Raw genomic sequence first — 71,424 nt, forward strand, 5'->3', positions numbered from 1 at the left:
GTCAGCGAGAGACGCGGCTCACAATTCCTCGGTGTCCTCGAAACGCACGCCTGGCGCCGACCGACGCGCGAGAGCGTATACACACAAACGCAGGAAATCTGCGTGTTTGTATGGCGGGTCGTCGTAGCTTTGTCACGTGACGGATAAGAAGAAGCTGGCCGCAATGCCAAGAAATAAATGAGGGGCGGTGCGTGCGCCGCCGAACACCCCCGTAGCCAAGCGAGGCGATAGCGGACGTTCAACATCCGCGCGATGCCATCTTTCGCGAGAGAAAGGAGGGCGCGCGAAATCGCACGCTTGGTGACGTCACCGTACGCGATCTGCCTCAGATTCACTCTTCTTCCTTCCCCCTCTCCCTCGCAATTTTGTCTCATTTGCAATGTCAAGGATACCTGCATACCGCAGTGCAGTAGTACTCAACACTGTGGTATGAAGGACACAGCTGCTAATCGGTAAACAATATACCAAGTCGCTCGCGCTAAGCGCACACTACTTGTAAATAGCGAGACTGGAATTCCCACTATAAAAGCACACAGATAGACCGAAAAGAGGGTTGAGGCGGCGTGGGACAGATAGGCAGATTAATATGTAGGCTGTGCTCGACTGGCCACCCCGTACTAGAAACGGGGAAAATAAGCGTGAATGGAAAGAGGGCAAACATTCCGGCAGATCCCACTCATAGTGGGAGTCGATGTCATGAGAAGCAGTAGGCGAGTAGCAGCGTAAACCGCGTTTTGTCGTTGTTTTTTATGGGCTTTGTGCCATGCATCGCGAGGTGGACGGACGTGTTTGTGCAAATTGAGTAGTTGAGCGCATATTGTGGGCATACCAGGCATGTCGTCACACTGGCACCCAAAAAGGCAGCTTCTATGGTATGAAGTAACGTCGGCTTTCAGGTTAAAGCATCACCTTTACCGAAACGAACTGCACGCTACGGTGTGATGACCTGCACGTCATAAATACTCATAGGCGTATCTGCCAGGAGGGGGGGGGGCAAGGGGGGCGGAGCCCCTCCACTTTCGACCGCGGTCATTTTAGGCTGCAGACTGGGAAACTAACAAGTGAGGCAAAGCGTTATTTGAAGGCCGCAATCATGTAATTATATAACAAAATTTGTCCTACAATTCTGCTGTGACGACTGTCCTCCGTGTGTCATGACCACGCACTGTAGGCTCTCTGTGGAGCGGGCTGCCTTTGCGACGCTTTTACGCCTTTCGCTCGAGCATTGCAGAGAAAGCGGCCGCTCAGAAGGGGCTTTACAACATTAGAGCAATCTGCCATGATTTTATTTTGTTCTGCTTGGCCTGAAATTTAATTATTAGGCTACGCAAATACGCGTGGGAACCAGTAAGCGTCATAAAACCCGATCGAACGCTCTACCTCTTACAGGAAAATTAGTTTCCTTCTTTGAAAACGAATAGCATCGCCGCTGCTCCATATCCAAACTGCTGTGAGTTCCCGATTTAGTCTCCGATTAACCTGCTTCACCTTGCTTATTATATGGTAGCCTGCAGCGATCGCAGCGGCTTATAAATAACGCAGTGGACTCGAGCACATTCAGAAGCCCAGTTTTCAAGCTTGCCTCTTATGTTGATCTACCTGACCGGGGAGATTGTCAGGGTCCACAGTTTTCTGGACTAAGAAGACTGCCAACCTGCTAAAGATTGTGTCTGTTCCTAATAATGTCTATTTCTCTCTCTATTACGAACGTCCTTGCTTGCCGCATCGGAATGACAGACAGCGCTGCATGTAACCATTGCGGCAATGACGAAACCATTGAACATATTTTATGTCAGTGCCCTCAGTACAGCTCTCAGAGACAGTCCCTCTCAGCAGTGTTTGCTCGCCTCGAAGACCAGCCGCTTTCTGAGCAGTCAATCTTGGAATGTCGGAAAGACCGAGCTTCACGCCAGAAAGCAACGAAGGCGCTGATGAAGTTTCTGCGAGCGAACCGCCTCGTTGAACGATTGCGACACTTCTGTGTGTGTGTGTGTTTGTGCTTCCCTCCCTCCCTGTCCCATTCCTCTCTTTCTTACTTTTCTGTCTGCCCTTATCGCTTCCCCAGTGCAGGGTAGCAAACCAGATATGTTTTCTGGTTAACCTCCCTGCCTTTCCGCATTACATTTCTCTCTCTCTCTCTCCACCTCTCTCTCAACAAGGAGGAGTTCACAGAGAGTTGTATACGCGCAAAAACAGCTCAGCATCGCTATACTACAACTGAAAGTATCTATTATATGCATATGAATCCATCTCGCCAGCACATAAATAAGCAGCCGCTGCCAGTGTGATAGGCGGGCCGCTTTCTTTAATTGCGTTCAGAATGAGACTGTCTGGCTATTTAAAAAAAAAAGTTAAGTTATTGTTCTGCATAGTAATTTGTGCAAACTTCACTCTAACACCGCGAGTTTTCGCAAACTTGTGACGGCGCGCAACAAGGAGGCGATTCGATGACACACCTAAAAATTTTGACGCATAGCGAAAAAGCAATGACCAACAGTATGCCGTATTCAAAATAGTTTATTTTGTTTTTTAGGAGGGAAGCTCCTTAGGGTCTCTGCATGTCGGCGGGCATCGTCGTCTGCTGTCTCCGCGTGCATCGTCATGTCCTGTCCATTTTCTTGAGCGCAAGACAGGGCTCCGCCACCTCAGCGCTCGCCGTGTGGCGAGAGAGAGCGAACGGCGCGTGTTGACTATGGAAACGCTCTTTCTGCGATGAACGCTGAACTATCAGCTCGCAAGGAACGAGAACGCGCCCTCGCCCGCGAGAGACAACGCCGACGCAGGCAGCGTCTAAAAAAACGACTGCTCGCGCTGCACAACCGTTCACTGACCACCCCATATATATAGGCACTGAATCTTGACCTTCAACGTAGTGCCGGTGGGAGGTTTCTCTTGTGCGTAGTTGAACAGTAAATATTCGCAGCGTGCCCGTTAACTAAAAGCAGACTGCGGGTCTCTGTGTCTAATCATCCTTCTGCCTCTCATTGCCCATTAGCAGTGATTTTGCTGTGGGAAACACCGGCGCACACTGCATGCTTCGTCCCTCCGCAGGTTTCACGTAAGTGGAGCTGAAACACCCTTCCCTACATGCTTTGCTCCTACGCAATTTTTTTCTCTTTTTTCTTGTTTAGACGTATTCGTGCATAAGTGGTCCGTACGCGGTAGATCACTTACGCGTCATTTGTCGCGTCGTGTTACGAGCAGGTGCTGTGAGCATCACTCAGAAAATTTTGACCAATCATTAAGTTAACGACCTATACGGAAGGAAACAGTACGGGATAATTAAACGTTATAATGGCCCACATTTTTTTCAAGGAGAACTTGAGCCTACACAGTTTACATAGGCTTATTTACTTGGAGGAGCCGGAGCCACATTACCACTTTTCCCACCCCCCTCCGCCCGAGTTGGGAAAAGTAGGAAGGCAAGGAACGACACCTATTATATAAATTTGTAGTCATTCCTAATCTTATATACACAGCCAGCTCAATCTGGTTTCCACAAAAGTTAATCGACTGAACTTGGTCTTCTTCTTCAGAAAGACTCTAAATTAGAGGGCATTTTATAGTAAAAAAATGGCACTCGGCTTATTCCGAAAACTTCTGCGAAGTACAGTCGCAACGGAACAAAATTGGCACAAGTGACGGGTTGCCGGAGCGGCAAGAATGCGAGACGCGGCGCTGTTTTTCCCGAGCACGCCGATATCGAGAGTACCAAGAACATTCCATTTTCCAAAGCAGGGGAGGCCGGCGGAAAGCACTCCAACAAAATTTTTTCGGGGCAACTGCGATAAAGAAACCGTTTCTCGCAACTCCAGCGAAAAAAGGAAAAAAAAAGAAATTCATGTGCATAGCTACATCTGTCGATAAGCAATGAACGAGGATGGACCAACAGCAAGATGGGCTGCTTTCCGCCGGTCCGCCGGCCACCCCTGCTTTGGAAAATGGATTGTGCTGGGCATTCTCGCTATCGGCGTGCTCGTGAGCAACGGCGCCGCGTGTCGTGATTTGGCGGCACCGGCCACCGGCCATTTGTGCTAATCTTTTTCCGTTGAGACTGTACCTTGCTTTGTCAGCCACAAGTTTTGCTTAATAAGTGAGAATTTAGTCATATATGGGGTTTAACGTCCCAAAACCACGATATGATTATGAGAGACGCCGCAGTGGAGCGCTCCGGAAATTTGGACCACCTGGGGTTCTTTAACGTGCACCTAAATCTAAGTACACGGTCCTCAAACATTTTCGCCTCCATCGAAAATGCAGCCGCCGTGGCCGGGATTCGATTCCGCGACCTAATAAGTGAGAATTTACTGTACTATAGTCAAAGCAGGTTCTTCCTGCCAGAGTCCTTCAAAGCATTGAATAACTCTGTTCATACTCATCTTATTTACAACGCCAAACCAGAGTTTTTCAAAAATGTTACTGTGAAGTTTGCAGATGGAATGCTCAGATGAACAGGTTAAATGTGGCTGTACTTTCTAAAATTGCCGGTAATTTATCCTTAATGTTATTAAACACTGCAGTGTTGCCGCAGTACATGGCGGCCCAGCCTGCACAATCTGTTGCGTAGATAAAAAATCACGTCAAATTGAGAGCAAATGTAGTTTTCCCTCTCTCTCTCTTATATATATATATATATATATATATATATATATATATATATATATATATATATATATATATATATATATATATTCTGCCGACTTTATTTACTTCTTTATTTATTTATTTATTTATTTATTTATTTTATTCATTTATTTATACACTACTGCTAGCCTCTAGATGGGGCTGTAAACCGGAGCGGGTAGTATGAACTAAAAAACGAAGTTTACATATATAATAAATCAAGATAAAATATTTGTGTCACTTGAATCGACAAGAAAAAGGAGGAGGGAAAATACGCTACTGAAAAGCAAGATGCAAAGCTTATGGGCAACATTTCAAGCACAGGTATGAGCGAACTGACTGCAGAAAGAAATGACAACTTATTTTCACATAAAGAAAGAAAATGGAGACACCACAGACATTTCACATCAACTGAAAGCGGTTAAGGAAAGGGGTTAGGAAAAGAAAAAAAGAAAATATATGCAGCTAACAAACACTGCAACCACGATTGACGTGGATTGGCGTGGTGCGTGTGTTTATGTGAAGTGAGGCGGAGGGGGGATGTCACAGGCATGTGAAGGAGTCTTGCGAAAGCCATGGAACTGGTAACTGGTTAGTGAGGGTGTGCGAATAGTGAAATTTCTTGTCGAATCGAATTCGAATCGAATAGTGGCCAAAAATATCGAATATCGAATGCAAAAGATTTTATCGAAAATTCCACGAAAGAATAAATACACGAAGTACGCTCATGTCTTGTAGCACATAACGCGGTGAGTGACAGCTACCGAAAGACAACAAATTGCCATGCAGAAACACAGGTTGTTCAACATACAGGCTGTTACACAAGCCGTTTCGAGAGAGCCTGAAGCCATCACCTGGCTTCGGGCTCTTTTGCCGTGATGTTACCGTCTTTCCTGCAGTTGAAAACGGTAGCAGCACCTGGAACTATCTTATTTACACGAAACGTGTAATAAGATAGTTCCATGTATCTTATTTACACGAAACGTGTAAATAAGATACATGGTGACACCTTTATTATGCGCTTGTTCAGGAGGGGAATGTTTTTTTTTTTTTTTTTTTTTAGAGCGCAGCTCTGAGCGCCCGTTCCTGCGTTCAGCGGCGTCGCCGTCGCCGTTACCGTCGGTGGTGTAACCAGATATACATGAAAAAGTAACCGACACACATGGAAAGCGCGAGAAAAAAATACCCAGGATCCAATGGGACTTGAACAGGGCCCTCTGCGTGACAGTCTAGTATTCTACCACAGATCTACGCCGGCGCTTGAACCTCTCTTGCAAAAAGACCCTATACAGGTGTCATGTCGGGCAAGGAATCGCGTTAACCTATGTAATATAACGTGGCAGAAGAGTAAAATAACAACCAGTCATCACACAACGCTAATTGCGGAACGAGTGTGTGGTTTAATGCTTCCTACCCACAGCAAAGTTGTCGGCCATAATTTTTCATCGTCATAAGCCCCATGCAGCATCAACAAAGTGCACATAATACCTTACAGATGTGTAGCGGGTACCCTCGCTTATCCGCAGAAAGACGAATAATGGCGTAGTCGGTGCTCTCCTACTTCACAAAAATTATGACTTATGGCATAGCCGATACCACGCGAAAAGCCAAAACTTGAAACACAGTTGGCCTTGCCCCAACACGAAGCTGCGCCCAGAATTTGCATTAGGAAGTATCATAATCGTCGGTGAATTTCTTTTTTAAGCTTTTATGGGTGCGCAGGCGTGTTGATAGAAAGGGCACTAATTTTTTTTTTTCTATGGTCGCGCAATACAGCTCATATGACAACGGGAATGATGTGCTTCATCGCCATGAGGGCTCCGGTCCCAAAAATCTTCGGGTTTCCGCTCACAGCAGCGTTTTAACTGCGCGCCGGAAAGATGGGAGCTCCTGAACGAGTGGTGCGGTGCGGCCGTGGCGACTGGACAACTCGAACAAATTTTCACATTCGGAGCCAATCACCGAGGGTTTCGCGGGCCAAACTCGAGACGTTTTACGGCGCTTGAGGCGTACGCGATCGAACTACGCAAGTCCGTGTCCTCGTTTCGGAAGCTAAGTTGTGAAGGGCTCGACAGTTTTCTCAAGCTTTTTTTTTCCTTTTTTTATGAGCGGAAATGTCATAATCTCTTTTAAGATAAACGTGCGGTCGTTTTTGAACGCGGCTATAGATAGATAGATAGATAGATAGATAGATAGATAGATAGATAGATAGATAGATAGATAGATAGATAGATAGATAGATAGATAGATAGATAGATAGATAGATAGATAGATAGATAGATAGATAGATAGATAGATAGATAGATAGATAGATAGATAGATAGATAGATAGATAGATAGATAGATAGATAGATAGATAGATAGATAGATAGATAGTAGATAGATAGATAGATAGATAGATAGATAGATAGATAGATAGATAGATAGATAGATAGATAGATAGATAGATAGATCCGAGCGCCCTTCTGTGAATCACTTTGTTTTCACTGTTCCTCGTGCAATTTTCATATTTGTGAAGGGCCTGGCACCGTCAAAACGTCAATGTACGTCACTGTGCTTCACAGGGATCACGTTACGTATACAGCAACAGTTTCCAGCTGCGCCGCCTCTTAGTCATTGCACAACGCGGTGGATCGTGTGGAATGTGTGAGGCCAACGGTGAATCCGACACTGTTGTTTGCATTCCGAAGCAGAGAACGGTGGCGCATCTGGGCAGTAATGCCGAGAAGGGTTATCCAGAACATTGTCAACAATCGGTGCACATACTATACTAGTGACAATTAACGAACCCTGCGAGCGAATCAGGGGGAGTGATTGAGAATGAGACATCTCGCTGATAGCGCTCGCGCCGTTCGGAATCTGCAAGTACTGTTAAAACAATGAAAGGCGTGCAAAGCAGCTTATATATCGTTGCCTGACAAATTGATTAAAGCGCACACAATAGGCTAATGTGCGCTATCCACAATACCTTCTCAACACTCCCTTGCGTGCCCCACGTTTAGCATCGTTCTAGTTATGCCTTGGCGAACTAAAATATTTTTCAAAGATTTTTGTAGCTTTCCAGTAAGGTATACCATAAACTACTAACAACGAGGGGTGTGCGAATAGTTAACTTTCATCTCGAATCGAATTCAGATCGAATAGTGCCGAATAGTGGCCAAAAATATCCAATATGGAGTCGAATATTGATTACAAAAGATTTTGTTGAATGTTGAAAGAAAGAACAAAGAAATGAAATCTGCTCATGTCCTCGAGCCCAGAACGCGGTGAATGACTGCTACCGAAAGACTACAAATTGTACTAAAACGGTAAGACTATGACGTTATTTTTTTTTTTCGAAAGTCTGCCCTTAGGCATAATATTTATTCAGAAATACACATATAAATTTGCTTCGTGTATGAAGTCCAGTAACGAGCGGTGGTGAGGTCCACTAATCCAGCGGTCAAGGTCGGGTGGTCGGCCAGGCCTGAGGCCTGTTGCACGTAGGTGACGGCGACGGCTTAATTGTAGACCGGTGCATGTCCACAATAGGTGTGTGACAGTTACATCGCTGATTGGGGCGTCGCAAAATGGGCACGATGTACCGTACGGGCCGCGGTACTTTTGCGCCCAAAGGGTGGTCACGGATGGGGTAAGCGCAACCCCAACACGAAGCCTCCGCAACGTAACCTCCTCTCGGCGGGTTAAACCACCAGGGAGGTCCTATGACGTTATTGTTATTGTTGTGCTTCATCGTCATGAGTGCTCCGGGCGCAAAAATACTGGCGGCTTCCCGTTTACAGCAGCGTTTGAACGGCGCGCCAGAACGATGAGAGTTTCTGAACGAGTCAAGCGGTGCGGCAGTGGCGACTGCACCGACTGCACAGCGTGAACGAATGTCCGTCGGTGATTGGGTTCACATGTGAAGCCAATCAGCGACGCTTTCGCGGGCAAATGTCGCCACATTTTACTGCGCTTCCGGCATACGCGACAGAACTACGCAAGAAATGCGTGCCTTCGTTTCGGAAGCGAAGTTGTGAAGGACTTGATAGTCTCCTCTTTTTCTTTTTTGCGTGCGGAAATAACACAATTTTCTTTAAAATAAACATGCGCTCCCTTTTGACCAAAGATGTCGGTGAAAGTTATAACGAAAGGCCTACTGTAACGACCTGAGCGTTACTTTTAGCCAGCCTACCCTAACCAAGTTACACCTTTGGCCTTTGTCGCGTTTTAGATATTCGTCCTGTCAAATTATTCGAAACTTCGAATCTAGCTATTCGAAAACCAAATCGAATGATTCGATTAGGTATTATTCGATTCGAATTCGAAACTCTAATATTCTCACACCCCTACTAATATAACTGCTTGCGTTCTGCCAAGAACGATACTCTAAACGCCACGAACGAGGCAATCTTCCTGCATCGCTGCGTGTACATTGACTTATTGGGCGGTCAGGTTCTCGTGTAAACCAAGCACGCATGCTTATTTATCTGTCAGGGTGCCCTTTCGCTGGGTTAAACTACGTGCTGAAATTTACAACGAATACGCTTCTCTGTGCTACTTCAGGAATAACATCAAAAACGTCGCTCGTCGCTACAAAAGTAGGCCACGGCCTTGCATCTCGGTCATGCTGTTTAATACTAAATGTGTGTTGTTACGACAAACAATTTCGTTTTCTTCACTTTCTTTATCCTTTGCCACCTCAACGTGCCTTCTTTCTTTTCTTCGTTTGATACATGTTTATGGGAGCATGATATACGTGTTAGAGATGGGCTGACATTTGAAATTCGGATATTTTGAACACGACTGACAAAGTGTTATCTGTTCGATTCGCGTTCGATCCGAGAATTTCTGATTCAATATTTCCAAATATTTGTTTTTCTTATAATATTCGAGACTCCGCAGTACGCTTCGGAATCTATAAAGCGCGAGACGGTTGCAAGAGACGGCTTCAATGGATGATAACGCGCCGTGCATTATATTGTGCATCTTTATCCTTGTTTAAGAGTGCAGCTGTTAGGGACCCGTTCCTGCGCCGAGCGTCGTCCCTTGTTGGCCTTCGGTGTAGGCAGCTGCCTAAGCGCTCCTCGAGTCAGGCGGCATTCTTCTTCTTTTGCCGAGTGCGGCTGGATGGCTTTCAAACCTTCGCCGCCGAAACAGAAAATAAAAATAAATAGAAAATAAACAACAAACAATTGAACGAAAAAGGAAAATAGGGGATAAAAAATAAAAACCAAGTACTCTATGCAACTGCAGATCGCGCCGCCGAAGCAAAATAAAGAGGAAATAAAAAAATAACAGAAATGACAAAAAGAAAAAATCAAAAACAAAGGTTAAAAGAACCATTTGAAAAATATTAAAAACTAAAAATAAAGAGTAGTTTGTAGGTGTACGTGCATACATGCCGCCCTGAAGTTATTTGCCTCAATATTTAGACAAATGAAATGTCGCACTATCATTCGGCCATTCCCCTAAGGCGACTCCAAGGCGAAAGCCATCTTTTTCCTCACTTCTTTTCCTTCTCGGTCAATAGTATCAATCCTGCTGCGCTCAAATTTCGCATCAGGGCGTATCGTAATCGTCGGTATCTTTTTTTTTTTCTTCTGCGATTTACTGCATGTATTTCTTATGTTGCTAGCCCATTGCACTGCAATGTTTCGGCTTTAGGGTTACAATAACTAAATTCATATGCAAATAAACAAAAAAAAGGAGAGGTATTTTCTCGGAAGTCGATCGTGCAGTCATTATCTTCATCTTCTGAGCCCATATATTCTGGTCACACACACGGCACGTTTTCCAGTCTTGCAGACGTAGGGGTCCGCCCGTAATCCGGGCCACTTGCTCCAGCGATGCGCTCTGCACTGTGCCGATGTCAAGAAGCAGAACAAGAAATTTCGTAGTGGAAGACTATATATGTGGGAACGAACCTGCATATATGTGCGCGGTACTACCACGTACCACGTACGTGTGTGGCATGTCTATACTTGGAGTATTAATTATAAGGGGAGTGTTATAGTTACAAAATGAAGGTCATCAAAAAAGCCCCAACAATGCATTTACTGGTCACGCTCGTCATGCGCTATAGTCTATACTGCGCATTGCTATATGCAGGTGAAACTAACATTTTTTTTAAGAATCCTGGAAAGCCTGAGCACCAAACACCCACTTGTAGCCAGTAATGGCCGCGTTGGAAGGCAAGATATAAAATTTAGGCTCGATGCCTCTTGGAAGCCCTCCTTACAAAAATGTGTTTAGATAGTCTATAGAGTGTCTGTAGACTTGTAGAAAAGTTTGCCTTTATGTAGATTTAGTATTTTGTCTAAACAGAATCTATTAACAATATATAGACAAAAGTAGACAAAATGCATGTTACTTTTTGTCTAATCCTATAGATTATGTCCTATAGATTGTCTACAAACAAAAGTAAACAAAACGCATGTTTCCTTTCTTCTATTTACAGTCTATATACAATCTATAGGCAAAAAACAATTTCATATAATTTATTTTTTTCTGTAATCCCCGACTGTAGATTTTCTCTAAACAAAAATCAATAAGTTGTCTAATTTTATTTGTTTAAGCTTAGCCTATTGAAAGAACTAAAATCACTGCAAGGACTGTGTGGTTCTTTCCGCCTTCGTTGTTGCAATGCAAAGGGCAATGTATTTCGTGGAATACCGGAAAGCGCACTTCGAAGCGGGACAATGGGCACGCAGTGAACATAGCACAACAGCTCTTTTTCAAGACAAAAATAGCAGGGCCCACTGCAGTGCTTCTGTTTTTGTTACTGTTCAGTACACAAGTATTTCGCCATTCTTTTCCCATATGAACCATCCTGCCCAGAAACGAATTTTGTTAAAACTATTTTGTGAATTAGCTGTCGCCCTTCACTAGCTCATTAATATTTGTTCATTTTCACCACGTTTTCAAAAGTAATATGTTAATTAAGAACTTCTTCAACAAATATGCATATTTCTGTTTTCATTACGACGACGTGCATTGTAATTTTAAATCGTGTTTCAGTATAGGCGATTTCAAATTGGTAATGTGTGTACGCGCTTACTTATATTTCGCGCTTAGGATATATTAATTTAAATTAACAGGGAACATCAATAAGAAAGAAGTCGCAGCTGAATCGCCCTAAGCGCGAGGCATCGATGGTGACACTGGCTCGGTGCTAATTACGAAGACGTATCAATTGGCACCGCGAACACTTACTGTCAAAGGCTCAGGTTTTCCACGTGCTTGTGACGATACACACGGACACATTTAGTGAGCCGTAAGGACAACAGCTTTTACAGATAGTAGTGAAACGGACGATTCGTGTAAGTACATATCCTGTATATGTTTGAACAGCAAGCACTGGAAACAGAATTGAAGAATCGCTCAGACGCGGTCGACACATCGGCCTCCCCACTAAGGAGATGCTTTTTCTTTCAGGCACTGCCGTGGATCGTGAAAGCGCGCGAGCGAACACGATAGAGAAGGGAAGAAGAGCGAGAACCGATGCGGCCAACTCAGTTCAAATGGCCAGCCGAGCGAGCACCGATCATTTCAAACCAGGGGGCACGCAGACGCATTGACCTTAAGGCCGTTCAGGGTCGTTGAAGAAAGTTCTCGCAGCGAAGACAGCGCGTGTAATGCAGTAATAAGTTTGTTTCGCGCATGTATTTTTACCGCGCTAATAATATTACGTGCGGTTATCGTCGCTGGAAGTCGTGGAATGGACACGTATTACTTACATCGCGTGTGGGACGGTTGCATCGTTGTTTGACGTGGAATCGTTGGCGGCCATGTGTTGTCGTAGCCCCAACGAGCGCGAAGATGGCAAAGCTTTGAACAAGATCACAAGCGCGCGCCTTTCGACGAGACTGTCGCCACAGCGAATATCGCACCTCGGTGAGTTCAAGAACGTTGCCGAACCGCGTGACTGTGCATGACGACATTGCGCAGGTAAGACTGCCCGGGCGGCGAGTTGCCACAGCAGAGGTGGTGTGCAAAAGGAAGTGTGTGATACGAAAGTACGCATAGTGCTAGTGCCTGTGCCTTCTGTGGTGTTCGTTATACACTTCTACAGAGCGGTGGCCGTGTGTGCTGATTACACCTAAAAACAGCCTCAATAATACACGTTGCATTACGCGACGCTCTGCTCGTGTTGTGCAGGCCTTGTGTTGTTGCGCCGTTCTTCCTTGGCTGTATACAATGCGAGATCGTTGCATGAAGCCGCTATGCACATGCCTTGTCGCCATAAAGATGGGTCTGCTTTTAAACATACTGGTCGCCCCGTACCTTTTCTATGGTGAAAATGCAGCAGAAATTATCGTTCAGTAAGCATAGTTATTGCGAACAAACGTGCAAATCAACATTATATAAGTAGACGGGTGTGCAGATCGAGAGACACATGCACGTGCACGACGCTATCATGCATACAGCATGCTGCTCAGAAGTTATGTGTCTCTAGGTGCCTTGCCGTCTACGGTGGTGCTCTCGTTCTTGCAAAGAATGAGCGTAATTGTTCTATAGTGAGGATTTTAGTCTGGCTGCGTAAAGGTCGCGGCTCGTAGCACTTAGATGTGCACAGACACAACCAAATCAATCAATCAGCCAAGGGAAAGCATAGCTGAGTTTAAAGGGACTATCTACCACTCGGAAAATTTTTTCTGATTGTGGTGAAAATGAGAAGATCGTTCGTCACATTGGCGGCAACGAGCATGCTTTTGCCCCATAAAAAAGGAATTATATATTTCATTTGATGTTGAAAATCGCGAAAGAATGACCGCTAGCGCCACCCAACGGCAACGTGGCTCAATCTACTGGTAGGACAAGAAATCCTCGCAGGTAGGCTCATTTCGCTTAAAAACAAAACATGTATAACTTGAAATTGTATTTTACGCACTTGGGGCAGCTTTCGGTTGCGTCATAGAGTAAATTGTGAGAAATTGAGAGTAAAAGGGGAATTTTCGAGGGCCTCGCCCTGGCAGACTTAATGCCTCAAGTTAGCATGCGAGGATTTATTGGTCAGCTGCTACCTGGTGCTAAGATCAAGTGCTACGCGATGTCCTCTGGCAATAATGAATGTTCCCAACTCGCCGCCCAGGCTACGTGCGGCGCTGGCTGAGACTCCTAGGGATTACACATAGCCTACATAAGTACCCAACGAGGAGAACGGGAAAGCACCAGACGCGTAATTAGAAGGTTATGGATTCAGATCCCACCGGCAGAAAGGGTGATTTTTCGTTCACTTTAATCAATTTCAACTTACGCCATTATTCTACACTACAGTTAAAGACGGCGATTGATGTCGCCTATGCTTTCCCTGGCCTTATTGTCTGTTCGATTAATTTGGTTGTGTCTAACAAAGAAACGAGGCCCTTGAAAAAATCACAGCATATCCACGTGGTGAATGATGATGAGTGGGGCGAAGCGAACTCGCGCTGCAGCACGGCGATGGCATTGGCACGAGCGTGGTCCTTCTTGATGGAAGATATTGTGACTAGATTGTTTGAGAACCACAATCTGTTGCACGCACCGCAACTATGGCCGAAACTGTTATCAAGGAAGTCCCGCTGGAAGCGCGCGTCGGCGCCTTCGGGCAGAGCCCGCCTGATGCGTTTTGCAGCTACTTCACGTGCTCGCACAGCCTCGGGCTCTGCCTGCCGGTACGCGCGCTTTCTCGCCGCTCACGGCCCTTGACATTTTGAAGATCCGATTCGCGCCGCAGCCGTGCAGCTTCGGCCTCGCGGGCTCGAACGGCGGGGTCTTCACGCCGCAGCCGTGCAGCTTGTCGAGCAGCTTCGGCCTCGCGGGCTCGAACGGCGGGGTCTTCTCGCCGCAGCCCTGCAGCTTGTCGAGCAGCTTCGGCCTCGCGGGCTCGAACGGCGGGGTCTTCTCGCCGCAGCCCTGCAGCTTGTCGAGCAGCTTCGGCCTCGCGGGCTCGAACGGCGGGGTCTTCTCGCCGCAGCCCTGCAGCTTGTCGAGCAGCTTCGGCCTCGCGGGCTCGAACGGCGGGGTCTTCTCGCCGCAGCCCTGCAGCTTGTCGAGCAGCTTCGGCTTCGCGGGCTCGAACGGCGGAATCTGCTTCGCGGCGTCGACGTGCAGCTTCGGCCTCGCGGGATCTCACCTCAAGATTGTGTCTGCGAGCGCGCGCTGTCGCCGCCTTCCGTGTCCTCCGTTCCGCAGCCTTGTCTTCCATCTGGCGAGTCCGAGCTCAAGAGAAAGCGTGCCAAGAGGGAGCCTCATGGCGCGTTACTTCTGAAATGTTGTCTTCGGGTGTCGTTGAAAACACGAGACGTAGTAAAGAAGGAAGAATTCCACACAGGCGAACACGCACGAGAGTCTCACTCGTCAACGTCGTCTTCTTCTTCTACTGCCTACTAGAACGCGCGCTTCTCACGAGCTAGAGGTGGCTACTGCAACGCTACAAACAAACGGAGGATGGACAGACCCACGGCATAAGGAGCTTAGCCCCTAAAAATTCCCCTTCTCTCGTTCATTAGGTTTGTACACGAGGCTCACTGGATGGCAATTCATTTGTGAGAAGCACGTTTTGAACTGGTAGTAACAGTAAGTACACGCATACAACAACAAACTTAATTCATTCGAAGTAGCACACCACGTATATGTAAATTATCGTTGGTGGATGTGAGTTACAGTTCAATTAAACTTCTTAAGCGATGGCATGCTCTCCTAGTTGCTGTATTTGCGTGAGAAAAGTTGGGGTAAATATTGGTCCTACCACTCCACATTTTCTTTGTTTGATGAACTATACATCGTCTGCCTACTAACAATTATTTTAACAGAGACGTTAGTGTGCAAAAATCGGTCGGCATGTATTTTTCGCGCATGCTCTGTCGTAAATTTGTATATTTTGTATTCTTTTCCGATTAAAGCTCGGTTGTAAGCCAGCGCTTGGGCTTGTCATTCTTTTCTGTGTGCTTTCCTCGTTTTCTTTCCCCAAAATTTCTTGGGATACATTTAAACATTACCAGTCTACAGAATCTGCCCCTAGGCAATCTGTACACCACAATCTATTCGTGAGACCATAAGTCCGTAGACAATCTATATACTGGGTCATAAAAATAGTCTATGGATAGTTTATAGACATTTGTCTTTGGATATTTTATAGAAAAAAGTGGACCAAAATAAATTTATCTAAACCTATACACATTTGTCTATAGACATTCTGCGGACATCGGTCTAAAAGCATGCCAAGAGTTCAATATAAAGCACAAAAAGGGGCCTTACAAAAAAATGAAAGAGAACGTGTGGCGACACCCCCTTCAACGCATCAACCTGTGTGTTATCATATAGACACTGACGGCGTGTGCTGGAGCGTGCTTCTCTTGCCACTAAGAATGAAGTAAGATATATTTTAAAACAACAAAAGACGGACATAAGCAAGCTTCCAGACCATTTACTGAGCCGGTACGGCATACATAACATTTGCGACGTTCAGTTTCCTTACGCAGGCTTACACAAGGAAGGGAAACTTTAACTTCTATTCTTTCTGCTGGGAATCATTTGTTATCGCGAAATTAACAGAAATAACATTTTGAAAAAGTACCCACCCCTTCAGCCTAAACTGAGCTAGTGTTTTTCATCACAGTCGCATTGAACAACTATAGTCAAGATTATTGCAATGTGTTCTGCAGCGCAGAGCCTTTCACCAATAAATTGGTAAATTAATCTTTCGATTGTATCACTGGCGCTCATCTTTATTCATAATAAACCTCTATACTTCTCATAAGGGCCTTAGCGTAACTTTCACGAAAAAAAGAAGCTAAACCTGATTCAAAACTTGCACGTACATACACGCATGCGTTCATCAAGCACACAAAGCAAGATTAAAACGAATAGCTTATGGTTCTTGAAACGTAAGCATAAAGAACCAATGTAGAATGAAAAAAGAAAACGCACCGGAAACAGTTGAATGAACAGTTGGGTTAACACAGTTTCATGGCTTCCGGCAGACCACCCTCTGAAACGTTGCGTTGTTTCCGTAGCTGCTGTACTGATAATTCGAAACGCTTGCACGACACTTTATGCGAGTACTTGCAAATTTTGTATTGGGGAAGGGCTAGTCTTACAGCTATGTACTGTTGGCAGGACGAATATCACAGGACAGTATTGTCTGGAGCTTCACAAGAGAAACATAGCAAAGCTTTCGCACTCGTAAAAGCAGGCAAGCTGCGCAACTACCTCTATCATAGTTATGAAAATTACAAAGTTCTCCCCAAACTCTTACATTGAGATTTTAGACTGTAATTATACCCACGCAATTTAAATTTTCTGGGGAGGAGGTGTTAATGAACGCTCCACGTCGGGTTTCCCGGAGGTTATCGACATAAAAAATGCCATATTTTCGCTAAGAATACTCACGTAAAACGTTCCTCTCTTACCACTAACCTTTTCACTTGCGAACACCAAGCTTCACAACTGAAATACCCGAGGAAATACATTGATTGTTCACCTTCCCTACGAATGCTTTCACTTCTGTGTGCAAAGAACAGCGCTATCAATGACCTCAACAACTATAACGGTTTCCTAACGCTATGCAGAATCATTAAACCGAGAAACTGGTTATCCGGTGTGCCTTTCAGCTTATATTATCTGTAAACAACTGCTTTCGCTCTCCCCTCCCCTCTCCCCTTTTCTTCCTGCATCGACATCCATCATTGATATAGCCTCTGGATCACGTGTAAAGCACTAGCACGCGGTAATACTGTGCTCCTGACTATATTTCGCATGGCATTCACAGACTAAACGCTTTCAATTTCAGCGGAAACAGCCGCTTAGAGTACAAGTATACATGGTATATACACACACATCGACGGGGGCGTAATAACCTCTACAAGCACAGGAGGTTGTTCACAACACCGAACACATTCATCTCGTACATGCACGCGATCACTATGTACGCGGCGTACAGCAGCAGACAGGCGAGTCCGACGCGAAGGTCGAGCTTCCAGCGGAACCCTGCCAGGAACAGGTAGAGTATGAGCACGAGCGTCAGCAGGACAGCGGCGCTGAAACTGACGCCGGCGCTGCTGAAAAGCACTTTGTGCTGATCGGGCGAGAAGAAGGCTGCCTTTACAAACCACGGCCCGCCCAAGCAGAAGAGGATGTCGAAGACGTTGCTGCCCAGCAAGTTGCACAGGGCCATGTTTCCCAGTCCTGCATGTAAAAAGGAAAGACACAGTGCATCTCTCAGTGCATCTCTCGCAGTTTAATACTTCGCCTTTGTACTACGTTGTAGCGAATGCTTTGCTTAACGATTACGTTGTAAAAGAGAATGTGCAATATGCACTGATCTCTAGATCCTTGCAGACGTAAGAGATTGAGCAAAACAAATGTTAGTGGAGCGGGTTGGTACGGATTTATATTTGAGTGCGCAACACTAGAGGAAGGCGAAGATGAAAACGGAACAAAACTGAGCGCAAACTATCAACTAGTTCATTCAGAAACAAGAAAAGCACTTAAATACATCATCATCGCAAGCACACTTAATGTTAAAAATACTGAAGAAAATAAACACATGGCCGTACTGCGACGCCGTGAATCCGCTATCATATTTACCTACATTTACGTGTTCAACAAAAGCATATCACAGAAACGACACTCGCTGCACAGAAAGGCAAATTCTATGTCGCATTTTGTCGACGTAGCAACAACAAATTAAGAGAGAGGTAATATAGGTCTTTTATATAAGAAACATCGGGGATAAGTGTGTCAGCCAGTCCTCTATCTCGCTATCAGACAAGGAGTTTGCCTTCCCGCGCAGGGCGTGTCCTTCAACTTTCGTTTCCTAAAACGATTTTGTTAAACATGTAAATGTGATAGCGGATCCAATGCTTCTCAGTAGTGCCATATGCCTATTTGTTCAGTTCCTTACCACCAGGTGCGCATGCGATGGTAATGTACTTAAGTGCCTTCCTTGTTTCTGAATAAACTATAGTTGAGAGTTTGCGGTCGTGTTTCGCTCTCATCTTCGTCCTCGTGTTGCGCATTCAAATATGAATGAAGGATTGAAGCACGTTCCTACCAACATGAAGCCTGCACAAGCGGTTTCACAAAATATCGGTGAATGGTGAAAATGCCGAGCTATACGTATACCCCGTGCACCATCATATATGACTTTACCCTTTACTTCCCTTAACACTCAGCCATGCCTCCTGTAGTGCACTGTATGTCTTCGTGCATTGCTCGGCCTCGTGAGAGCAAATGACGGAGTGCAACAATAGGGGAAGAACTTACATTTATATGACAAGAGTATGAAGTTGGGCATGTTGGTAATGCATAATGAATGATAACCTCTTGAATGATTTGTTTGTTTTTCGCATTTCGAGAGTATATATGTGTACGCTCCTCGAAATAAACCTTGTTGGAAGTAAGCGCTCGTCTTCGTCCCCCTCTCTTGTCCTGTGTCAAATTTTGCGCTACGTTATCAGTTTTACATTTATATCCACATCTTCAAGCCTTATTGACAAACTACGCCGCCCCATCTTTATGGTTCTCAGTGCCTAAATTAACTTTATGCTGGCTACTGTCTCTTCTATGTATCTCCCAGGTGACCCATTTCCCAACGTTCTTCTAAATTTATGTTTTTGGCTACGTTAATTGTGCAGCCAGAATGCTCGTCATTTTTCCTTGCCGCATAATGTTCCCCTCGCGATGACGGAGCGTGTAAGAACGAAAAAAAAATGATGTTCATGGAGGTGAACGCAAAATGATATAAGTATTAGATGGAGAACAGAAAATAATACTGCCTATTCACCATTCTTGGCAACGATAACGCTGGTTATTGCCTCCGGCATGCTCGTGCCTATAGCCAGGAGTGTTATTCCTGAAACGGTCTCTGGGATTCCAAAGGTGTCTCCTGCATAGAAATCGCAGGTCGTATAACGTTAAAAAAACGTGCAAGTAACAGTGGTTAATAACTTGCAGAAAGAAGTATGTATTTGTACTCGTATAGGATACTGAAATATAAGGGCTAGAAGAATGTATGCCTGCATTCATAAAAAAAAACAATGTAGCCATTTTCTGGAAATAACACTTTTCTTCTCTTTCTGTGCAGGCTCACAGTTTCCAATTATCGGAGTCCATCAAGCCATTCCCATGGACGTGCACTCCTTTCCTAGCACGGAGCTGCATTAAGAGCGGACTATTACTATTTCAGTAATTAACTCCCTTGGGGTACACCCGCTAGAAAGGACAGACATGTTTTCTATGTCTCTATCAATAACTAAACAGAAAAATTACCTAAGCTAACAATTCTGTATTTTATGTGATATATGTGCGTTTAGTCCGATTGACTAGCTTTCGTTTTATAAGCAGAGATCGATCGCATTTTCATACCTTGAATTTAAATAAAAATCTCTTCGCCTGAATAGTGTGGAATGCTAGTAGAAACACAGTTCCAATTGCCGTGATACGTTTACCTGCTTTGGTGATGAACTGCGGTCTTGCCCATGACACAAAGTTGCGTCGTCCTAGCTTCGACTGACCTGAACACGTTTTCGTCACCCTGACAATATTCGCCCGTCAAACTGTTTAAGACTCGCATATTTTTTTTCCACTTGGTTAAACGGTCGTTAGCTGTTTAAAAACGCCTACACGGCAGAGTTGAAAAATCCTTGAACATGGGATGTGTGTCGTTGCAGCCAACGTTCAGACAAGTGGTCTTGTCTTCTTCAAGGCAAAAAATCACAGCATATCCACGGGGTGAATGATGATGAGTGGGGCGAAGCTCCGGAGGGAATCATCGGTAAACCGTGAAACTCTTCCGTGAAATTCGCCCAGTACATCATATAAAGAGTGTGAAACACCGTGTATATATTAAACATCAAACTTTTATTGTACTGTTGGTTGACGTGGTCCCTTCATTATCACCGCTTTGTGATCAGTGAAATGCAAGGAAAGTGTCCGCTCCCGAGCGAAAGAGAAAGCGCGCCAAGAGCGACCGCGTTCCCCGCTCGCTCTGTGAGAATTAACGGCAAGGCTAGAGGGAAGACACGACAGACACGACGCGCGTAGCGTTCCTCTTCGCGTTCCACGACGCGAGATCGGTAGCATGCCCGACGAAAGCCAACGGAACGCGATCGTGCAAGTGCTCCGGCTTCGCATCGCCTCATGGTTCCATTTAGCGTCCCAAAACCAAACATCTTGCTCAAGGTGTGCTTTGCGTTTTTCGTAGAAATAAGTTCTTTATCATGTACATTAAGACGAAAAGTTGAAAGCTCACTAGAGTACATCGCCCGCAAAGTATGTCTTTTAGTGTGATTTACCTCTCGTACGGCAGGGTCCTCGCGCCGTTGCCGATCCACCTCGCCCGTTGCCGATCGGGCGAGGTGGCCACATACTACTACTACTACTACTACTACAGAGGAGGGAACGACCCACACTCTAAGGAGCTTCGCACCTAAAAACTGTGTTCTCGTGTTTTTACTTATTTTTGTCCCAATTGTCATTTCTTTTAACAAGGTGTGGGATAATTCGAGTTAGCTGGTACTCCATGCTCTACTACCTCTTGCGCGAAAAAGATTTTCTTAGACAAAGGACGAAACAGACACGGACAGGCGCAATTCTTTTTGCTCACTTTTCCATCTTCTTGCCACTTTCTCTCTTCCTATCTCCCTTTTTCCTATCTCTTTCCTCCTTCCGAAATAGTAGGCAGGCGTTGCGCCCCTGTAAGGTGACAGTTCTCAGCCTGCTCTCTCCCTATTTTATACTGTGTCCTTGTGTATGCATATCAAATAATAATAATAATAATAATAATAATAATAATAATAATAATAATAATAATAATAATAATAATAATAATAATAATAATAATAATAATAATAATAATAAATGCTGTATTGAAGAAGAAAGCACCTTTTGTCGAAATTCTGGCTACGGCGACACCCCCGTCCAAGGATTTTTCATCTCTTAAAGCCTCCATCTTCACCTGAACTTCTACACAGCAAAGTCTAGGCCTAAGTAAGGTAGTTACTGTACGTAGACGTTTATGAACCAATCATGGTGTTGGACCTTCCTTTCGTTTTTCTTAGTTAATTCTGCCAATGCTCTAACCGATATTACTAGTACTCGTTTTACGGAAGTGAATCGCGAGTTCACCAAAGTTGAGGCGCTCGCGGAGCCACTCACCGATAACAGTAACCATCCAGACGCTGAAGTACGAGAGTAGACCGACCCAGACGATGGCTGCCACAAAGGTGAGAGGGAACCACATGCGAAAGCGTGACTGGCGGCAGTCCGGGATGGTCATGCTCATCAGCAGCAGTCCAGGCCACAACAGGAGCCAGCCGAGCAGGCACAGAGACCCGCCGGAAGGCATCGACCAGGCACCGCACGTCTCTCCAGTTTCCATCTTGCGTACTGCGGTATAGCATACGTCAGGCGATGCGTGATGCTTATATAGGGAGCAATGGCGATGAGAGTGTACGCGCAAAGTATTTCGCCTTCGAGTCGTCTTCGGTAAATTCGTTAATGACCGTGTGACTTTCTCTTCATGCAGTGGCCTCTGTATTTCCCTTCATTAACTACACACCTTCCACAGCCTAGCAATAACTTAACCTTATTTTCGTGAAATGGCTGTGCCGAAGAGCTCTAGTGTTAAAGCCCTGCGAAGCATCGGTTGTGTTCCGGAAGACATTTAAAGCACTCTCTGATATGCATTATTTCCCTACTTTTTCCTCAAAGAAGAAAAGAAAGCCAACTGACGTGCTGTAAACAGATAACACGCAGTAATGTTTATTCTTATTGCGATAACAATTAAACGGACACTCTGGACGGGCTTTTTCCGTCGCCGTCATGTTCCGTATAAAGTCCAAACTGATAACATTCCCCCGCACATCGTATGTTCTACCCGCGGTAAACGCGCGCGAGTGGGGACGATGAACGCGGCTGGAGCAGAGATCAAACGAGCCGGCCCATCTCCATCGCTCGGAGGGCGCATGCGATAACATCCCTCCGCGTGTTAGACCTACCGTCGAAGGCTCAAGCAGAGAGGAAGCGCCCAGCCCGTCTTGAACGAGCATGAAGGGTCGCGGAGGGGGGCTGGGAATTTTTGATTCTAAGATCGCTGTCCCGACGCGCTATCTCGGCAGGCATCAGCGGTCGGCCCGTATACGCTTCTACGTGCTGCTCTCTCAACGCGAAAAGACTGTGCGAAAAGAGCATCTCGCCATGGAGCTGCCGTATTCTCTTACTCCAGTGGTTTGTAGAGTTGCGCGAGATCCTATCGAAAAGAATTAGCTGCCAGCCTTAATGCGCATAATATTACAATTTTTGCTATACCATTCATTGCTTCGCCCTTGCGGTGAAACTGTGTTTTTTTTTTCTTTTGTTTGTTTTTTTTGTGTGTGGGGCAGCGGTTTAGGAAGAGAAAAGTGGACGAATACAAAAGACAAGATGAAAACTTTTAACCGCAACGTCTCGCGTGAAGGCAACCTCGGCTGAAGGTTATTTATTCTCTGTTCGAGTTCAACAAGTTGAAATGGCTCGAATGGCGGCAGCCATCACGTAAAACCTCCCCAAACACTGGGCTGTAAGCTTTGGATTTTGTTGTAACCATGCTACATTGTCTCGAACCTCCGTCTTTCGTTTCGACAGTACGAGAGATGAATCCCCTCAAGATTTCTCAATTTTCTAGGGTTACTAACCTTCCCCATACTCCCAGTACAACAAAAAAAAAAAACCGAGACGAAGATCCGTGACCTTTTTACTCCATTTGCATAAGGAACTTTGGATTAGCTGGACATTGGCATCGTAGGACTCCTCATTCGTTCTACGCATTAAACTTTCACTAAACAAGCTCTGTTCTTATGCACCAAAATAGAACACACCTTTCGTGTTGAATCAAGAGAATAGACAACTTCCCAGCGATAAATCTGTCGCGGTCGACTGGGAGACGCTCATGCGGCCATTAGCAAGTGCAGCTAATAAGAGTAGTCGCAATAACATTGATGATGGTAATATCCACGCGATAATATCCTCATGGACCATCACAGCACAGAGCTTCGAAAGTGTTATTTCAGCTCGTACAAAAAAAAAAAAAAACTCGAATGAATGACTCTTGTATTGACAAGTGCCATCCTGGACAATGACCACTACTTTGTGTGTCTGTGTTTATAGAAAGGCATGAGCCTTTCTCCTCTTGCACCTCATATTTCAATCCAGTTTTACTTTCCCTAGTAAAGGGTACACAACTTATTCAGCTTGTTTAACCAACTGTATGTGCACGTGCCTTGCTCCTATCTATCTATCTATCTATCTATCTATCTATCTATCTATCTATCTATCTATCTATCTATCTATCTATCTATCTATCTATCTATCTATCTATCTATCTATCTATCTATCTATCTATCTATCTATCTATCTATCTATCTATCTGTCTGTCTGTCTGTCTGTCTGTCTGTCTGTCTGTCTGTCTGTCTGTCTGTCTGTCTGTCTGTCTGTCTGTCTGTCTGTCTGTCTGTTATTTAGATGCCTTCCGAACATTCCAGTGCAGGGTAGTAAGTCGAATAATTGTTGTAATTAACCTCCATGATTCAAATTAACTTCCCCACCTTTCCTTTCTTTCATACCTTTGTCTTTGTATATCTGTCTCTCTCTCCCTCAGCGAGTCAGACGCAGTTTTATTAGGCAAACAAACATGCAAATATGGACGGCATTTCGTAGATATCGTACAAAGGCAGTAAGGGAAGAGCAATGTACTCGGGACTCATGCACCCTTAGCACTCTTCTTCAGAGTTACAGGCACGATCACATCTGTCGGTACGTACGTTAGAAATAAAGTACATACCGTGTCCACTAAGAAGAACATTCTCGTTCTCAGACAACGAGGAGCTACCAAGAGAGTCGATTCCCGAGCTGTCTTCTTCTTGTCGGTCCTGCTCCACGTATATAATTGTCTGCGTTGTCAACAGCGGCGTTTTTTCGTCCGCAGGCTTCACTGCTGTAGTTATTGAAGCAACCCGTCGAAACAACTTAAGTTTGTCAACCTGAAAGCAAAGATGTGCCTGTCACTTTATTTCCATACAAAGGTTTCGTCTAGTAACAAATAATTGAAGAAACACTTCATCTAAGCCGAGGTGAAGTTAGTGGTAGTATTGCTATACCGTAGTTTGGCCGGACAGGACATCGTGAGAACAGAGCCGTAAAAAACTGGGAGCTCAATATGTTGTTTACTTAATTTTCTTTTGTCATGACGAAACCGGAACACAATCAATTCGGTCACCGCCTGCTTCTAGCTATTCATTCTAGCAATTTGGGAAAAGTTATACGTTCCTTTATTTTCGTGTTGCGAATTCCGGAATGAGGTGCACTTGTCAATGGCGACTCATTTCACCTTTTCTCGTTTATACCGGTTTATGAAAAACAGGCGCAGATTGAAGCGATAGTGGATATGGTAGAGCAAGATTATCGCGATGTCAACAAACTCACCTTTCGTTGAGACCACTTGGAGATGTGCGAGTCGAATGACATGTAGACTATATACAGGATGAACATGAGCAACATGATCATAGCTTCCCACCTGGAAAAATAGAGCTGCTTCAATGCAAAGTCCCTTCGACTGAGTCAGTCCTGATTTACAGATTCACCGACCAATTTGCCCAAGTCTGAATACATGTATGTATTTTTGTTTGCTTTTAACTAACCTATGTATGTTTTTTGTTCCAATGTTTACTTATCTTATGTTTTTTTTTTTTTTAAGTTTTCTGCGCCTATACACGTACCCTTAATTAAACGCCGCTTCTTTACTCTTCTAGGCGAGAGCTTCAAAGTAAGTATTCCTGTTTATCCAAGTTTCATTCGTATTTTTTAACTAACGTTTCCTTTTAACACGAAAGAGTGTTTTATGCCGGGTTCCACCATGACTTCACTGACGTATTTCCGTCATGGATATGACATTTATAAAATGGACGTTAATTGATGAGAAAGAAAAAACTGTAAGAAAATGTTCCGCCGCCGGGAATCCAACCCTACGACCGCTCGGTCCACGACGATAAGCGCCCGGCGCTCAACCGACTTAGCTACCGAGGCACTGGCACTACACTCCACAAGCGCGCCTTATATCTCTGACACATTCTCTCTCGCACAGGACTCTGTTGGCGGGGCTAGGCGGGGCGGGTCGGTGCCGCAGTCTGTGAGAGGCGAAGTGAACTAATGTGTCGTGACGCTTACTATAGTGCCGATAGGGAACGATTCGGCGACGACACAATTAAAGCACGGACTAGGAGGTCATGGTTAAAGCACCTCGATACCAGCGAGGAACACTGGCCACGCTCGCATTGGGGAGTCGCCCTAGACGCAATTACGTTCTTTGCCTTTCGCTTCGTGTTAGCGTGTGACGGCTCGTTGTCGGAGTATAGTGTAGCGCCCATATGCACCAACGCTGTTTCTACGCCGCCGACTGCTTCGAGTGCGATAGCACCGATTAATAAAACTTCTGCAATAAGCGCTGCAGAAAGGCAACGATGTCGACGGGCGAATGTCCTGCCTTGGTGAAGCGAGACAGAGGCCAGCGGGACGTGCCGGAACGCCTGCGCGCGTTCGCGGTTCAAGCTACGAACCTCTACCTCCCGTGTTGTCGAAGCGCAGTGTGGTAGTGTACGCATGAGCACGGGCTTAGGTTACCCTATTACTCCGGAGCGCACACCATGCCGTTTCTCTCCTTCATTGACGATGCTTTGAAAAAGTGCATATCGAGTACCAGTGTTTATTATCAGGGGTGTGCGAATAGTGAATTTTGGAAACGAATCGAGTATGAATCGAATAGTGATGACACCGAATCGAGTACGAATACTAATCGAATACTCTTCGAATTGTTTTCGAACAATAGGACAACGGTTTTCAAAGTCGTCTTAGAACTCAAGAAAGCGAAATTGAAAACCACCTGTTTCTAGCACGAAGCCACAAGAAAATCCATACGAATTTTTCATAAAGAAAGCTTCTTAGTTGCTGGCGGAAGGGTTTTTAACCGCTCCACCACGATTTCACAGAACTTTTTACTAATAAGTCTCAGAACTCCACAGCATTTTATTTGAACTAAATATTCACAAACATGCACCAAAGAACATCGCGGTTATTTTTAACCTACTCAAAATACTTCAACTACGAAAACTGAGGTAAGCTCCTACACAGCTATGACCAGGGCTTTGGAAATATTTTGTACTTTAAGGTTGAAAAACAGCAGTGACTACACTAATCAAGGTGATACTTGGTCGGCCGCTTTTAAATAAAGTTGAGACATAACGACTAAACAATTTTGAAACGAACACTACGAATACAATTCAAGATGTAATGAAACGGATAAACCTGTCATAACAACATGGGCCTCGGCACCGAAAGAATGTAAACTGTGTTGAAAGCTTAAGAGCAATTTACGCAAACACAACACCTGCGTCTTTTATTCATGAAGCTGAATGCAGTCGTAGTCCCCGCCTTCAGTTATTACTAGATGAAGACAGGAACTTATTAATGCGATGCAGCTGCAGCACAGTGAAAACTGAGTAAGAGTGGAGTTTAGCGGAAAATCGCCTTCATCTGGTAATATATATATAGCGTCGGTAGTCCCATAAAAGCTTGAGCTGCGTGCACATTGGTAATTTCGTGATTAAAAGAACAAAAATTATCTTTAGCTGTTTCAAAGTTTCCTTTCTTTTTGGGGTTCTCCCGTCGGTGCCGATTATTCGAAAACTATTCAAAAAATGTTCGGCATTTCGAATATGTACTATTCATTCGAGTGCCGAATCGAATAGAATGCTATTCGATATGTTATTCAAAATTTTCGAATATTTGTACACCCCTATTTATCATGTGCTTCTTGATGTCATCTTTTCGCGGCATCTACGATACGTGGTGTCCAGGTATATGTTAGCAACTTCAGCTACCAAAACGGTTAAATCATGATAATGGGCGTTAGTAGTCGCGACGGAGATGTGCCATTAGGCGTCAACGTGGGTGCATCCGCGTCATGCGGTGCTATAGCTGCCAGACACCAATAAACATTGTACAAGCTCTCATATATGACTGCACAATGAGCACTACTTCTTTGAAGACACGTTTCACTTTCGTGATATACCGATTCCTATAACGGAGGGATCAGTCATCTTTTTTTCTTTTTCCTTTTCACTATAGGCTGTCTCCGTTTTGCCTTTCAACAGTAACTTTTTTAACACGAAAGTGTTTTATGCCGGGGTCCACCAAGACTTCAGTGACGTATTTCCGTCACGGAAATGACGTCGAAAAAATTTACACGATAAGGTGACAAAAAAAAAGTTCCGTCAATGGGCATCGAACCCAGACCACTCGGTCCGGAACAACAGATGCCGGGCACGCTATCCAAGGTCGATCCAAATAGGTCGCGAAGCTTCGGGCGAAAAGTGGTTCAGAACCTATTGCCAACGACACCAGCATGGGGAGTTATGGGTGCTGCGATTGAAGCGCGACTATGTTGGTAGGGAACAAACACTAATAGCGAACAACCAACCTTTACTCAAAGGCGAAGCAATCTTTATGTTTTACAAATGACATTTATTTCCCGACCAATATTATGTAGGTGCAATGTGCCATGAATGTATGACAGTGTTTAATTATTACGAAAAACCTTTTTCCTAGCGCCCCCTGAAGACAGGCGCACGTCATTGTTATTCAGTGCAGCCCTTGCGGGGCACGGAAAGGCCAAGGAGGTTAAACGCGCTCGTAAGTTCGTGTGCAACGACACGCCCTCTCACGTGTTCCGGTGTTTCGCACTTGCATGCGTTCTGTGAATTATTGTGGTGAGAATTTCATTTTGGTGTGCGCGAAGTTGCGAGGTGCGTTTCATCGTTGGTGAACGTGCTGGCTACGGTGTTCAACGGGCAACGGCACGACGCGGCTAACATTTCACGCCTAACGCTTTCCTCGGTACTTGAGGAAACGATTTGGTGTTCCAAGGATGCAATAGGAGCACGCATACGCCTGGCGAGCCCTCTCTTCTAGATAAGACAACGCGGCAACGGTTCGGAGTAGTGTGCTTGCTGGATTTTCATGGATCAGTATTCCTGCTGCTCGGTTTCCTTCGTGCACACGCGGTGCCTACTATATTTCCTGTTATCGGTGAGCAGATCGCTAAGTTATTTGTCGCGCAACGATTCGCATGTCTTGGTACGTTCCACGTACGGTTAATTTATCGGAACATAAGACAAAACATAGTGCACGCAGTGTACTAACTTTTTGTACTTATTACGAGATTTGTTGCTCATTGTGTATGGTGTGATAAAATTGCGTTATTGTGACCATTGAATAAAACTGAAATATCATTATTTTGGCGTGACCAGGCGTCATTTCTTCTCGTTAGAACTGAAGCACACATCATGCAATGCGCTCTTTAAGTCCCCTGCGCATGTGCGAAGCAAATAAGCAACGCTGCAAGCATGAGAGGTACGCTGCTGCCTACTTTATTCAGGCTGTGGAAGATGACACGAACGCAGAATAAAAGCTCCAAGAATAAGGTTTCCTGGTAAAACCAAGGGGAATTGAACGGTGGTACGCTTAAACACCGCTGTTTAGTCACGGGTCGATATTACCTTAGCTATCGTTGGCTTCAAGCGTACTCGCCAAGGGCTTGCCAGCTCGCCGTAGCACGAGCCCTTAGCGATCAGGGGCCTAAGAAAAATATTTTGAGGTCAAATTTCGCGCTAGTGCCCACAAAATGACGTCACTTTTTGCCGGATATTGCGTCAGATCCGCTTTATTTCTTGTTCCGCCGGAAGTGTTCCCTCCTCACATAGATGGCGCTAAGCCCCATGAGCAGCTGATGCGCAGCCATTTTCTCAACCTATGGGCTTCAATGGAAGCTTCGCTATACCAGTTACATTTACCTTGCGCTACACACTGCGCCACGGTCACAGACTCTGGAGGCATTACAAACGCGCCTTTTATATCTACCACTCTCCCGGTCGGCGGGGTGGTGTTGCGCTCTTGGAGCGGTAAAGTAAAGTAATTCGTCATTACTGTGGCCTCCGAAAATAACACCTGCAACGCGTTACACGTCCATCCCATTCGACGCGTTTTCAATAAAAGTTCAATTTTGTCAATGCCCTAACACACAGCGAGGTGGCGATCTTAGCCCAAGCTACTAGTGTGCCTCGATGTGTGCGCCCCGACAAAACGCGCATCAAGGCACCCTACAAGCTACCATACCCAAGCGTCGTAAAAGCATCTGCCTCGCTCATAGCATCGCGCTAATCCAAACCAAAAATAGCTCTGCGACGCGCGCCTGCCTCACCTGGCTGTTACGCCGCGTTCCCCGCTCACGCGCTCGCCCCGAGAAAAATCGCGGCCGGGTGTGCGGCACGACGCGCTTTGCGTTTCCCTCTAGTCTGGCCGTGGTGTTCAATCACATTTTAACATGCCGCGGGATGGCAACCAAGTCCTGCGTTTCTACCTGCGTCCAATATGCGACGCTCTTCTGGCTATCACATCTCGTTCTCTGGTTACGCTTTCACCGTTAGCTACTACAGCTACCACAAGGTTTTGTGTAATCATTTAACACGGAGGTTAGTCGTCGGGATGAAGATGTATTGCCAATCATCAATGTGGGTGCATCCACGTTAAACGGTGCCATAGCGGCCAGACATCAATATAAATTGTGCAGACTCTCTTATATCAATGTACCGTAAACATTCAGTTACGCACGCTTTTCTTTCGTGTTATTCCGATTCCTATGACGGAGGGATCAACCATCTTTTTTCCGCAGGGGTCGGGCAGCTAAATAACCACAGCGCGACCCTGTTTCCAGTTTTCGCTATAGGCATATTGAGAGATATGTTTTCAACAAAATCTCTACATTGCTCACCTCAAAGTATGACTGACAGTAAACTTGGGACTGTGAGCTTTAACTACTGAATCCTAACACTATTCCACCAAATATAAAAACGAGGTAGTGTCGCAGTGAAAGGACCACATTCTTACGTACCAGGCGACGCTGTTGTCCCAGACGATAACCACCAGGGCCAAGACAGTGACGGCGAACATAATGCAGTCTCTCGTCACCGGGTACCAGCTGATGTCCACTGTCTAAGTAGAAAATACCATCGTAGGGCTGGTTACTTCATTCTAGCCTGCAGCAGCATTCTTACCATTTTGTTCCTTTAAGTTCTTTTTATGAAAACAACCGCGTGTATAGGAACATGGAAAGTTAAGGTTTGTGCAGATTTAAAGTTTAATTAGGTGAAATATATATTACTTACTAGCAACGAATTGACCTGCATAACAGAAACAAGAATAAACATGTCACTGGGCTTGTTAGTTCATTACAGCAGCGAATGGCGCCTGAGAAAGAAGAGATAAGAAACAAAATACAAAAGTATACAAGGCTGAAGTATACGAACTGAGGGTTTACTTGTTGACCGCAAGAAATAAATCGCGGTTGGTAAGAATACGAGAAGATCAGCACTTACACAATGAAAACAGCCAAAAGAAACAAACGAAAAAACATTGTTATGGCCTTCTTGGCTTCAAATAATTGTCTGGCGGGGCCGTGTGGTCACACAATATTAACCTCAAAGCTCTATTTTGTCGGACCATGAGTGGTTCCAAGCACGCTTTATAAATTCCAGGCTTCGGTAATGGATTTAAGAGTCAAGAAATCATCGTTAGTACGATATTTGTATCATTATCATGCATTACTGCAATATTTAGGTGTAGGTTTAGCATTACACCTTGTGTACACAAAAAAAAAAGAATAGGCGTGAGCATAGAGCCCTATCAGGCATACATGGGCGTCGGCAGGATTTTGCCTCGGGGGTGCAAACCAGTGCGACACCAAGGTGGACTAAAGCGGGGGAGGGGGGGCTTAAGTGCCCCTTTTCGATGTACTATCGATGTACTATTGTGAGCAATATGAGCTCGAACGCGTGAGCGCGTGGCGAATAGTCTTGAACTCTACATCGGCTGATTCGCAGCGGCCGCTGTCGGAAACAAAGTGGAAAGCGCACCGCGCTTCCGCTAGCTGTTGACACTCCCGCCTCGATATCCTTGCTGCAAAACGGCAGCTTATAGCGTGTCAGTGGCCGCTAGCGGTGATACGAATTCGCATCAATGCGCATAGCCATACCTAATGACCCATCAGGCTATGCAGCTGCTGAGATATCAGCTGTGAGGCGGCCTGCCGTGAGGCACAGGCCGTGCTTGTATTATAACTAGGTGGTGTTGGCTAAGCATTTTGATACGCCTCTTTTATTTATTTTGTTTTTCGTGCGATGTCTTTTGGCTTTATCACTGCTAGCGTCCGATGGCACGCAATCAGCTGCCATTCCGCAGCAACGCTAGCGAAGCGGGAGTGCCAACAGTGAGCGGAAGAGCGCCCCTCCTTTCCCCTCCGGTGCGGCAGCGCCATACCCGTATCACGCAATCGCTGTTTTGAGGCTATTTGCCACGCGGTCGCGTGTTCGAGCTCATATTGCTCACGATAGTACAATCCCATAATTGATTGCTAGTTTCTTTTCGATTCTCGTCTGACCATTGGCGCGGTTTTGAACGCGTTCTTAAAACGAACGGAGACGGTCCGTTCTATCCAGCCGCACGCGAATGGTCAGTGTGAACCGTGACAGACGCCACGGCCCTACACTGACCAATCGCGTGCGGCTGGATAGAACGGACCACCTCCGTTCGTTTTAAGAACGCGTACAAAACCGCGATACGGAGATATCGTTATTTGCCCGGCGGCGCTCAGCGATCACCGCGACTACTGTATGCCTCGATAGCCGGAGCCCACTTCTTTGTAAGGCTACAATAGCGAGCGAATGTTTCTTTCTGCCCCAAGTTACCTCGCTGATAAGTCGCAGTAGAATCACGCGACAGCAGATGTTCGGAGCAGATCTTTCTATACCGCTTGTCGCTACAGAAGCAAGGCTGCATTGAACGTGGAAAGAGAGCGCATTATGAAGAATGTGTGCTTTGTATGAATTCGCGTGCTCTTACGCCCAAAGGTAATACCTAAGTATGAGGCGCGCCACAGTGGGTGACTTTATTTTATTTTATTTTTTGAACAGCATTAAGCTGGGCGTAATCTGTCTGTCGGAAACAGAAAACTATCACCATCATGAACCGACACGTGCTCTCTTCGTCCTCTTCTTCATCGTCGTCGTCTTCTTCATCTACTGCCTCGCTCCCAGAACGCGTGCCCCGAATTATCCGGCGCGAGATGCAATAACTCTGATGGGCGGCACAACGAGTACAGAGAGAGAGAGAGAAAAAACATGGCTGATCCCTCCGTCATAGGAATCGGTACAACACGAAAGTGAAACGTGTCTTTACAGAAGTAGTGCTAATTGTGTAGTGATATATGAGAGCTTGTACAATGTCTATTCGTGTTTGGCAGCTATAGCACCGTTTGACGTGGATGCACCCATGTTGACAGCATGTCTCTATCGCGACGACTAACGCCCATGATCATGATTAAACCGTTGTGGTAGCTGACGCTGTGAACATATATTTTGACACAGCGAATCGTGAATCCCGCGTAAAGGTGATATCAACAAGCTCATAATCAACACTGGTACCCGCTATGCACTTATTCAAAGCGTCGTCAATTAAGGAGAGAAACGGCACGGTGTGCGCTTTCTAGTAATGGGTAGCCGACGCCTGTGCTCATGCATACATAACACACACTGCGCTTCAGCAACACGGGAGGTAGAGGTTTGTAGCTTGAGCCGCAAACGCGTGCGTCCCGCTGGCCTCTGCCTCGCAGGCGCTGGTCTCGCTCCACCAAGGCACGACATTCGCCCGTCGAAATCGCGTCCTTTCTGCAACGCATATTGCAGCAGTTTTGTTAGTCGGTGCTGTCGCAATCGAAGCAGTCGGCGGCGGAGAAATCCCGTTGGTGCACGTGGAAGCTGCACTACTCCGATGAGCCGACGCACGCTAACACGACGCCGAAGGCGAGGAACGTAACTGCGTCAAGGGTGCCTCGGCGACGCCAGCGCGGCCAGTCTACCTCTGGTATCGAGACGCTTTAACCATGACATCCGATAACGCGCGCAATCTCGGAGTAAGCGCTACTAAGTGTCGATCGTGAAGCATTACTTCTGTTCACATTTCACAGACGGCGGCACCGCCTCGCTCCGCCCGCCGCGAAAGAGAATGTGTGAAAGATATCAGACGCGTTCGCGCCGTGTCTAGCATCTCCAGAGTTAGCTTAGTCGGTAGAGCGTCGGGCGCTTGCCGTCGCGGCCGCAAGGTCGTGGGTTCGATTCCCAGCGGGGTATCTTTATCTTGGTTTTTTTCTTTCTCACCCGTTGGCGTCCATTTTATCAACGTCATATCCGTGACGGATGTACTTGGTGGACCCGGCATAAAACACTTTCGTGTTAAAAAGTAGGATTAAGGAAAGAGAAAGACAAAAATTCTAAGGGGAAAAATTCTTCGCGAGACGAGATAAGAACACACGCATCCATGATCCCAAGGCGATTGACTAAAACGCGTTCTTGGGCTAGTTGGTGCATGGTCTGACAAAAATTTGGAGGCACAAAGGAACAAGGACAAGAAATGACAGGACTGGTGCCAAAGACTTTGGCACCAGTCCTGTCATTTCTTGTCCTTGTTCCTTTGTGCCTCCAAATTTTTGTCATCCCAAGGCGAGCGTTTTAACAACTCGGCTATCCAGGCACGCTAGCAGAGCAATAGCATAGCCTTGAATAGTGAAGCAAGGAGGTTGGAAAGGGAGTGAGAGTGAGGGGGACAGATGTTAGGGTGAGGAGGAGGGAAGAGAACAAAGCATGGCATAGAAAGAAATAGAGAGAAAGAAAGGCAGAAAGAGGGAGAGAAAGAGAGCGAATCAAAGAAAGAGAGATAGAGAAAGAAGAGAAATACAGACAAAGATAGAGAAAGAATGATAAAAAACCGAGAAAGAGAAAGAAATTGAAGTAAACAGAGACAAAAAAGACATACAAAAGTACATGGTTGATCCCTCCGTCATAGGAATGTGTGACATTACGAATGTGTGACCGTGGCGCAATAATAAAAGAAATAAAGTGACCGTGGCTTAGTGGTTAGAGTGTCCGTCACCTTTCGCCGCGCACCGAGAGGTCGTAGGTTCGACTGCCGTTTACGGAACCTTTTTTTTCTTTGCCATCCGATCGTGTGCATTTTGTTGGTGTATTTCCGTGACGGAAATACGTCATGAAAGTCTTGGTGGACCCCGGCATAAAACACTTTCGCGTTAAGAAAACAGAGAGAACAGAGAAAAAAAAAGAAATATGGAATAAAGAAAGAAAAAACTTGCAAAACTTAACAACACAGCAACAACCAGGACTGCCTAGGGGCCCATCAGCTCAGCTGTCTCTTTAGCATTGCGCCTCCAGTGTAAGCTCCACTAATTTTTTTACCCCCTGAGTTTTTTCACTGCGCACCCAAATATAAACACACGATTGTTTTCTGCATTGTCATTTTTCAAAAAGTTGCGCTAGCCTAAGGTATTGGGGGATCTGTACCGCTGCACACAATTGGCTCATCTGGCTAGACGATTTTGGTTTGCCTACATCCCGAATCTACACTAACCAAATCCACTTCCGTTGTTAATGGTATATGCTGCTTTTGGCGTGAAAGGAGTGGAAGTGTTATTTCATAACGCATAAATCAGTCTGCCCGAGTACTGACGCGTTTATTCACTGCATAAAAAAAAGTTGTACTTGCTGACTTAGGCAAACTACCCGGTTCTATAGCATACATACCATATGCAGAAAAAAAAGTGTTACGTTACAACTTTGATGTTTTCGCAAACATCGCCGTTATTTCACTCTCTTTGTAGCACACGCGAAACAGTTCGCGCTACTTCCTTCGTCACGCCATTGGTGTGTCTCAACCTTTCTCGGCTTATCGCGTGAGGAGAGTGGTTTACTTAGTTGCGAGCTGGCCTGAAGCCAATGTTAGGCTTAGATGTATCATATCGTAGAGGTGCTGAGTTCAACAGTCGTGCGGTCCAGCCGGCGTATTATCTCGGTTGCATCGGCCAATTATCTGGCCTGTAGGTCACTTATCAGCCTTTTTGCACCCGGCAATGTGCAAACGCGTGCCTAGCACTGCAAATTCTCAGCACAGCCTGACGACGCCCGTGGTGTAACTTCTTGTGTTGTTTTTACGGATAACTAACTTTTGTTTCGAGCCGGACGAGGATTGTTCGCCGTTAAGGGGCATCATCCATTGTTGCGGTCAGCAAATATAAGCAAACCTGGCTCACAACAACGGCATATCGATGCGGTAAACGCAGTAAAATAACACAATGAGGTCTTGCCGAGTGCAGGCGAAGGGAGAGAAAGAGAGTTGGGAGGTCGTTCGCGGCTGTACCTTTTTCCAAACGATGAGCCCGATAACACCGGTGACTCCAACGATGTTGAAGACTGCCGAACCCAGTACTGTGCTCACTCCGATGTCGCCTTCACTCACGAACAAACCTCGTTTTGGAAAGACAAAAGAACAAGTTAGCAGTTGGTGTACCAAATCAAATGAAATCATTTTACTTCCCAGAAAGAAAAATACAGATTTTGGAGAGGTTCCTTGGCTAAAAGCTGTCATGGACAGCTCGGCTAAGCCAAAGAACCCTTTACAAGGCAGATGGGACTAAGAAATCTTCTACACGAGACATAATACGAAAATTGTATATAAATATCACTTATCACTGTTACTGAGATATCATAGGACATATGACATATTATTACTGTTACATTTTCAAAAGGTAACTTATTTTAGAGCATTATATACACTTTCATATCTTAAGAAACATGCATGAGCAAGATATGAACAAACGTACAAATGCGACAATAGCCTTATATATATATATATATATATATATATATATATATATATATATATATATATATATATATATATATATATATATATATAGTTGAAAAAAATCAAGCACGTAGGAAAAATTGTTCAGTAAAGGACTGACGTTTCGGCCGCGGGACCGGCCTTCGTCGGGACCGACGAAGGCCGGTCCCGCGGCCGAAACGTCAGTCCTTTACTGAACAATTTTTCCTACGTGCTTGATTTTTTTCAACTTTTACTTCCGGGTCCTTTGTTAGCACTTTATTGTTTTTATATATATATATATATGTATATATATATATCACATAGCTATTATACCAATGTCGATCGTCTTTATCAACCTTTTGTATTACACAAAAATGTAGTGACATCGCAAAGGCATTAATACGAAAATTAATATTCTTGATATATCTGATGGCTGCAATTAAAACGAGGCTGAAAGAGTCGCTCAGAAAGACACATAGGAAAAAAGCGTAGAGGCAGAAGGCAAGGAGGTGAACCAGAAAAGCATCTGGTTGGCTACCCTGCGGTGGGGGATTCCGAAAGCGGAGTAAAAAGATGAGAAAGACGAGGAATAAGATAAGTAATTACTGTTATTGTACGTATGCCACATTGCCGGTTGTGCCAATGTTCAACGAGTAACGCAAAGAGGCAGGCAGGAAGCACCACTAAAAGAGTGAATTATTTTCTCCATCCATATCATTTTCCCTAATAATGATTAGCTACAGATTAAGTCAGCTGGCCACTCGTGCTTTTCTTTTATTTATATTTTTTTTATTTTGGTGCGTATACACAATGCTGCATACGTAAGAGCCAGCTATCTCGAAATAATGACCCCGTCACTCGACTAACAATAAAGTAAGAAAGAAAAATAAAAGAGAAGAATGTTCGAAAGGACTGTATACACACGAGCCATTCGTAAAGACAATCATTATCATCATCACGGTCATCATCACACAAACGCGAGCGCACAAGCAATCTTTCTGACCACGTGTGTGCTTCTACGCTATCGATACGTTCGAAGAAACGCCTGCTCAAAAAAATGAACTGTGTGCTGATACTGGAGACGCTGAGCTTAGGTCTGCAAGAGAGACATGCAGACGCGAGTGAGCAAATATTAAAAACACTCACGTGCAAGTATCTTCGGCTGAACAGCCTAATGCCTTAGAAAGAGTCAGGGATTGCATGGCACTTGGCGTAGGCCTTATAGGACTCACCGAAGACGGAAGAAAACAGTTCTGGTGCCGATGTGCCCATGGCCATGAAGGTTGCTCCGGCAACGTCGGTAGGAACTCGGAAGTCTGGAGTAAATTTGAACGAGTTGCTGAAGGTTTATTCCAATGCATTCTTCGGTTAATTCGATAACTAAGATTGACTGTCCCTGATTCGATAGAAGAAGTCATCAATGAGCAGTCAAAGCTTCTACCTTTTCCCTCTATTTTCCCTTTCCGTACGTTGCTACTATATTTACGTGCAACGCTGGCGTTATTACGGAAACAAGACATTCAGGCAAGAACTTTCTGCTGGGAGGCAGACAAATATAGCGCGTAGCACACTGACGTGTTGCTTGTTGGGCTTATGGAAGTGATCATATGCTACAAAACGTTTACAACCATTGCGATTAGGTGGCTGTCAGGCAACACTGCTAGACGCGCAGAATCCGAGCAATGACCCACGTGAAGAGCCTTATACTGCCTCCGGGATCGGCAAACTTTTATGTGCGCATCGTTGACGCACTAAAGTTAAACAGCGCAAAAAAAACCCGGCCACGGAAAGCAAACACACAGGACAGGCGCTTTCCGTGGCCATGTTTTCTTTTTTTTTTTGCGCTGTTTAACTTCTGTATGAATAACCAACTAGCCAAGTCAGTCCAGTTTAGGGTTGACGTGTTTGCTAAAGTGGGCCGATCCTTGAGATAGGGTGATGCTGAATGGCACTTCACTGGTGAAAGACCGACAAAGCAGGCGCGCCAAATCAAACCTGGGAACGGAAGCATAAATATGCTTACTTTATTTATTATGCTCCTTGTCGGGTGCATTTGTTGCCCTGAGAATATTTAGGCATCTTGTGTCGTCTTACTACGTAATTTCGCAGAGACCGGATTAGTTAACCACTACTCCTATCCAGGCAGTTACGAGGAGGCTACATGTTTGCTTCGAGTTGTGAAGATGCTGTTACTGGTTTTGCGTTCGCCATTTTGTGTCCCCTTTCGAGTTTTTCTTTGTTCCCGTTCACAACTGGGACACACATAGGCGATAGGTGTTGTTTTTAACAACTAACGAACGGATCAGAAAATAAAATCGGCGGACGACTCGGCAAAAAATGCTCCGCCATAAATAGCGGCGAAGTCCCCACTCACAGTCGGCCATGACCTCCAGGGACGGGACGAAGTACTTCTGGCAGACAATGGCGAGCAGCGCCAGCCCGTACGCGGTTCCCGCGAAGTGCAACGCCACCCAGCCCCGCTGCCTCTGTTGCTGGCTGAAGAGGTCGGCCGGGAACTCGGACCTGCCGCCGCCTTCGGCTGTCTCGCCGCCGCCAGCAGCGGGGAGACAGCGCCGTGCCGCCTCGCCTGCAGTCGTCTCGGCTGAGGACACAGACAGGACGGCACTCAACGTCAGAACAAGTGCATAATAGCGTCAATAATATAAGCACATGCGTACTGCATTCCTCTGCAGCAAATCAAATATATATATATATATATATATATAATATATATATATATATATATATATATATATTGTCGAACAAAGTCTTCATTATTTTTTTCTGTATGAAAAACATGGGACATCGGCTATGTTAGAGCCAGCTGTCCCATCAACGTGATAGTACTACTAAAGAAACACACAAAAACAAGAAAAACTAGAAAGAATAAAGGATAAGAAAAAAATAATAATAATGAGAAGCACTGTGCACAGTACTCGCGGATTGAAACGAAAGTAATGCACATACTTTCGTTTCCACCGTCTTCAGTTCGGGTCATATCGGCGTAATTTCGAATCGAACGCGTAGATCAGAGCCAACATTATCTTTAGAGACCAGATTTGTCGCGACATGATATGGTTATTTCTAGCAATTGCTCATACCAGTCGTTGTACTAAAAATTTTGATGTCGCGTTTGAATCCGCGAGTACTGTACATATGCGATATCTGGCGTATAAAGAATGCGCAGAGTCTAAGGGCAGAGTCCCATGCATACAGGGTGGTCACATGGATAACCGCGGATAGAGTCCGTACATACAGTTTTTTATGCAGTTACATATAACATGACTATGAGACATGTTCATTAACAACACAATACCTTGAAAATGAGCAATGATGACAATTATAAACAGCTTATTGAACTTGCGTCCATTTGCTGTGTCGTTAGATTATTGTTGAGTCACTAAACCTTTGTCTATAGCCATGTTTCCTGCGCCGGAGCGTTAGATCTGATTGGAAGTTTTATGGCGATGCCATTAGACAAGGATGGTAAAAGATGCGGTGCAATGGATCCTTCCGAAAGGACAACGGCGATCAGCAGCGTGCGCAGAGCATTGAAGATACTGCTAGAAAAATGCAAGTCTTCTTCTTTACATTCCCTCTCAGAAAAAGAACCATTCTGGCGACCTAACAGCTAGAAGGCAGGGTGTCATGTTATGTGCTTGAGAGCGTGCGACGTGGACGTGGTCACGTCCACGTAGGCGCATGTCGTCGCACTGAGGAACCGGTTTGACGAGATAGCAAACACAAAAGACGCTCGCTCCAAAAAGCGGTAAGGCCGCTCATGCTATGGAAGAGTTTCGAGGAAAATCGAGGAGAGAGTACGGCACTTTGCGGTACATTTATTGCAAAATGTGAAACTTATAATACGCTGTGTAACTGTGAACCGGTAATGAGGAAATACAGGGCCTGTATTTACAGAAAAAAATAAATGTTCTTAGCTAGAACTGTTTGTGACGTTTTGTGACAGATCTCAGTTTCCGTTGTATTGAACATATTGTTAGCGAACGTAACCAGCCGATGCTAAATAGCTTCTTACGAACAAAAATAATAATAATTGTTGGCATTTCACGTCTCAAAGCCATGAGGGACGCCGTAGTTGGGGGGGGGGGGGGGTTGCGGAAATTTCGACCACCTGGTGTTCTTTAACGTGCGCCTAAATCTAGGTACACGGTCCCTAGCATTGCGCCTCCACCGAAATACGGCCGCCAAGGCCGGGATTTGATCCCGCGACCTTGAGGTCACCACTAGAGCACCATAACCACTAGAACACAGTGGCTAGTTACGAACAAAAAGATGAGCTAATTTGATCCAATCTGCACCTGACTCTCAAACTTCTCAGACGCGAGTTGAGTAGTAATATACAAAATTTCTATAACATTTACGGGTATCGTAAGTAGACGCAGGTACAATGAAAAGAAAAAATAATATTTGTAAGCGTTTGTGCATTTTCGCATTGTAAAGAACATAAGTAAAACTTTTTAAATGAAAATAGGGAAACAATTATAGAAGCTCTCAGCGTAGGCCACCACCTGAAGTGTTTACGAGTGGGCGTAACACTCAGGCCATGTAGCACTGCGATTTATCGTTATCTCGGCGTGACCTATACTACATCGCTCCCTTTCCGACTCCGGCAGCAACCTAAATACCTACCACTGTTGACCAGTACGATATGTCACTGCACGAGAACGTTCAGATTGCACTGGAAGCTGCATATGTATAGATGCGTACAGGTGCAGCTACATTTTAGAAACTAGCATTGATGAAGACCTTGAAAGGCATAATGACGGCATGGCGCCATTCCTAATATAAGCAGCTCGTGCCTAAGACATCGTAGGAACTGCTCCGCCAAGTTTAATCGAGCAGTATTAAGCTCTAAACGCTCGGTGCTGAAGTTTAAAAACCAGGCTTCGATTGAGTCACACTTTACGTTGCACCAATTTATCTTAGCCGTGTTGTTGTTGTTGTTGTTGTTGTTGTTGTTGTTGTTGTTGTTGTTGTTGTTGGCAATCAGTCCAATTCAACTAGTGTAGCCCCCAACTCCTTCGCTTAATTTTACTGATCGCCGACACAACGACAACACGGCTAGAACGGAAAGCGGCGCAACGTAATGTATGACTGAACCTGGGCATCGCCATAAATTAAATTTATTTTCACAATGGCTGGCTTCCTGCGTCCGCAGAGCTGCTGCAGACGCCCGACTAAAACTGTCTAACGAGATCAGGGAGTTGTGGTGGTGGAGTTGGTGTGGTGGCAGACGCAAGTCCTGTTCACGAGAAACGTGAGTAAATGTAGTGATTTGAGACCATCTAGGAGAAAGTTTACGGGGAGCATATTGAACATGGTGATGAACTGTATTACTGTGAGACATCTACGTTAAATATTTGTGGCTTCTCACCTCCATTTTCGCTCACCGACTGTCGTAAGAAACGTGTGTCGCGCCAATAACTCACAGTCGTTTTTCCTTGAATTCAAGGGAGCAGTCGTTGTTAGCTGCATTGTTCGCACTGCCTAGGCAACTGTACCTTAAAGCTCGTGGCAATGGAGCTGATGTTGAGAACTGAGAATCAGAACTGAGAAGATAAATCTAAAGTGGGTTCAGAATAGATGTCTAGATTAAGATAGGGCACGTGCTGGAGAAAGAGGGGAGAGGAGCAGCAGATAAGCAAAGAAGGTGGTTCATCCCTTATCAGTACAACATGTTGCAAGCAAAGCCAAAGTTACGTACCGGATTTTGCTATGCATGAGTACAGCTAGACACTTGTTTCTGGTGCTCACAATGTCCTTTTTTTCTTTTTGCGAGCATCTTACGCTTCGGGTTTTAGAGCAGCCCTTTTCGAGCTTAATTGTGTTCTGTCTAAAGTAGAAGGATTTAACTAGAGAAAATGGGATGGATGGGGATAGGAGTAATCGTCCATACGAACAGGTGGTGATGGCAGCACCGTCGCATACAAGATACCCATTCATGTCATTGGTATTATTGTTATCTCGTGCTATAGATTTATTTCCCACGGGGTCTTTTTCACACAAGTGCTCAGATGCATGCGCCGAAACGTCTACGACTTTCATAAAATAAAATTTAAGGTAGCGAGCACTACTTCTTGGATATATCACAATATTTGTTATAGCCATAAATAATTCTTCCGACTGGCTAAGTTACCCAATAGTAGCTTTATAAGATAAACTATTTAAATGAGAACAAAGACAATGCAGATTTTACAGGTGAGCAGCTGTGTGAATGAGCTACAGATGCCTTCAAGTGCAGTCAGCAACGCTACTGCTGGGCGCTAAAGTCATCTCTATATCAGCCGTATACAATGCCCACGACCGAGCCTCACTTAGTCAGCGTCTGTAGATATGAAACTTGACCGACAAAAACAGTTAGTCGAGTGACTATACCCGTGTGCTTGCATGTGCTTCACAGAAATGATGATTTGTCACAAATTCGCACATTTGCTTGTTTATACATGATGGCTTGTTCCCCGTGTCGACAGCAATTATGAATGAATCAAAGAACTCTCACTTGCCTTTCAATAAAGAGCTCTCTCTCTCTCTCTCTCTCTCTTGTCTCCGCATCGTGCGCAAGTTTTGAGATAAGACAGCTAATGGTACGCAACTTTTAACGTTAACTGAAATTTTGAAAAAGAAAATTACTTACTCTACGTAAGATGCTTTCCTGCAACGGCGATGCTGTATACTGTTGTTCTGGCCAACAGTATAGTCATAAAATTTATCGAATTCGATCATCTTTAATACACGTTTGTGTTTTGTTTTGGGCACAATAGCATTATCGCTTATCACACGGCATTAGTAATCTTGTCTCTCCTCTATGACCACGTGATGCAATTACACTGGGATGCGGCTCAAACTTATATACAGTGATTGACAAATCGTTCCGTTGATGCCGACGCACATATTCCACACAGTGTCGCTGTTGCTAAAGGATCTCACTGTGAGGGCGTCGCATTGCTCGTTCCAAAAAATATTTCTTGATCTGGACCAAACTCCGTTTTCCCATAGAGAGAATTCGTCGAACGGCACGCGGTGAGCAACATATTAGATAATATGCTGCTTTTATAGCACATTTTAACAGCTGCATCAAGTTAACTATATGCCGTTCTGTTTTCATTTCTTTTCTTTTGTTTTCTAGACAAAATATTTTTTGTAAGCACAGAAATGTGAAATTTTATCGAGTATTGCTCCCAGTGTATTTGGAATTACCCTGAATAAACGATTTCTTATCAATGAAATTCACAAGCGCTCACACGATTCTTCATTCTGATGAAGTGCTAGCTTTTTTTGCTGTTTTTCGCGGCTCATTTCTGAAGCACGTGTGGTTGTGTGGGGCCAACGGCTGTTACAAAAGCCCATTCGTTGGTCCCGTATCTACATTCAGCAGAATATTAGCATTCGCGGAATTTTCTTTGTATTACTGTGAAGCCAGCGGTAAAGATTGCACCAGACGTTTTGTCGTGTTATCTATTGCATTGTGCTGAGACATCTTGTCTCGATTTTTTTCCACTCCACTACTCTCCATGTAAGGATCGATTTGTTCCAGCAAATCGGTACGCATCATCGGCACTATGTGCATTTTGTGCGTGCGTGCGAGCACGTGTGTGAGACAGATACAAAAGCAAGGAGAGGTAGAGAGGATTTTAAAGATCAGGTTTAATACCCCACAATACGGGACAATGATTATACGGAGGTGGAAAGACAAGAAAAAACATATACAGACACCAAGCACAGACATAATACTATAGTTGTTCATGATTACACGCTCATAAACCCATTTAATTTCAATTACATATCATTATTGTTCCTTTGCAAGAGTGCTGTCAGTTCTTAAAGAGCCTTCATCACTCTATGCTGGAACGGCTGATGAAGTCGGCACCGCGAAACGTTTTGTTTGAAAACAGCATGTCATCGAAGTGAGCTGACGCTGTCGCCACTGAGCGCATGAATATGCGATGTCATAATTAAGGCTTCCTATAGGCAGGAAGGTAAGACGATCCCAGTCGTTTGTCAAATATCTCAGTTACAACCATAGAGAGATGACACAGACATTGACTATGAGAGAGATGGTACCGTTTTCGTCACGGTTCATAAAATGTTTTGTGATGCTTGTTTGAAGAATGGTCATTGACTGTTTTCCTCGGGAGCACGCTTATCAACATATTTCCAACACAAGATGCGAAATACCGTGCCGCAAGAGGTGTAATGCATAAGAACACGGTGAAAAATATACGCATAACATTTCTTGCTTGTCTTGTGTGTAAACATTGTTGACGACACATGGACATTATGCATGACGTGAGGACATTCCTTTTAAAAAGACATTGCCGTGAGTGAGTTTTACAATACTCTACTTTTATTTATAAGTTCGAGACGCAAATTAATAAGTAAGGGAAGAGGAGTAGCCGGAGCCATGCATAGGCACCAACCTCTCCTTAAACACATTTAATAAAAAAATCTGAAAGGAATCTGAAAGAAGTTTATGCTTATTCAACCTTGTCCACGTGAGAAACATAGTTTCACTATTTTTTTTTTTCCTGTCTTGGATCCTAGGCTTCCGTTCTCGCGCAAGTGGACGCAGTCTTTTACTGAAGTTGATCAAGCCAGTGGCGGTGAGCAACAGACTTTAGTCTTGTCCTGCGCTGTGTGTGTTCTTCTATGTCCCGTACCTAATTTGTGCTCTGCAGTTTACTATTACGAACCAACTAGACCAGCAACGAATTCTCTTAAGACTTCAGTCAGACACCGCGCACACGGGCGCAGTACGGGTGCAGTTGGCCGGAAGACTGCAACTCACCGCATCTGGCCACCGGTGCTGCGCCACAGAGCAGCAGGAGGACCAGTGCCGACAGCAACCGCTGCCTTCGCCAGCCGTCGCCCAGGGTCGGGGACCGACCACGGGGGGCCGTCGTCAGGACATGCTCAGGAGAAGCCGAGGTATCCAGATTTGGAAGAAACGGGTGCGCCTGGCACTTCTCACGCTGCGCGATCAACGGAGCTGCTCCTCCTTTTGCGTCGACCCCCCGAGTTCCGTGCGAGAGCTCCTGGACACCGCGACCGCCCGCTGACGGCGTTAGGGAAGAAGTGAGGCCGCGCCAAACACAGCGGGACGTTTGATGGGACGCTACTCGGGGACGTCCTCACTACGCGTTATCGACAATGGCCTCTTGTTATCCATGGCTTCAGTTCTTACAGGCGTGGATAACAACACATAGCGTAGGCTCGCCCGCGCTATTTTTTTCCCTTCTCCACCTCGTTTTCTTTCTCTGTTTATCGCGGCGTCTGAGTCTTCTCCTTCTCGACTCAGTCGCTGTTCAGGTTTTTACAGTTTTATTCGCGCGCAGATGGAACTCACAGGCCCTAGTATTCCGGCCGTTATCGGGTGCTAAGTAGACACACCGCATGGCGCGACACCCCTCCCTATCCACACCAACAATGGAGCTTTGTCTCAGCACTTGGTTGTCGGTTATATTTGTGCTCCCGTACTTTGTGCATGATTAAAGCTTTATGGAATAACCTAGCATCAAGGTTAAGTACTCTACTTTCTTATAACGTATTATACTACGTTTTGTACGCTTATGCAGCACCTGTGCATTCACTGATGACGAGAGTCAGCTAGCCGTTACAACGGCTTAGCTCGCCGATTCGGCAAATGTGTGTCGATACCCGGAAAGCACGCTTGCTACTATAGACAGGACTGGTCTTGAAAAAGAAGGCGATACGAACTAAACTTCGTGGGAGACAGTAGTATCCTCATACAACCCAAATTCCTTCAGTGTCCACGCTACTCTTCCACAACAGAAATATCAAGCAGAAATAAGTCTTCAATTCCGAAGTTATGTCATTCGCGCTCCGCAAATGAATATATACACTAGAATAGTAGTACACGCTGCTAATGCGCTACATTTCACCCTGTAATAATGCTACCTGTTTGAAACAAGGAAGCGTCTCCACATTGCATGGGTTAAATCCAGCTTCTTAGGCAGTTCGTGAGAGAATTAAGGCGCAGAAGAATCAACCGAAGCAGCTTATGCGAGCACAGCTGTTCAGCTACATTCACTCTCTTCATAGCGACTATGTTTATCGTTCCTTGCCCACACTACTGGCAGGTGACAGACGAGTGAGGGCAGCAGGCATTCTTCTTTTATGAGAACTAATTATTCTCCCTTTCTCTCAGAACTAATCTACGTGGTTGAAATGTGTAGAAGTGTTGTGCCGTCTGGGAGAATGCGTGTCCGTTAGCGCCGCCGGTTTCCGAATGTTCCATTGGTTTATCGGACTGGTGCTCACCAGTGACCAAGTCCCAAGATAAATATGCGTGGAACTCCGGCAACTGACCTGGCGGCGTGAAGTCGCGCCGGCTTCGATAATCCTGCAGCTTTTGGAAGACGTTGTCTCAAAACATGGCGTTCCTGCGTGCATACGTTAAACCCCAGAAATAGAAAGAAAGAAATCAAAAATAGGAAAGTGAAGGGGATCAAGCAGATTGTAGCGTTTTATTTAAACCCTGCACTACTGTTCAAACAAGAGAAAATTCCCTCTCTCTCCCCGTGACACACCCAGCGACCTTGAGTGGCCAAGCGTGTCACGTGATCCGCCGCTGGTGCAGATTGAATCCTGCCAAACGGATCTTTCTTTTTTTCTTTATTTCTATGCGCCGCTCATATTCTCATATCCATTGCGGGTATGGGTTTTAGCGTGGCGCCAACGCCGAGACAGGCTAGACGTAGCAAGCTTCGCATGAATGAACAGAATGAAAGAGCGAATACTAGACGCGTAGCATACATTGAAAGGCCCCCGCCACGGTAGTCTAGTGGTTATGGCGCTCGACTGCTGACCCGAAGGTCACGGGATCAAATTCCGGCCGCGGCGGCGGCATTTTCGATGGAGGCGAAAATGTTTGAGGCCCGTGTACTTAGTTTTAGGTGCACGTTAAAGAACCCCAGGTGGTCGAAATTTCCGGAGCCCTCCACTACGGCGTCTCTCATAATCATATCGTGGTTTTGGGACGTTAAACACCAGATATTATTATATTACACTGAAAAGCATGTCACCGAAGCCGCAGCACTGCAGCGCACGAATAGCTTTTTTGCGATATCGATGGATAGGCCAGTGTCCAAAACATTTCATCTAAATATGTACTCAAGTTCAGTCATTTTGCTGGAGCCTACAAAAAATATGCGCTGGATGTCGCACTCAGGTACAGTACGCAATAAGTGTTCCATGGTTTCTATATCTTTACGAGGGCAACGAATGAAAGGTTAACCAAGATCGAGCCCAGTTGGCTGATCTGCACTGGAGAAGAGAAAAGGGAAGGAAAAAGTTGAGAGAAGAAGGAAAAATTCGTGGTTTCTGCTACCTACGTGCCATTCTCATATCTAAAGGTGTCGCAAATTCGTGTACGAGTATTGGTCCTTTCAGTACTGAAAGAATAAGTGTTCGTAACCTGCCATTCTCAGGCCATAAGTGAATAAAATAGCCTGTTCAAGTGCTAATGAACACTTGCATAGAGTATTCATCAGAATTTTTCATGTTCGTGCACCCTTTGACCACGAAGTTCTAAAGATGATACCTCATAATCGTGGCGTTCCACCTGAGCTTCAGTGTGAGCTGGACGCTCATTTCTGCTTGTTTTCTGTTATTCTTTATAGCGCTGCTCACATGAACACAAGAAATCTCTAGTCCGTCCGTCCGTCCGTCCGTCAGTTCGGTCAGTCATGTCAATCCAGTCAGTCAGTCCAGTCAGTCAGTCCAGTCAGTCAGTCCGGTCAGTCAGTCTAGTCAGTCCAGTCAGTCCAGTCAGTCCAGTCAGTCCAGTCAGTCGGTCAGTTCAGCCAGTCAGTCAATCCGGTCAGTACAATCAGTCCAGTCAGTCCAGTAAGTCCAGTCAGTTGGTCAGTCAGTCAATCAGTTCTACGGGTTCTTTATTTAGCGTTTACTTTCAGTAAACAGGCGTTCTCGTATTTCGTTCTTGCCGAAATACGGCCTTCTTGATTATCAAACCCGCGTCCAATTTCTTTGCAGCGCAACGCCATAACCGCTAAGCCAACAAGGCGGGTGTCACGAAATCACCTTATATTTAATGCACCCTGAATGGAGCATAGTGCTCAGGATAGCGTACGTTTGTGGCCCTTCATGGAAATGTTCTACGGTGTTACTTTTGTTGAAGTTTCGACTAGCCTCGCGCATCTTGCGTAGGGGAGCGCAGAAGTGCTTCGGGCGAAAGAGCACAGGGCAGGAAAGACTTGCAAAGTGATATTTATTTTCGAGGAGGCAGAGGTCACAAGTCGAGCAAAGGGCATCCGTGAAAGAGAAACTCTTGAGGCGGGCCAGACTAACAATGATGCAGACATGTGAATCAGTGCGCCGTCGGTACATCTGATGGTTAAGAAATTGAAGTTTCTTTGTAGTAGTTGAATGTTTTAACTGAAGAAATAAATGCATGCCCCCTCCAAGTTATCTTTGAAATAGTTTGATATTGTACTTATCTACGATATGGAATTACTTTTTGTGCTCCGTTTAGAGTGGAGATAATTTTGTTGTGAATGCGCTAGCGCATAAGCATTCATGGTGGGAAGTTTTTCATAATAAATATTAGTTGCAAGTGAGCGTCTTTCCTGTAATTTGCACTTTCTTCCAAACCGCCTCTGCGCTCTCCTACTCAAGATGCTGAAACAACTCCCCCAACAACTCACTATTTTGTAACTGGCCTCGCTTTTCGCAGTATATATACCGGCCTATAAAAAGATCTATCTAGCCTTAACCCTTGCATATTTCAGGGTAGCAAACTGGACATTTATCTTCCGGTGAAGCTACCCGCCTTCCGCATATCATTTATCTGCCTCTCTCTTTCAGAACAACGCTTCGCTCTCCAAATCGCAAAGATAACGATGTACTTCTGTATTGACGCTGCCAGCTTTTACAGATTGCTTGTTGCGCTATCCTTACGGTGAAGTAATCTCAAACTGATATCACACCTCAGAAACGCACCCTATCAGCTCAGCCCGTTTTTGTTCATAGCTGTGGTTCCGCACTTGGATGGCCCGATTAGATTAGAAATGCCGTGGTGAAAAACAATCACCTTCTAGAGGGGCTCGAGGCAGCTGTGCCGATGCAGAGACCTTGCTGGTCGCACATTTATCGCATTCGCTGATAGCACGATTCATTTTCTTGCAGGACAGGTTGTTGCCGTAAATCGTGAATACTCAAAATCTTAATGAGTAGACTTCAAAGTGCAACCAGCGATTCTGAGATCGCATAGTAAGTGTACATTTTTTATAAACATAACTTCTTATTAAAACAATTTCCACTTCATTAGCCAATTAAATCTTCATGAAAGCAACTCAGTGCTCAAATTGGTTTCACTTTGTTCGTCCGGTTCGTCCTTCTATTGCTTACGCTGCTGACGGACGTTGTCGTCATCGACGACACGTAACAGCGATTTATGTCATCTTCAGGCCATCCCATGAATCTCAGACCGAACAACACCATAGGCTGAAGGAAAGCAAGCTCGTTCTCCATCGCTGCTGCTATAGCGACGTGGCTCCACCGTATTCGCCACGAGATCGGGCTATAGGTGGCAGCACCGTCGCCGCGTTTGTGTGGATAGGCGGTCGGCGGCGCGTATACAAATGTACGCAGCGGCGCTTCGCCGTATGCGGTTTGAGTCGATTGTTGGCGAGTAAAGCGCGTTGACTGCAGCCTAATGGTGATGTATGTGCCTTCCATTGCCACATCAACGCACGCAACCGTCCTAACGTACCTATTAATTGTGAGAGAATTGCAATCTGCCAATCAATGGGGTACTGGCCTTCAGTCACATTCGTGTTTTGCCCTGTGCTCGATGTTTTTTCTTGCTTTATTTGCACGTGCTCAAATTGTGTTTTGCCTATACCACAATATAAACTGTGTTGCGCGACTGAGCCATTGAAGTATTTACATCTTGCTCTAGCGGCTACAAAGAAAGAGAACCTGTATTTCTGAGTAATTAGATGAAGTAGAACATGGTGCACTCTGCTTTTCTGTTTGCGTGAATACGCGTATTGCTGTAGAAATGCGTCGCTTCAGGTCTTTTTTACCGCTTACCATCTTCTGCAAACGCTAGTTCATGCTTTGCGGTATCACAAGGATTTCCAAATCGCCAACACATCACGAGATGGTGTCGCTAAAATTCTGCATTCACACCTCGACATTTAGTACTTTTTTTTTCGTTTAGGACGACGCTGAATTATCTATGTGACGTGCTTGAACGAGAAAGCGGTACCCACATTGAAATGATTTTGGCGAATAGGACGGTACGATGGTTAGACCTAACGCCAGGCCCGTAGCCAGGCCCGTAGCCCCCCCCCCCCCCCCCCCGTAATTTTTATGATACATGGTATTTTACCGAAAATAAATAGTGAAAATAGGCGTTTTTCTCAAATTGTCAAGGCTTTCCGCAAGTGCCCCCCCCCCCCCCCCCCCCGAAAAAAAAATCACAGCATATCCACGGGGTGAATGATGATGAGTGGGGCGAAGCTACGGAGGGAATCATCTGTAAACCGTGAAACTCTTCCGTGAAATGCGCCCAGTACATAATATAAAGAGTGTGAAACATCGTGTATATATTAAACATCAAACTTTTATTGTACTGTTGGTTTACGTGGTCCCTTCATTATCACTTGTGATCGGTGAAATGCAAGGAAGAAGTCCGCTCCCGAGCGAAAGAGCGCCAAGAGCGACCGCATTCCCCGCTCGCCCTGTGCGAATTAAAGGCAAGGCTAGAGGGAAGACAGGACGCGCGTTCCACGACGCGAGGTCGGTAGCATGCCCAACGAAAGCCAACGGAACGCGATCGTGCAAGTGCTCCGGCTTCGCATCGCCTCATGGTTCCATTTAGCGTCCCAAAACCAAATATATTGCTCAAGGTGTGCCTTGCGTTTTTCGTAGAAATAATTTCTTTATCATGTACATTAAGACGAAAAGTTGAAAGCTCACTAGAGTGTATCGCCCGCAAAGTATGTCTTTTAGTGTGATTTAACTCTCGTACGGCAGGGTCCTCGCGCCGTTGCCGGTCCACCTCGCCCGTTGACGATCGGGCGAGGTGGCTACATACAACTACTACTACTACACTTTAAGAAAAACATCTGGCGTTCTTTCGTTCTGCTTTTTACAAAACATCTGGCGTCTTTCGTTGGTTTATTTCATCAATCAACGGCGTTTTGAGCAAAATTTTTATTGTTTAATCACGCACAGGAGAAATCTCACCAGGCACTACCTTGGAGGTAAACAATGGCTGCTAATGGGAATGAGAGACAGAAGAAGTCGGCTTTTAGCTAACACTTACACTTCTACTTCTACTAACGTTTCCTACTGGAACATGCCAATGGCTGCTAATGGGGAATGAGAGACAGAAGAATTCGGCTTTTAGTTAACGCGCACGCTGCGAATTTTTTATTGTTCAACAACGCACAGGAGAAATCTCCCACCGGCACCACATTGGAGGTCAAAGCGTAAGACTTGTTACGGACTACTACCACTGGTAAGTCTCTTCGTATACCTCCCATAGGGACGCGTAATTCAAACGTTCTGCGACGCTTGCGCCGAGAGCGCCAAGAAAGCCGTTGAGTTACGGCCCTGGCGAGTGGAAGCGCTGTAATGGCGGCGATGACGCAGCGGTTACGTAACGATTGCGTTTTTACGTCGTCGGGGCAACAGTAACAACAGCCGCTCGCTTTTTTTCGCCCCCCCCCCTTCCCCCTCTTCCTCCCTCGCACTCCTCGCGGCGTTTTCTTTTTTTTTTTTTCGGGCGCGCTTGCTTTTTCTCCTCTCCCATGTCGGGGGCCGTTTTTTTTTTGCCTTCTTTCTTGGCGGCTCCTTTTTCTTCTTTCAGTGCCGCGCGCCGTTTTTTTTTTTTTTCGTGTGCGTGGCGCGTTTTTTTTTTTCGCGTGCGCGCGTGCTGTGCTTGGTCGCGCATTTATGTTTTTCTGTCCGCTCGTGGTGCGCAGTGCGTTTGAATGCACGCAGCCTGCATCATCCAGAGCATAAGGGATGACTTCCACCCACAACATATCTGTGACTTCGTTTTATTGCTCCGTTTCCAAAACTCAAGATTTGCACATAATGGGGCACGATACATGTTCCGGAGAAGAAGAGAATTAAAGAATGCACAGTGTGTCCATGATTAAACAGCACAAAAGTTCATTGTAAAGTTCAGAAATTGGAAATTAAAAATCGAACACACTGAAAATGCAGGCCCTTTAACGTATACACATATAAGTAACACGATGTGTTTAGTACAATACTGACCAAAGTGCACAAGAGCTGCTGATGTGACAGAGTCATGAAATTTAAAGAAATGTAGGCGAAATGTCAGTGCATGGCAAAAACAATAAAGATGCGCAAAATACCTAAATATGGAATAATATTGCAATGAACTACTTATTAACCACTTTACTAATACAAAACACAAAACAACTAGATATATATAAGCAGTACATCGCACTAAAAAGGGAAATACACATTATTTGGCACTTGACCACTACTTGACAGTTAGATGGCGGCAACGGCATGAAGGCGATGGTCCGTTTATGCAGCAGCACATATAACATTCGAAGAAACGCGTATTACCCAATGGCCAGGTGAAATAAGTCTACTACACAGCTTTTCTTTCACCGCGAATACAATGCATAGCTGTAAGATAACGTCACTGAAGTGAGAATGTCATGCCTTGTACACTGAGCACTTCATTGAGATAAACGCAAACAATAAAATTCTGCATATTGGACACTTGCAATACTCAAGGCTCACCAGAAAAAAACAACTCTCATGCCTACACATGAAGGTTCTTCGAACGGTTTTTCTATAGGTAATTACAGAGGTAATACATAAACACAAAGAGTACTTTTTCAGCTGTAAGTACATATAATGAACATAACATTCACGCACCGAAAGAAAGCACTGGGGGCAGAGTAGAAAGCTGGTGCACTTGAGGTTGCGGATCGAGACTTCGCAGAGAGCAGATTCTATAGTTATTAACCCTTCCTTGGGCAAACGCGTCACTTGTGGCCTTCTCCATAATTCAGAAAACGTTTACGTCCTGCAGAAAAGCAGTTGCAAACCGAATTCAAACGACAAAAATTACGCAATCACATCACGCAAACGTAGTTTCGTCGTCTCGGTATAGTGCAAGTTGAGATACACAGACTCAGAAACGCGTATTTAAACGAAGGTGAGTGATAAAAAGGCCAAAAAATGCAAAAAGCACTTCCAAGGAAGCAGTCATGTCAAAGTGCTGTATTTTCGTTACTTCTTGGTACAACGATGCAAAATCGTGCTCTTCACGATTCAGTCACGTTTAAAAACAACTGTTGTCCAACTGCAATGAAGCTATATATGCGTGGCTGCGAACGCAAACCGCATACTCACCTATAGTTTTTTCGATCAGGGAAGAATCTTGCGGAACTCGGTCTTGAAGTATCCGTGCACCGCTGCATGATGTACGAATGGCGTGTGCCGTTAACCATCACGGCGGCAAGAGAGCAATCCACGGAAACACCGCAAAAACTGCACACGCCGGCCAACGGTCGCTTCATGTAACGGAACATCACGGAACTTCACATCAAGTCCGGCGACTACGACGGGCTCCGATGTGGCGGCGGCGGAGCACGGCTGACCATAACGACCGCTCCAATAAGTCTCAAAAGCGAACAGTGATCCGCCAACCTCAACGAGAGACTTGTAGGTGTCCCCCAAGCATAGCCTGCCTGCACGGACAGCCCGGTGCCCGCGCTCAACGCTCGCTTCATGCTACAACGGAACTTTCGAGAAATTCAAAACTAGCGTTGCGGCCTCGGCGGCCGGCGCGGGGCGCACGGCTTTGCCGGCACGGCGGCGGGCTGCCATTGGCTGCTTTCATTTTGACTCGCCATCGACTCGAGCGCCAATTTCGCCTTCAGTTATCGCACTTCTGGTTGGAAGCTCAGTTAGGCTCAGATTCAAGATGGTGGTGATGACGTAACGATGACGTAATTCTTTGGGACGCTTGAGCGGCAGTGTTTCCGACCGTTGCTACTACGACGATGACGACTACGAGGGACGAACGGGTGCCGCCTTAAGGAGCTTCGCCCCTAAAATTCCTGGCTACGGGCCTGCCTAGCGCCATACCGCCACGGGCGTGTACTCACTTATTAGAGTCCGTACAAGTCTCGTAAGGCGAAATGCTTATGTATATCGTGTAGGCATACGTACAAGCATTTGATACTGTGCTAGCACAACGGAATAAGCTGTAATCTGAGGACGCGCATGACGTATGCACACATGCGAACATGGTGTGGCTAGTAGACGACGCAAGGAGCCATCCACACCGCGGGGTTTCGTGCGCTCGACGCTAGGTGCCGACTCTGCTCGATCTCGCCGCCAACAGCTGCGGCGGTGGAGCCAGCGTATACGATTGGAAATCACGTTACTGCAGCAGGGCGCAATGCTAACAATTGCGCTGACACGCAGTTATGTTATTCTTCATTACGTATAAATAATAGCCCTAGTGCAGGGTGACCACTGTTTACCCTGTTTAGGTTACATCTACACGCACACCCATACAAAAAACATATACTATGCTAAAAAGACTAATGAAACTTCGAAAATTGCGCGAACAAACACTCGCAGCCAGAGAAGGAAGAAACGGCAGCGTAGCTATCGGAACTTAGTCCAGTTTTGTACTCTACACGTGGAGAGCGAAGTTATGAGTAAGAAAAAAGAAAGAAAGGGAGCGAGAGAGAAGACATGCGTCTGTATTGTCCACATGCATGGCGCAGTGCATCCACAGTCGTAACTTTAATATATCGTCTTCATGTACTGCAGAGGAACTTGTATTTCTTTTTGGGCTCATTAGCAGCGAGAACAGGTATCAAGAACTTTTCTTTTGTAAAAGGTCGATCGTCAAGAATCCTTACAGCACCTACGAGAGTCGACGTTGTTTGTCGAAGCGCGGGAACATTGTCACAGGAGATGATCGACCTTCTCATCACATTTGTAGACAGCACCGCACGGGTGAATCTTCTCTTCTGACGCCCAAAAGCACGGGCCGCACCAGAGAGGGATCAGCATATTCCACCGCGCTAAGCACTTGAGTAGTTACCGCTGTGTCGGCCCCCCTGTGTGTCGGTGTAGCGTTCACCAACTCATTCATCTGTCGCAAGGGTGTGGCGGACTCGCGCATGCGCGACAACTGCACCTGTACCGAGACTATTGATCACCTCTTGTGTCGCTGTCCTCAATTTGACCAACATCGCCGAACTCCCCGGTGTGCCTTAAGAAGACTTCATGATCGGCCTTTTACAGAAGGAAAGATCTTGGGAACCTCGCCTCGCAGCTCATCAGTCCAGAAAGCCATAGGAACCCTTCTGTAGTTCTTGAAGACAGCTGAATTGTGTGATTGTCTATATATATATACGCTGCACTCTGCTTGTGTATCGTGAAATCTGTGCACGGATGGTTTTGCTCTTTCTCTTTGTCTATCTCTTTTACTTCTTCATTCCCCTCCCCATATGTAGGGTAACAAACTGGACATAGTGTAGTTAACCTCCTTGCCTATCCTGTTTTCCCTCTCTCTTTCTCCACTTCTCGGAAGACAGACGAGCAGCAAGTTCAGAGTGTCGGCCGATCGTGTGACTTAGTAATGAATGAAGCCCTAGTAATTTGAACACATTGCACGAAGTATTATTGGTAATCTTCTTGAACTGGGGAGCAGGATACCGTGAGACGTGACAATGCTTTAATTTTTTAGGTGTTTCGCAGTGAAATACCGCACAATAACAGCCCTGGACACGTTTCGAGCTCCACACAGATTCTATGAGCGTCGAATTTTCTGCATGTATATCCAAGGCTGGAGAAAGGATACTGTACGGTTGACTGAGGATGACACTGTAGTGCATAGAAATTGTTATTCACAGGATTGCGCTGCGTTGACGAGCAATCTTTTGTTGCCACGCAAACGAAAACGGCGTCGGCACGCATGACAATGATGATAATCAGTCTGAGGTCATCCATTTATAGATGGAAAAACTGCCGCCCACCTTTAGGCGCATACGCTACTCTTTCTGCCTTACAAAAGACGAGCTCTCTTGTTCCCGCACTCAGTCCTTTATCTTCTAAGATTATATTTATTTTTCGCACGAATCAAAACGCTATGTGATCTCCGTTGCCCGCGTCCTGTTATCAAAGAAGCGCTCTTGAGAGCCACGCTATGCCTAGGCATCTTCTAAGCGCGCTATATTTACAAAACGTCACGTGCCATGGCTGTTTTCGAAGTTATGGTGGCCGCCTCCCTCCTTAGCGTTAGGGTTCCGTCACGTGCGTTAGTGTTGCGTCCCCTTCAAGGATTGTCTTGAGAAATGTTTGGCTCGAGATGGCGAGAGACTGATAGCAGTGTATGCCAAAGCAAGGAGCCGCCTAGTGTTCCTCGAAGATAATATGCTGTCTCGACAGCCCGGGCTCGCGTCCGCCAACTGAGTGTTTGCGCGTGCGCGCGCCTAAGAGCATGCCTTCGGGTCCAAAGACTGACACTGCTTGACTGTCCTTCTTACGTCTAGTTTTCCATGCCGCTATCTTGCTCTCTCAAGGCATCAAAGGCGGCACTGTGAATGCTTCCTTAAATATACCGAGTGACCGGTTAAGCAACGATGCCGCACCAAATTGTCACAAATGGCGTGGAATTCGTCCGAATGACCGACACAGTGATGACAGCCACTGAAGTACAGGATAGTTCGGTCCAATACATGCTTTATTGAGCATTGCGCACTTTTCGTGTCCTTTATGACCGGAGCTGTTCCCGTGGACACGCCGTTGCATAGCGCTGCCCTGCAAGTCGCGCTGTGTTGAACGAACGCTGGAGAAGCAGCACAACATACGAAAGCACATAGTGGAGCATTCGCTATTATATGCAGACCATAAAGAAGCACGGCTGAGCGCTACCGAAAAAGGAGTAATGTATTAAAAGAGCTGGGAGAGCGGAGTTGGGAGAGTAAAACCACAGTGCGGAGCCGAGAATCCGCACGTCAACGACATCCATCCACAAAGCGACGAAGACGTTTTTTTGTCGCGCGATGAGTCACCGGTCTTTCATTGTGAAAGGGCACAAGTTCGGTATCAGAAACAACGCCAGCTGATGTACCCCGCACCCACCTACGAAAACTACGTAGTACGGCGCCAATAAAAAAAAAAAAAACTCCAAGCCATAACGTTTGAGCACACAATCAACCTACCGAGTCTCGACCAGCTAGTACCTATATCATGTACCAGCTTTACGCAGGGCAATTTCAATGGTATTGTTCACGATTGATGTTAAATTTACCAATCACGATTGACTCCCTTGTGAGAACTTCAACGTAATGTGAACTGCGGCAGAATAATTTGATACAATTCGTGAACGATCGCGATAGAGGGATAGAGTGTACCCCGTGTGGCTTGTGCATTTTCTATCTATCTATCTATCTATCTATCTATCTATCTATCTATCTATCTATCTATCTATCTATCTATCTATCTATCTATCTATCTATCTATCTATCTATCTATCTATCTATCTATCTATCTATCTATCTGTGTGTTTTATTTCTTCAACCAGAGACGTATTCGTCTCTTCTTTTTCTTTCTTTTTAATCCACCCGTGGCACCTTTTTTAAAAAAATCGAATTGTAACGTATGATGCCCAACTGTGTGGTATTGCGCCGATGGCGTGCAGAGCGGCGAGTTCAAAGAATCTCCATACATGCATGGCGCATCTTCGGACGCAACAACACCTCTTGACTATGCCGCATCTGGTCGTCTCCGGCCTCACTCTGTCAATCTTCTTTGCTTTCGATAAAGGGTGTGCAAGCCGTTGGCCCCTCTCCAGGATACATACAAGATAAACAGACACCTTAATAACGTCCCTCCCGTTATCGCGAACCATCTGGCCGTTTTCAGTCAGCGATTGCGAAATAATTCGAGAACGCGCACTCAGTATTACCACCGCGTTGAAACGAGAAACTGTTGTATATTAGAGCGACAACTTTAAACCTTCAGCTGCAAACCAAGAAAACGCCCGATTACGCGAGTCTGACCTTCAAGCTCAGCCAAGGTCAAAGGCGGCGAAAGGGTTTCAGCGAAACACAAGTGCGGCGCGTTCCCGGAAACGAACAGTGACTCAATGTCCGTCTGTCGTGCCGCCACCGCCAGAGGCGCTGGTTCCATCCACGTTCACTGCTCATACGCGCCGTGAGCGCCGACGGCGCAGAGCATCATCTTTGTGTTGTCTTGTGGTGCAACACGCTGACTCCCTTGTCGCGGCGTGTAGTCGAAGCGTTTAGGCTATGTTTAACGGGACCTGCAACACATTTCCAGGTAATCGTCTAATGACTTCATTAAAGGAATTTTTCGCCTCACGAATCGACTGCGGCAAAAATTTTAACAGCGAAGCTGTTTAGCAACTCGTACCTTGTCCGACGAACCAAAAAAATATTGTAATCATAAACGGGTGTGTGCCACATAAATTGGGTAAATCCCCCTACTCTCCACTGTACGTCCACTAAAAACAAAGAAGGTCACAGTTAGCCCACCTATTGTGACACTGAAATTGGGTAAATCCCACTACTGCTGTTACGGAGCATGGCACCGTAACAGCAAAGGTCAACCCCGCTACAGCCAAGTTCAAGGCAACTTAAAGCAAAACTTCAGCTATGTTGCAGCCAAGTTCAACCTCGCTACAGCCAAGTTTTACTAGATACAGCAATAACTAAGCATGAGTCCAATCATCTTCGCTGTGTATCGAGCTTTGTGCGGCTTAGTGCAAGCTTTGAGCCATTTTTTTTTTTAATCCGTCAAGTACGAGCGGAGTTACATAGATTTGCGCACGCTATAAGCCCTTTCTCTCTTCTCTGGTCCCGACCAGCGCACTGGAAGCTAAGCAGGGAGGGATGGCAAGAGGGAAAAAAGGTTACGTCGCGCGCGCGTCATGACCTTGAGCAGTTCTTTTTTTCTTTTTTTCTTCGAACGCGCGGCCTACTTTCAGTGTGATCGCGTGCGAGCGCGTGCGCACGTTGCGCCATCCCGGGGCGGCCGCAGTAACTGTGCAGTTCACGATGCTGAAATCAGCCTGTAGCGAGAGAGAGAGAAGACGTCAAGGCGGCCGACGTGGCCGTGCCGTAATCTCGCCACTTTATTCTAGAGACGACCGACCTTGCGACGGCGGCTGCAAGCGTTCTAACCGCCGGGAGCGTGAGCTCGTTCTACTGCTCGCGCCTCGAGCTCTGAGCATGAGCTGCGCGAGAGGCGCGGCGCGTAAGTGGTAAAAAGGATGATGATGATTGTGAGGGATGATGATCATGCCGCTACAGATTACTCCCCCCCTCCCCCCCGCAGAATTGAAGCCGAAATGAAAAACGATGGGGGCGTATATACAAAAAGGTTCGTGACGCGAGACAAAGTGTCAGTGGGCAGTCCAGATCGTCAACGTGAGATTACCATCAGAGAGCAGTGGTGCTCTGGCGGGCGGCTCTGGGAGTTGCGTAGCGGGCGGGGGTCGCGACGAATGGACGCTGTAGGCAGGAGCAAGAGCGCCCGACTCTCTGCATGTTGGAACCGATCCCAGAAAGTCGGGTGGGCATGAGGAGAGGCGTTGCACAGGCAACAATGCCGGTGACTGGAGGGCGCACTCCGCGCACGTTGTCTGCGGTGCGAGACGAAATACCGGCAGGTACGGTGGCTGTAGACGTGGGGAGGAGGTCTGCACAGCGCGCCTGCACATTGGCCACATGTCGGGTGGGCGGCATCCTGTGTCACGGGGTCCGGAGCAAATCTGCGGTGGTCGGTCGTCTCTAGAATAAAGTGGCGAGATTACGGCACGGCCACGTCGGCCGCCTTGACGTCCTCTCTCTCTCGCTACAAGCCAATGGCCGTGGGCTTTGAGTTTAAGGCACAGTTCTTTGGGTTTATGGCATCATTCGTCGAGAGAAGAGGGAGCGATTTCTAGCTGACTTTTGAGAATTAATTGTGAATTCCAGGCCGCGTGCAGCGCTATACTATTTGGTTGACATGTTCTCTGAATCCTCGACTACCGATCGTCAGCGTTTTCTGACCATACTCAAAAAGTGCTACAGGGCCCCTTCAAAGCGATGGCGTTGAAGAGCTCGTTTCCCAGAAATTCCGATGTCGGCGTCGTTGGGATGCAAATAAATAAATAAGTCTTACTTCGAGTGGGAATCGAACCCATGTTTTCCGCGTCGCAAGCAAGTGTTCTACCACAGAGTCATGCCAGTGCCCCAAACTGTTTCGGAAAAAAAACCCTATACAAATGTCATGTAGAGCGAGCAGGCTTTAACGCATGTTATATCGCGTGGCAGAAACGTAGAATCTCATTAGGCCTTAAAACATGTGAAACATGTGAATCAGCAACAACAGGATAAAAAAGACGGCAGATCCCACGCATTGTGGGAATCGATGTAATGCGAAGCAGCCAGCAAAGAGCTGCATACATCGTCTTGTATGTCATTGAGGAAAATGCGTGTCATGGCTTTCATGTAAACTCCTATTACTAATGTTCGTCACACAATAACGTCGCGCAATACCAACTTTGGGGATCAAGCTAGCGAAACGGCCGCCAGCGCACCATGAGCCTGGCACGTAAGTCATGCTGTACATGACATGCGTGTCATGATTTTCATGTTAACTCGTGTGTTATTTATGTTCGTCATAGAGTCACGTCGCGCAATACCCATTTGGGTGTATATCAAGCTAGCGAAACGGCCGCCAGCGCCCCATGATCCTGGCACGTAAGTCATGCTGTACATGACATGCGTGTCATGATTTTCATGTTAACTCGTGTCATGATTTTCATGTTAACTCGTGTCACTTATGTTCGTCACATAGTCACGTCGCAAGATACCAATTTTGGTGTATATCAAGCTAGCGTAACGGCCGCCAGCGCCCCATGAGCGTGGCACGTAAGTCATGCTGTACATGACATGCATGTCATGATTTTCATGTTAACTCGTGTCATTTATGTTCGTCACACAGTCACGTCGCAAGATACCAATTTTGGTGTATATAAAGCTAGCGAAACGGCCGCCAGCACGCCATGAGCGTGGCACGTAAGTCATGCTGTACATGACATGTGTGTCATGATTTTCATGTTAACTCGTGTCATTTATGTTCGTCACACAGTCACGTCGCAAGATACCGATTTTGGTGTATATAAAGCTAGCGAAACGGCCGCCAGCGCACTATGAGCGTGGCACGTACGTCGGGCTGTACATGACATGCATGTCATGATTTTCATGTTAACTCGTGTCATTTATGTTCGTCACACAGTCACGTCGCGCAATACGAATTTTGGTGTATATCAAGCTAGCGAAACGGCCGCCAGCGCACTATGAGCGTGGCACGTAAGTCATGCTGTACATGACATGCGTGTCATGATTTTCATGTTAACTCGTGTTATTTATGTTCGCTACACAGTCACGTCGCAAGATACCGATTTTGGTGTATATAAAGCTAGCGAAACGGCCGCCAGCGCGCCATGAGCGTGGCACGTAAGTCATGCTGTACATGACATGCGTGTCATGATTTTCATGTTAACTCGTGTGTTATTTATGTTCGTCACACAGTCACGTCGCTCAATACCATTTTCGGGTTAGATCAAGCTAGCGAAACGGCCGCCAGCGCACCATGAGCGTGGCATGTAAATCATGCTGTACATGACATGCGTGTTCATGATTTTCATGTTACGACTTGTCATTTATGTTCGTCATACAGTCATGTTACACCATACCAATTTTGGTGTACATTCGATTAACCAAGCGACCAGGAGAGCACAAAGTCGTAGGCGGCTAGATGATAGATAAGAATAGATAGATAGATGATAGATAGATAATAGATAGATAGATAGATAGATAGATAGATAAGATAATAGAGAAGATAGATAGATAGATAGATAGATAGATAGATAGATAGATAGATAGATAGATAGATAGATAGATAGATAGATAGATAGATAGATAGATAGATAGATAGATAGATAGATAGATAGATAGATAGATAGATAGATAGATAGATAGATAGATAGATAGATAGATAGATAGATAGATAGATAGATACGCTCAAAGTCGCAGAAGTTCGCTAAGAAATGCTTCGCATTTAAAAATCTGCACGTGCGCGTGTTGCCTTATGGAAGTCTAGTGGGTACTTCGCCCATTTGCAAAAGGAAGGATAATGGCGTAGTGCACATGGGCGTTTCGCAACAGTCCTTGCAGTAGGCATTTAGGATAGATTGAAAGGGCCAATGTTACGCGAACAGACGTTCCTTTCCTTGCGGCATGGTTGTGGCGTCCACAGAGAAACCAAGCCAGGCTGTCGATTGAGAATGCGGTGCGAACGCGGCCAGATTACGTTTTCGCGTTCTACTCTTGAAGGCGAAGCTCAAGCGTGCTCCATGTTTTAAATGCGAAGCATTTCTTAGCGAACCTCAGGCACTTTGAGCGTTTCTATCTATCTATCTATCTATCTATCTATCTATCTATCTATCTATCTATCTATCTATCTATCTATCTATCTATCTATCTATCTATCTATCTATCTATCCGCCTACGTCTGGGTGCTCTCGTGATCGCCTCCTCAGCTTGGTGTAGACCGAAATTCAGATAAAAGGGTAAGAGGGTTTGACGAATATGACTGTCCGGTCACGACATGAATAACGCGAAAATCCTGTCGCGTACCTCGTCAAACCCTTTCCTCCAGACACGTGTGGCACATACCCGTATACCACGGGCCACGGGATAAGTGGGTATGAGCCACAGGTAATAGAAAGTTTATATCTTCCCCGGAATGGCGAGGACACACATTCGTAATTTAAATTCGGGTCTAAAGAAGAACGGACATCGGCAGCGCAGAACCGATGACTGCAAAGAATAAAAATCAGGATCCCAGCAGGACCCGAACCCAAGCATTCTGTGTGGCAGTCAGGTACTGTACCAAAGAGTCACGCCACGTCTTGAAACCAGTGTTGGCGGCCGGTAACGCGTTACAAGTAACGGCGTTACCGGTAACGTGTTACTTTTTTCAGTAACTAAGTAACGTACTCGTTACTATTTCGGAACTGTAACGGGTAACGTACTTTCGTTACCATTTTTCGATAACGTGAGCTGTCACGTTACTAGTTACCTTTAATTCCAGTTATACTCGCAGTCTTACACAAAATTCATTCCTCTTGTAGGAGTGCTTTTCTCAGAGCTCGCCCCGACGTTATTTTGCCGCTGCGGCGGACTGCTGTCGGCCCGCCAAGCATTGACAAAGCGACATCGCATGGGCGCGTCCTTTTCTGCGCGGGGGAAATCGCAATGGGGTGAAAATTGCCGAAATTTCATAAATGGAATTGCTATAGTTTCGGCTACCTTGCTTTCGAAGTTCAGGTTGTCATTGATTGTCGATGAAGCCAGGTGTAATGCGGTCCTTGTAACCGTCAAAAGCGAGCTGTCGAGATCTGCTCGGCTTGCGGACATGCAAGACTCGGTGTGAGCTCCAGCACAACGGAGGATGACTTCTTCGCAAGTCCCTTCTGAACATAATCGCCATCTGAGGATGAGCGACTGTCTGCCTTTGGTGCCACATGGCATCGCCATGAGCGGGCTCAAGGAAAACTCTCCGAGCCTTCATCAGCTCTTCCTGAAAGTGAATACAGGAGTACCATATTGCCACGCCCGCTTCTTCTTTTATTTTGATGTGTTCGAGTTTGACCAGCAAGGACGGTTATCAACGCTCGACGCTGGCCCCGAAGCAGTGTTCGAGAAGCTTCACGATTTTGGTAGATCGTTTTGTTAAGATTGCGCGCCGCACGCGAATGTTCCAGCTTTGTCGAGAGATAACGCCGCCACCAGCGATATTGCTGGAAAGTTCCATAGCGCCTGTATAAAAGCCGACGCGCTTGACCGCTTGTCAGTTGATCGACGGACGACGCCCTGTTCGCCGCTATCATTGTACAGCGTGTATTGCTGTAGTTCTGGTTCTCATTTTCCCGGCCACAAGTTCGGCCAAATAAACAGTTTCATTCTGCATACGCCGACTGCTGTCTTCGTCGACGTCACGACCACGTGACATCTGGTGGAGGTGCTGCTTCTTCCATGATCCGGACGCCCCCGCGAAGCGCTGACCCAAGCCCAAGCCGCGACGAGGACGACGGCAAGGAGAACCCGGATCGTCGAACAAGCCGCAGGCAGAAGGGACTGCCGCCAGAGCACGGGCTCCTTCCCGAAAAAGACAGACAGCCGCAGATCCCAACATCGACCGCAGCGACGATGACCGACCCCGTGCAGCCTGCGCCGATCCTTCTTCGGCATCCCAAGGAGCCGCCAACCTTCCGCGGATCGTCGTTTGAAGACCCGGAAACCTGGCTTGAAACATACGACCGTGTCGCCGCCTTTAACAACTGGACCAATGAAGACAAGCTGCGTCACGTGTACTTCTACCTCGAAGACGCGGCCAGAACCTGGTTTGAGAATCGGGAGTCCTCACTGCAGACCTGGGATCTTTTCCACAGCGCATTCCTGCACACGTTCACAAGCGTCGTGCGCAGGGAAAGAGCCGCTTCTTTGCTGGAGACCCGGGTGCAGCTGCCAAACGAAAACGTCACCATCTTCACGGAAGAGATGACTCGACTTTTCCGTCAGGCCGACGCTGCGATGGCGGAAGACAAAAAAGTTCGCCTGCTCATGCGGGGTGTCAAACAAGAACTTTTCGCGGGACTTGTCCGCAACCCGCCCACGACGGTCGCCGAATTCCTCACCGAGGCTACGACTATTGAGAAGACACTGGACATGCGGACGAAACAGTACAACCGCTCGCCGCTGTGTGCAACCTATTCCGAAGTGCACTCACTAGCCACCGACAACTTGCGCGAAACCATCCGAGCGATCGTGCGGGAGGAGTTGCGCAAGCTGTTACCTTCGCCGCAGCCTCAAGTGGACTCGATCGCAGACATTGTCCGCGAGGAAATAAAAGAGTCACTGGGTGTTCCTCAGCCGGCACCGCCGCAGCTTCAAGCAATGAGTTATGCTGCTGCAGCCCGACGCAACGCCCCCCCTCCTCGCCCACGTCAAGACGCCGCGCCGCCCCAGCAGTTCCGCCGCCAGGCACCACCGCCGCCACCACCGACGTCATACCGCCCGCCAGCCGGTCAACGATACACGCCGAGGAAGACCGACGTTTGGCGCGCCCCCGACCATCGTCCACTCTGCTACCACTGCGGAGAAGCCGGCCACGCCTACCGCCGCTGCCATTATCGACAGATGGGACTGCGTGGGTTCGCCGTCGACGCGCCGCGTCCACAGCAGGGGGAACGACCACGTGACATCGCCGACTACCTGGCAGGAGCGCAGTGGACCCCCCGAGGACCTTCCCGATCGCCGTCGCCAGGCCGCTACGCCTCTCCCCAACGCCGACCATACACTGGCCCAACCCGGGGCCGGTCACCTAGTCCGCATCCGGAAAACTAAGGGCAGCAACCGATGGAGGTGCGGTTGCTGTACGACGAAATACCGAAGACCCTCCGCCGCCGACGCCGCCGCCACGACGAAGGCTTCAGGGCACGACGCGAACCCCTGACGACGAAACCTCGCGGACCGAAGTAGACCTGACGACGCAAAGTGGAAGCAGCGGAACAAACCGACGTAGCCGTGACCCGACGCCACGACCTAACTGCAACGCAAGACGACGAACTAGCGACCTCGACGTTCTTATTGACGGCCACAGCGTCACAGCCCTCGTCGACACAGGAGCCGACTATACTGTCATCAGTGGACCGTTCGCCACGAAGCTGAAGAAAGTTAGGACAGCCTGGGAAGGCCCCGAAATCCGGACAGCTGGAGGTCACCTCGTAACCCCGGAGGGAATCTGCACAGCGAGACTCACCATTAACAACCGGATTTATCCCGCGAACTTCGTAATCCTGCCGCGTTGATCGAGAGATATCATCCTTGGTATGGACTTCTTAGGCCTTCATGGTGCGATCATCGACCTGAGGTCTAAGTCAGTAACACTGTCCACGGAAAAGGCACTACCGCCGCTCACTCCGCCAAGAAAGCATGCCTTGAATGTGCTGGAAGACCAAGTCACCATTCCCCCTCGCTCCAGCGTCATCATTTCCGTCGGCACTCAGAAATCAGCAGACCTGGAAGGCGTTGTTGAAGGCGACCAGCACCACTTGATTAACCGCAAGATTTGCGTCGCAAGGGGAGTAGCAGAGCTGCGGGCAGGGAAAGCAACAGTTATGCTCACGAATTTCAGCAACGAGTACAAGCACGTGAGCAAAGGCACGACGGTCGCCTACATCGAAGAAATCGTAGAAGCCAGCAATGCTTTCGGCCTCACCCATTCTCCCGAGCCTACTCCGACGAATAAAGCACCGCAACCAGCTTTCGACATCAATCCCAGCCTTCAGAAGCACAAACAAGAACAGCTCAAAACCCTGCTCTTGCAATACAAGGACTGCTTTTCGTCGTCGTCAAGAATTCGGCAGACTCCCGTGGCAAAACATCGCATCATAACAGAGGAAAGCGCCAGACCACTCCGTCAGAGCCCGTACAGAGTTTCGACGCGAGAACGCGAGGCCGTGAAGAAACAGGTCGACGAAATGCTACGCGACGACATCATCCAGCCGTCGAAGAGTCCGTGGGCATCCCCGGTGGTGCTAGTGAAGAAGAAGGATGGGACTCTACGTTTTTGCGTCGATTATCGTCGCCTGAACAAAGTCACAAAGAAGGACGTGTATCCCCTTCCCCGGATAGACGACACCCTGGATCGATTACACAACGCAAAGTACTTTTCGTCGATGGACCTCAAGACCGGTTACTGGCAAATAGAGGTTGACGAGAGAGACCGAGAAAAGACTGCTTTTATAACACCAGACGGCCTGTTCGAGTTCAAGGTCATGCCCTTTGGTCTTTGCTCGGCACCTGCGACTTTTCAACGGGTTATGGATACAGTACTGGCCGGCTTGAAGTGGCAGACGTGTCTCGTGTACTTGGACGACGTCGTTGTGTTTTCCTCAAACTTCGACGAACACCTTCGGCGCCTTGAAGTTGTACTTCAAGCAATCAAGACCTCCGGACTCACCTTGAAGCCTGAAAAGTGCCGCTTCGCGTACGAGGAGCTCTTGTTCTTGGGTCACGTGATCAGCAAGGATGGTGTTCGCCCGGACCCGCGAAAAACAGCTGCCATCGCTGACTTCCCGACGCCCACCGACAAGAAGGCCGTACGCCGTTTTCTCGGCTTGTGCGCCTATTACAGACGTTTCGTTAAGGAATTTTCACAGATCGCCGAGCCACTGACGCAACTCACGAAGGCCGACGTCGAATTCAGGTGGGAAACGTCGCAAGTTCAAGCATTTCAAGAACTGAAACGACGCCTGCAGACGCCTCCCATACTTGCGCATTTCGACGAATACGCCGATACGGAAATCCACACCGACGCAAGCAGCGTAGGACTCGGCGCCGTCCTTGTGCAAAAGACCGACGGATTCGAAAGGGTCATCAGTTATGCTAGCCGGTCGCTATCAAAGGCAGAAATCAACTACTCCACAACAGAAAAGGAGTGCCTGGCCATCATCTGGGCTACATCGAAGTTTCGCCCTTACCTCTACGGCCGGCCCTTCAAAGTTGTGAGCGACCACCACGCCTTGTGTTGGCTAGCTAACTTGAAGGACCCTTCAGGTCGCCTCGCACGGTGGAGCCTACGACTTCAAGAATTTGACATAACCGTCGTTTACAAGTCCGGAAGAAAACACTCCGACGCTGACTGCCTGTCCCGCGCCCCCCGTCGACCCACCGCCGCAGGACGACATGGAGGATGACTGCTTCTTGGGAACCATAAGTGCCGAAGACTTCGCCGAACGACAGCGAGCGGACCCAGAACTCAGGGGCCTTGTGGAATACCTCGAGGGCAGGACCACCGTTGTTCCCAAGGTATTCACGAGAGGACTGACGTCGTTTTTCTTGCGCAACGGTGTTCTCCTTAAGAAGAACTTCTCGCCGCTTCGAGCCGATTCCCTCTCTGTAGTGCCCTCGACATTGGCGACCAGAGGTCCTCCAGGCTCTGCATGACGACCCGACGTCTGGACACCTGGGTGTTTCTCGCACGCTCGTAAGAATACAGGAAAAGTACTACTGGCCGCGCCTTGTCGCCGACGTAACTCGCTACGTCAAGACCTGCCGGGACTGTCAGCGACGCAAGACACCGCCGACTAGGCCAGTCGGACTTCTGCAGCCTATCGAGCCACCTCGACGGCCGTTCCAGCAAATTGGGATGGACTTACTGGGGCCGTTCCCGACGTCCAATACCGGAAACAAATGGATCGTCGTAGCTACCGACTACCTCACCCGCTACGCCGAGACAAGGGCCCTACCCAGAGGCAGTGCCGCCGAGGTAGCGAAGTTCTTCGTTGAGAACATCCTCCTGCGTCATGGCGCCCCAGAGGTCCTCATCACCGACAGAGGTACGGCGTTTACTGCTGACCTAACTCAGGCAATACTGAGATACAGCCAAACAAGCCACCGCCGGACCACAGCGTACCACCCACAGACCAATGGCCTCACCGAGCGGCTAAACAAGACCATCGCCGACATGCTGGCCATGTATGTCGACGTCGAACACAAGACGTGGGATGCCATCCTTCCGTATGTGACCTTCGCATACAACACGGCCATGCAAGAAACGACGCAAATGACGCCGTACAAGCTGGTCTACGGAAGGAGCCCGGCAACGACGCTCGACGCAATGCTACCAACCGCCACCGACGAAGACGACCTCGACGTTGCCGCCTATTTGCAACGCGCCGAAGAAGCTCGACAGCTCGCCCGCCTGCGCATCAAGAACCAGCAGAGGGTCGACAGCCGTCACTATAATCTTCGACGACGCCACATGGAGTACCAACCCGGTGACCGTGTGTGGGTCTGGACGCCGATACGCCGACGTGGGCTCAGTGAAAAACTTCTTCGGCGATACTTCGGGCCATACAAGGTGCTTCGACGTCACGGCGCTCTTGACTACGAGGTCGTCCCGGACGGCATTACGAACTCCCGGCGACGCCGCGCACGACCTGAAGTCGTCCATGTCGTGCGCCTTAAGCCGTTTTTTGCGCGTTAGCGAACCTGCGGACTCTACTTTTTCCTTTGTTATTGTAATTTATTTGTGTATGCACTTGTTTTTTTCCTTTCCATGTTCTGTTGCAAGCATCGGGACGATGCTTTTTCAGAGGGGGGCAATGCCACGCCCGCTTCTTCTTTTATTTTGATGTGTTCGAGTTTGACCAGCAAGGACGGTTATCAACGCTCGACGCTGGCCCCGAAGCAGTGTTCGAGAAGCTTCACGATTTTGGTAGATCGTTTTGTTAAGATTGCGCGCCGCACGCGAATGTTCCAGCTTTGTCGAGAGATAACGCCGCCACCAGCGATATTGCTGGAAAGTTCCATAGCGCCTGTATAAAAGCCGACGCGCTTGACCGCTTGTCAGTTGATCGACGGACGACGCCCTGTTCGCCGCTATCATTGTACAGCGTGTATTGCTGTAGTTCTGGTTCTCATTTTCCCGGCCACAAGTTCGGCCAAATAAACAGTTTCATTCTGCAAACGCCGACTGCTGTCTTCGTCGACGTCACGACCACGTGACAATATAGTGAGTCCGTGGAGCTTCTATTTTAGCGTAGTTGCGGACGTATTCGCTAATAAGAGAGTCGAGCTGTCCGATTAAAGCTTTGAAAGGCAGCTGTTGCTTTTTTTCAGCGGTTTGTAGTAAGATTAGAAAACTGTTCCTGTACTATACTTTAGCACTGTCTATAAACTTCGCATTCAAAATTAGTTTTTCTTCTTCATATTTGCAACTGCGCGTAAGTTTCTGATTATTGAATTCCTGAGCAAGTGAGGCTGACCTTGAATACTTTCACGTGCACAGTTGCAATATTTGTGGCAATTATACAGGTCAAATTGAAAAAAAAAAACTTGTTGGTGCGCGCAAGTACTTTTTCCGGATTTATGCCATTTAGGCATTCCTTTATTGCTACAACATTTGCGCATTGATTTTGCTAGCAGAAGCACGCTGTCATAATTACTGCAAGTTTGTTCAGTGATGTTTTCATTTCGAAGAGCGTTGATGATGCAATCGATTACTTTGTGTTTAATGACGCATTCCGAAAAACAGCGTCCCCGTGCGCCACAGAGTTAGAAGCCATCACATGTAACTATACAGGCAAATTTGGGCCACTATAGCATACTACGAAGCTACGGCCCATTTGTGCAAATTATTCTCGTTTACTCAGTATTTGGGGGGCAATTTTTCCTTGGGCGACAACTTTAACGTGATATGTAAATATTAGTTTTATAAAGTAGCTATTTATTGCAGGTTCTTGAGGTGAAGACGCACTGATTAAGATTTCTGGCTCTGGAGTAATGGCGGCAGTAACGTCCGTTACTTTTCTTCGGTAACGGTAACGGTAACGCGTTAACTTTTTTATTTGTAACGCAGGGCGGTAACGCGTTCCTTTTTCTTTAGCGTAACGAGTAACGTATTTAGTTACTTTTTTTCGGTAACGCATACAACACTGCCAAGTTGAAACTGCTTTGGAAAAAGACCCTATACAGGCGTAATGTCGGTGCAACTTCAATTGTGCTTGCAGTGCTGGATTTCAGCACAAAGATTACATAACTTCTTCTATGATACAGGCGTCATGCCAGATTAACGGCAATTGTGGTTCCAGTGTTGGCTCCGCTTAATAAACATTACATTTGCATTCCTATGTTTCAAAATGCTATATTCAAGCGTTCCTCGACCCTGGAGGAATACGCTAACGAAAACTGCGTGTGATATTCACATCATCGCATCGTAAAGTGCACTTAGTTTCGATAATACTGACGTCTGTGCTATAAAGTGAGTGCTAACATTACGTCAGTCCATAAGTTACCCTTTAAACGCCAGTGTAGTCGACGTGCCTGGTAAAGCCACGATGTGCGCACAACT

General features: G+C 46.5%; 2 protein-coding genes across 2 annotated transcripts in view; both read right to left on the minus strand.

The window, feature by feature from the left end:
• The window catches only part of LOC119387712 (uncharacterized), a 22,173-nt gene extending 22,029 nt beyond the window's left edge, over positions 1 to 144 (minus strand). The window contains exon 1 of the mRNA XM_037655189.2: positions 1 to 144. This exon is cut by the window's left edge and continues 26 nt beyond it. The gene's annotated coding sequence lies outside the window, so the exon portion shown is untranslated.
• Positions 145 to 17,129: 16,985 nt separating this feature from the next.
• On the minus strand, positions 17,130 to 60,184 carry LOC119386117 (sodium/potassium/calcium exchanger 5). Its single transcript, XM_049414225.1, has 11 exons — positions 59,893 to 60,184; positions 45,209 to 45,475; positions 38,777 to 39,004; positions 37,635 to 37,718; positions 35,935 to 36,041; positions 30,566 to 30,666; positions 25,048 to 25,138; positions 24,407 to 24,605; positions 21,745 to 21,975; positions 19,373 to 19,474; positions 17,130 to 17,772 (listed from the first exon to the last, which is right to left on the minus strand). Exons 1-11 carry the CDS (start codon positions 60,182 to 60,184, stop codon positions 17,447 to 17,449), a joined length of 2,028 nt encoding a protein of 675 aa, XP_049270182.1. The 3' UTR covers positions 17,130 to 17,446.
• Between the last annotated feature and the right edge of the window lie 11,240 nt (positions 60,185 to 71,424).

The sequence above is a fragment of the Rhipicephalus sanguineus genome, chromosome 3 (genome assembly GCF_013339695.2).
Source record: "Rhipicephalus sanguineus isolate Rsan-2018 chromosome 3, BIME_Rsan_1.4, whole genome shotgun sequence".
In the NCBI taxonomy this organism is placed as follows: domain Eukaryota; kingdom Metazoa; phylum Arthropoda; class Arachnida; order Ixodida; family Ixodidae; genus Rhipicephalus; species Rhipicephalus sanguineus.

What these genes read in the sequence shown, in the direction of transcription:
- LOC119386117 (XM_049414225.1), bottom strand. Translation starts at nt 60,184, where the DNA reads ATGTGGCCAATGTGCAGGCGCGCTGTGCAGACCTCCTCCCCACGTCTA. An exon ending in GGCTCATCGTTTGGAAAAAG is followed by an intron (nt 30,667 to 35,934) that starts GTACAGCCGCGA and finishes TTTTCTACTTAG; the next exon opens with ACAGTGGACATCAGCTGGTA. An exon ending in CGTTATCGTTGCCAAGAATG is followed by an intron (nt 17,773 to 19,372) that starts GTGAATAGGCAG and finishes TTTTACATGCAG; the next exon opens with GACTGGGAAACATGGCCCTG.